General features: G+C 42.6%; 4 protein-coding genes, 1 long non-coding RNA gene and 2 pseudogenes across 8 annotated transcripts in view; 4 read left to right on the top strand and 3 right to left on the bottom strand.

Moving 5' to 3' along the window:
- LOC133403020 (poly(rC)-binding protein 3-like) overlaps window positions 1–672 on the bottom strand; it is a 14,560-nt gene extending 13,888 nt beyond the window's left edge. For 2 of the 3 annotated variants that reach the window (XM_061677472.1, XM_061677489.1), the window contains exon 1: window positions 410–668. The gene's annotated coding sequence lies outside the window, so the exon portion shown is untranslated. Of the gene's footprint in view, window positions 1–409 lie in introns of all 3 variants that reach the window. The other variant, XM_061677498.1, reaches the window with a different exon arrangement.
- Window positions 673–14,812: 14,140 nt separating this feature from the next.
- On the top strand, window positions 14,813–31,839 carry LOC133403976 (fibronectin type III domain-containing protein 4-like). Of its 2 annotated transcripts, none has more exons than XM_061679613.1 (7): window positions 14,813–15,105; window positions 21,605–21,720; window positions 24,427–24,528; window positions 27,422–27,524; window positions 28,109–28,198; window positions 28,325–28,465; window positions 29,773–31,839. In XM_061679613.1, the coding sequence occupies exons 1-6, from the start codon at window positions 14,997–14,999 to the stop codon at window positions 28,441–28,443; spliced, it is 639 nt and encodes a 212-aa protein (XP_061535597.1). In that variant the 5' UTR covers window positions 14,813–14,996; the 3' UTR covers window positions 28,444–28,465; window positions 29,773–31,839. The 2 variants fall into 2 exon arrangements, with proteins under 2 accessions (XP_061535597.1, XP_061535513.1); XM_061679529.1 differs by having other exon boundaries at window positions 28,299–28,465.
- On the bottom strand, window positions 25,308–28,210 carry LOC133403014 (uncharacterized). The gene is made up of 3 exons (XR_009768603.1): window positions 28,147–28,210; window positions 27,391–27,514; window positions 25,308–25,680 (listed from the first exon to the last, which is right to left on the bottom strand). It is a non-coding gene; the product is annotated as an uncharacterized LOC133403014 (long non-coding RNA).
- A 5,348-nt stretch (window positions 31,840–37,187) lies between the features above and the next one.
- gpd2 (glycerol-3-phosphate dehydrogenase 2 (mitochondrial)) lies at window positions 37,188–57,948 on the bottom strand. The gene is given in 18 exon segments (XM_061677450.1): window positions 37,188–38,819; window positions 40,991–41,089; window positions 41,173–41,251; window positions 41,345–41,457; window positions 41,677–41,835; window positions 41,924–42,055; window positions 46,861–47,036; window positions 47,110–47,244; window positions 47,318–47,511; window positions 49,119–49,186; window positions 49,188–49,264; window positions 49,345–49,509; window positions 50,691–50,854; window positions 51,559–51,656; window positions 51,741–51,865; window positions 51,937–52,105; window positions 56,714–56,820; window positions 57,859–57,948. Coding segments are annotated over 17 exon segments (2,181 nt in total). The 5' UTR covers window positions 56,816–56,820; window positions 57,859–57,948; the 3' UTR covers window positions 37,188–38,693.
- Window positions 42,639–43,230, top strand: LOC133403925 (guanine nucleotide-binding protein-like 3-like protein; annotated as a pseudogene).
- On the top strand, window positions 45,751–46,684 carry LOC133409996 (guanine nucleotide-binding protein-like 3-like protein; annotated as a pseudogene).
- A 4,879-nt stretch (window positions 57,949–62,827) lies between the features above and the next one.
- On the top strand, window positions 62,828–70,627 carry LOC133403864 (nuclear receptor subfamily 4 group A member 2-like). The gene is given in 8 exon segments (XM_061679264.1): window positions 62,828–62,871; window positions 63,122–63,813; window positions 63,815–63,946; window positions 68,203–68,332; window positions 68,421–68,578; window positions 68,655–68,854; window positions 69,555–69,733; window positions 70,368–70,627. Coding segments are annotated over 7 exon segments (1,746 nt in total). The 5' UTR covers window positions 62,828–62,871; window positions 63,122–63,126.
- Window positions 70,628–71,810: the final 1,183 nt, after the last annotated feature.

Raw genomic sequence — 71,810 nt, 5'->3', positions numbered from 1 at the left:
AAGATGCGCTCAATCAACTGACCATTCAATGAAATTGTCTTGTGAAAATCAAAATATTTCTAGTTTGCATGGGACATTGTTGGAACTGAGGATAAGGTAAGGAAACCTTAACGAGATCTTTTCCGGATGACAAAATAAGATCATGAGTCATAACGGCGGCAGCGCATTGAAAAGGTCATAGTTACGCTACTAAATTAATAAATTAAATTATAAAGTACTGATGGCGTGAGACAATACAACTGCACTTCACCAGTTTCATACATCTGAAATCCAGCAACCATCGCTTTCTTGGATATATATATAAAGTAAAATATTTTCAGGGGGCAAATTAATTAATTCAATAAAAAACAACTAGCATCAGATGTTGGCCTTCTATTGGCAAATAAATAGTCACGAAAAGCAGTTTTACCTTTCTGTAGGGAAGGATGATGTCAACGACCACCGATGGTGTAGCAAGATTAAAAATCGCAAAAAGGAAAAAGATCTCCACCCTCTTCCTTTTGATCTCGCCAGGACGAAGCGCCACCCGATTGGTCCGTGCCTAGGGGGTCACGTGAGTGACCGGAGGAACACGTGACCAGTCTCGAAATTCTCTGATTTTCGTGAACGTCGGCGAGCAAGTTTAGTTGCTCTGGTGCGATTTGTTTGCCGTAATGTTTGGTGTCAAGTGTAAATAGGCTGTATGATGAAGTGTAATCTGGGCGAGCATCGCCCACCACCCTATGAAGACCCTCCGACCCCCCTTCCTGTTTTTTCTGCAACAAAAGGAGGGCATGCATGCCCACTGAGGCACAAGGACATCGTGGGGACATATCTAGGGTTGAGGTGCTCTTAATCAGAACTGTGGCCTCAGGGAACTTTCATGTGCCCATGGGAGGGTCAAGAAGCCCAAAATCCACTGAGTCTTTATCACTAAAATGAACAGGTTTATTTCAAATTTGCCTTTCGGGATAGTTTAGTAACTTTTGGTTCTAAACAGCCAAACGCCCTAAAAGGTCGAGTCAACACCCGCTCAACTGCCATGACATGCAGATCATCTGCAGCCCCTCTGCTTTTTAATCTGGCTGGCTGTATGTGTGTGTGTGGGTGGGTGTGTGTAGAATTATAGGGCTTGGGAGACAGCCCATCCAGATTTTCCAATCCAGCACAAATCCAGCCCTCATGTCAGATGGACAGTTGTGCAGAGCTTAAGCTGACATTATTAGGCTTCGACGGGGATGCTAGGAGAAAGCAAATGTTTTTGGATTAGGGGCAATGCAGACAATGAAGAACATGTTTTTACCTCATTGTCAATATTTTCCCCATGTCTCCTAACAAAACAGTGCTTATATATACATAGTGGGTTCTTGGTTTCATACCTACGTCACACAAATTGGGCTCACCAACCCAACTATAAAATGGCCCAGGGGACAAATTACATACAAATAGAGCATTAAATTAGCTCTATATTGAATAATAAGAGGTGTGGGGATGTATAATGTGTTGGTCCAACTTCACTACTACAACTCAGTGAGAGATGCTTAACCGAAGCAAATCAAGCCTTTCAGTAAAATAGTAAAGAAGCTTCTTATAGGTCCGTCCTGGGATTTTTAGCACCACAATGATTAAGGGCACACTAGAGTGAAGAGAGCCCGAAAAACCTGATTGATCCCATCCAGCACACCCTGCCTGCCAGTCGCCTCCAGCAAGGTGATGGGCAGCCCCATTACCATCCCACCCCTACCAGAACTTGTCCTCACAGCCAGCCACATTTCCTATCACGATGTCTGTGGCCTAATGGAGGCAGAAGGGTGTGAAGGACAGGGTGAGGGAGATGGCAGTAATATTCAATCCCACCGATTGCTGTCCATGCACGAGAGAGGTGACACAAACTTTGGGCTGAGATGACCTTACTGGGTTTGCAGGCAATGAATTTCAATCACTATTTTGAAAAGTTGTGGGAAAGTGATAGACTGGTGTGTATTACGGTTTGAGGCAGGAGATGAAACTTGAGAGTCATATTTAGGGAGGAAATTGTTTCGGGTTTACCAATAAACCGGGATGAAATTGATTTCAAACGCGAACCCTAGAACAAAAGAAGAAGAGCGAAGACGTCAGATGTTCAGATGATGTTGTGGTGTTATGATATGTTAGGGTACTACCAAGACTGCAGTGATTAAATTAAGTCAACTATCATGTAGGCAAAGAAAACAGAAAAGACTCTGAGTCATTTTAGTCTTTAAGTAAATTTTCTAGAGTCTTGCATGCATGAAAATTATATCTGTGATCATTTTGGTCTCTAAAATCGTGATCTGAAAATGTAATAACTTTTCATCTTTAGTCATATAGACTATAAACTGTGTCTGACATGCTTTTCACTGCAATATTGATTTCCTGCAACTAGCACAACCACGTAACTCTAATTGACGTTGGAGACATGGACTGAATCCAGCCAATGGGCAACAAATACACAATATCACTGGTAAAATTTAAATAAAAAATTAAATTAAATTAAATTAAACTGCGATTGGCTGGCAACCAGTTTAGGGTGTACCCCGCCTCCTGCCCGAAGATAGCTGGGATAGGCTCCAGCACGCCCATGACCCTAGTGAGGAGAACCGGCTCAGAAAATGGATGGATGGATGGATGAAAAATTAAATTAAAAATTAAATTAAAATTAAATTAAAATTAAATTAAAAATTAAATTAAAAATTAAATTAAAAATTAAATTAAAAATTAAATTAAAATCATCACCAAATAAAAGTAATATCCATCCATCCATTTTTTGAGCCGCTTATCCTCACAAGGGTCGCGGGAGTGCTAGAGCCTATCCCAGCTATCTTCGGGCAGGAGGCAGGGTACATGCTGAACTGGTTCCTAGCCAATCGCAGGGCACATACAAACAAATAACCATCCACACTCACATTCACAACTCCGGGCAATTTAGAGTCTTCAATTAACCTACCATGCATGTTTTTGGGATGTGGGAGGAAACCGGAGTGGCTGGAGAAAACCCACACAGGGAGAACATGCAAACTCCACACAGGCGGGGCTGGGGATTGAACCCGGGTCCTCTGAACTGGGAGGCAGATGCTCTAAGCAGTCGGCCACCGTGCCGCCTAAAAGTAATATAACCATTAAATTTCTACAGACTAGCATTTGCAATTCAGTGTTGCAGTGGCAAGGCTCTGTTTAAAATTCCAAGGTTGCGCGTCATTGAAGTTAACTTATAAAGGTTATAAAAACCTGAGATGTTCACATATGGAATTACACAATAAAGGCAGAATTACAATGAAGTACAATGAAGTGGCTACTGGTATACCAGAAGAAATAAGAAAAAATGAAAGAGTTGGGGCGGCACGGTGGACGACTGGTTAGAGCGTCAGCCTCACAGTTCTGAGGACCGGGTTTCAATTCCCGGCCCCGCCTATGTGGAGTTTGCATGTTCTCCCCGTGCCTGCGTGGGGTTTCTCCGGACACTCCGGTTTCCTCCCACATCGCAAAAACATGCCTGAATTGGAGACTCTAAATTGCCCGTAGGTGTGAATATGAGTGGTTGTTTGTTTGTATGTGCCCTGCGATTGGCTGGCAACCAGTTCAGGATGTACCCCGCCTCCTGCCCGATCATAGCTGGGATAGGCTCCGGCACACCCGCGACCCTAATGAGGAAAAGCGGCTAAGAAAATGGATGGATGGATGGATGGATGAAAGAGTTGGATTCATGTTTTAATAAATGTAATCTGGCATCCTCTTTTGTGTAGAGTTTATTCCCGTTGGCCACGATCAGAGCACTCCAGTGCACAATGAAGGCGTCCTCTAAAAGCATCCCCTATACCTCTGATGCAACCCAACACAAACCCAAGCTTCCTAATGGAAAATAGTGCCTGACCCTGTTTGCTCCGGCACGTAATGGGTCCACTTTGCCTGCTGGCAAAAACCAATGATCTATTCAAACATCTCTCCATTTGATTGTGTCTGTTTTTTTTTCTTGGTTCAAACTCTGTGTTCAAACTTTGTTAGAGTACAGAAACATGAAACACCAGCATGCAAGAGATCAAAGCATTTTAGTTGTACAACCCCAATTCCAATGAAGTTGGGACGTTGTTTTAAACATAAATAAAAACAGAATACAATGATTTGGAAATCATGTTCGACCTATAGTTAATTGAATACACAACAAAGACAATATATTTAATGTTCAAACTGATCAACTTTATTGTTTTTATAGAATAGAATCACCTTTTATTGTCATGAGCATGCATGCATGCACACGAAATTTGTTCTCTGCTTTTAACCCATCACAGTGAACACATACACAAGTTAGTGGAACACACTGGAGCAGGGGGTAGCTGAAGCGCCCGGGGAGCATTTCGGGGCATCAGTGTCTGGCTCAAGGACACCACAGCCGTGAGTCCGGGAGATGTTGGCGGATGGTCCAGTCGGGGTCTTGAACCTAGGTCCCCCACAATGGCAGGCAATGATCTTAACCATTGGGTCACGGCTGAAAACAATGAGTAATTCTGATTTAGAATTTTATGGCTGCAACACGTTCCAAAAAAGCTGGGACAGGGTCATGTTGTTTACAACTATGTTACATCACCTTTTCTTTTAACAACATTCAATAAACGGTTGGGAACTGAGGACACTAATTGTTGAAGCTTTGTAGGTGGAATTCTTTCCCATTATTGCTTGATGTACAGCTTCAGCTGTTCAACAGTCCCGGGTCTCCGTTCTCGTATTTTACGTTTCATAATGCGCCACACATTTTCAATGGGAGACAGGTCTGGACTGCAGGCAGGCCAGTCGAATACCCACACTCTTTTACTATGAAGCCACGCTGTTGTTAACACGTGCAGAATGTGGTTTGGCATTGGCTTGCTGAAATAAGCAGGGAGTGTCCGTGAAAAAGACATTACTTGGATGGCAGTGTATGTTTCTCCAAAACCTGTATGTACCTTTCAGCATTAATGGTGCCTTCACAGATGTATAAGTTACCCATGCCATTGGCCCAAACACAGCCCCATACCATCACAGATACTGGCTTTTGAACTTTGCGTCCATAACAGTCCGGATATTTTTTTCCTCTTTGGCCCAGAGGACGCGACGTCCACAATTTCCAAAAACAATTTGAAATGTGGACTCGTCGGACCACAGAACACATTTCCACTTTGCATCACTCCATCTTAGATGAGCTCGGGTCCAGAGAAGCCGGCGGCGTTTCTGGGTGTTGTTCATAAATGGCTTTTGCTTTGCATAGTCGAGTTTCAAGTTGCACTTACGGATGTAGCACTGAATTGTATTTACTGACATTGGTTTTCTGAAGTGTCAATGTCAGTTAATACAGTTCAATGTCAATGTCAGTAAATACTGTTCAGTGCTACATCCGTGTGTGTCCCAATGATCCTAGGAGCTAAGTTGTTTGGGGCTTCGCGCCGACGTGTCATCGGACTTGCAGCCGCATGTTTTGTACACTCGGGTGAAGAGAGGGGCGGAGCTGTCAACTGATCACCACCTGATGGTGAGTTGGCGTCGATGGGGGGGAAGATGCCGGTCCGACGTGGCAGTCCCAAACGTATTGTGAGGGTCTGCTGGGAACGTCTGGCAGAATCCTCTGTCAGAAGGAGTTTCAACTCCCACCTCCGACAGAACTTTTCTCATGTTCCGGGGGAGCCGGGAGACATCGAGTCCGAGTGGGTCATGTTCCGCGCCTTCATTGCTGAGGCGGCCGACCGGAGCTGTGGCCGTAAGGTGGTCGGTGCCTGTCGTGGCGGCAATCTGTTGGTGGACACCAACGGTGAGGGATGCCGTCAAGCTGAAGAAGGAGTCCTATCGGGCCTTTTTGGCCTGTGGGACTTCTGAGGCAGCTGATAGGTACTAGCTGGCCAAGCGGAATGCAGCTTTGGTGGTCGCTGAAAACTCGTGTATGGGAGGAATTCCGTGAGGCCATGGAGAAAGACTTTCGGACGGCTCCGAGGAAATTCTGGTCCTCCATCCGTCGTCTCAGGAGGGGGAAGCAGTGCACCATCAACACTGTGTATAATGGGGATGGGGCGCTGCTGACCTCGACTCGGGACGTTGTGAGCCGGTGGGGAGAATACTTTGAAGACCTCCTCAATTCCACCGACTCGTCTTCCCATGAGGAAGCAGAGTCTGGGTTCTCTGAGGTTCTCTGAGGCGGGTTCTCCTATCTCTGGGATTGAGGTGGTTAAAAAGCTCCTCTGTGGCAAGGCCCCGGGGGTGGATGAGATTCGTCCAGAGTTCCTAAAGGCTCTGGATGTTGTGGGGCTGTCCTGGTTGACACGGAGGGTGTGTTCCAACTACAGGGGGATCACACTCCTCAGCCTCCCTGACAAGGTCTATTCAGGGGTGCTGGAGAGGAGGGTCCGTCGGGAAGTCGAATCTCAGATTCAGGAGGAGCAGTGTGGTTTACGTCCTGGCCATGGAACAGTGGACCAGCTCTACACCCTCAGTAGGGTCCTCGATTGTGCATGGGAATTCGCTCAACGAGTCTACATGTGTTTTGTGGACTTGAAGAAGGCGTTCAACCGTGTCCCTCGGGGGGTCCTGTGGGGGGTGCTTCGGGAGTATGAGGTACCGAACCCCATAATATGGGCTGTTCGGTCCCTGTACGACCGGAGTCACAGTTTGTTCCGCATATCCGGCAGTAAGTCAGACTCTTTTCCGGTGAGGGTTGGACTCCGCCAAGGCTGCCCTTTGTCACCGATTCTGTTCATAACTTTTATGGACAGAATTTCAAGGCGCAGCCGAGGCGTAGAGGGGGTCCGGTTTGGTGGCCTCAGTATTGCATTTCTGCTTTTTGCAGATGATGTGGTTATGTTGGCTTCATCAAGCCGTGATCTCCAACTCTCAGTTCGCAGCCGAGTGTGAAGCGGCTGGGATGAGAATCAGCACCTCAAAATCTGAGACCATGGTCCTCAGTCAGAAAAGGGTGGCGTGCCCTCTCCAGGTCGGGGATGAGATCCTGCCCCAAGTGGAGGAGTTCAAGTTTCTTGGGGTCTTGTTCACGAGTGAGGGAAGAATGGAAAGGGAGATCCACAGGCGGATTGGTGCAGCGTCTGCAGTGATACGGACATTATATAGATCCGTTGTGGTAAAGAAGGAGCTAAACCGAAAGGCGAAGCTCTCGATTTACCGGTCGATCTAAGTTCCTACCCTCACCTATGGTCACAAGCTGTTGGTCGTGACTGAAAGAACAAGATCCCGGATACAAGCAGCCGAAATGAGTTTCCTTCGCAGGGTGTTCGGGCTCTTCCTTAGAGATAGGGTGAGAAGCTCGGTCATCCGGGAGGAGCTCAGAGAGAGGAGCCAGATGAGGTGGCTGGGGCATCTGATTCGGATGCCTCCCGGACGCCTCCCTGGTGAGGTGTTCCAGGCACGTCCCACTGGGAGGAGGACGACCCAGGACACGCTGGAGAGACTACGTCCTTCAGCTGGTCTGGGAACGCCTCGGGATACCCCCAGAAGAGATGGATGAAGTGGCTGGGGAGGGGGAAGTCTGGGCATTCCTGCTAAAGCTACTGCCCCCGCAACCCGACCTCGGATAAGCGGTAGAAAAGGGATGGATGGATGGATGGATGGATGGTGTTCCTGAGCCCATGTGGTGATATCCTTTACACATTGATGTCAGTTTTTGATGAAGTGCCGCCTGAGGGATCGAAGGTCAAGAGCATTCAATGTTGGTTTTCAGCCTTGCTGCTTACATGCAGTGGTTTCTCCAGATTTCGTAGATGATGAAATCCCTAAATTCCTTACAATTTTACATTGAGGAAAACTGTTAACTTAAACTGTTCAACTATTTTTTCACGCACTTGTTCACAAAGCGGTGAATCTCGCCCCATCTTTGCTTGTGAATGACTGAGCAATTCAGGAAAGCTCCTTTTATACCCAATCATGGCACCCACCTGTTCCCAATTAGCTTGTTCACCTGTGGGATGTTCCAAACAGGTGTTTGATGAGCATTCCTCAACTTTCTCAGTCTTTTTTTCCACCTGTCCCAACTTTTTTGGAACGTGTTGCAGCCATAAAATTCTAAGTTAATGATTATTTGCTAAAAACAATAAAGTTTGTCAGTTTGAACATTAAATATATTGTCTTTGTAGTGTATTCAATTAAATATAGGTTGAACATGATTTGTAAATCAATGTTTTCTGTTTTTATTTATGTTTAACACATCATCCCAACTTCATTGGAATTGGGGTTGTATTTATAGTCATCACGTTAACATCTTACTGATCATCACACGTCATTGGACAACTTCAATAAATAAAGAAAGCATTGTCAGTTAACACAGTTCGTCGCTACATCGACAAAAGTCTACCATGCAAAGGTAAAGCCATATTTCAACATCACCCAGAAACGGCGCCGGCTTCTCATCTTCGATGGACTGACGCAAAGTGGAAAAGTGTGACGTGGTCTGACAAGTCCACTTTTCAAACAGTGTTTGGAAATCATGGACGCCGTGTCCTCCGGGCCAAAGAGGATAAGGAGTATTATCAGCACAAAGTTCAAAAGCCAGCATCTTTGATAGTATGGGGGTGTATTAGTCCTTATGGCATGGGTAACTTGCACATCTGTGAAGGTGCCATTAATAATAAAAGGTCATACAGGTTTTGGAACATATGCTGCCATCCAAGCAATGTCTTTTTCAGGGATGTCCCTGCTTATTTCAGAAAGACAATCCCAAGCTACATTCTGTACGTGTTACAACAGTGTGGCTTCGTAGTGAAAGAGTGTGAGTACTAGGCTGGTCTGCCAGCAGTCCAGACCTGTTTCCTATTCAAAATGTGTGGCGCATTATGAAGTGCAAAATAAGAGAATGGAGATGCCAGACATTTGAGCAACTGAAGTTGTAAATCAAGCAAGAATGGGAAAGAATTACATTTCCAAACCTTCAACAATGAGTGTCCTCGGTTCCCAAACGTTGTTAAAAGGAAAGGTGATGTAACACAGTGGTAAACAAGACCCTGTCCCAGCTTTTTTGGAATCTGTTGGAGGCATCAAAATCAAAATGAGTGAAAATATGCAAAAAAATAAAAAAACAACGTTTATCTGTTTGAACATTATATATCTTGGCTTTTTAGTGTATTCAGTTGAATATAAGTGGAAAAGGATTTCCAAATTATTGTATTCTGTTTTTATTTACGTTTTACACTAGGTCCCAACTTCATTGGAATTGGGGTTTGAATATGTGACTTGCGATTGGCTGGTGACCTGTCCAGGATGTACCTCACTTCTTGCCCAGTCAGCTTTGGCTCAATCTCGCCCACCATTTTAATGAAGTTAAGGAATATAGACAATGGATGGATGGATGGATGCTCTGTTGCAGTGGAACAACCTGCACCGAAAAATTTACCTGTAAGCTTTTCTTTTGTCACTTTGTCTTTTGTTCAGCACTTTGATCAGTGGTTTTAAAAGGTTGGAGGTTTAAATAAAGGAGGCTTGGCAAGTAATCTCTTGTATCACACATATCAACCTGTGTGAATGTGAGGACACAAACAAACAAACAAATGCCAAGCAAATATACTTGAGTGAGAAAGACGATACATGTTGGCTCCACGGCATGATTACCTTTTTTGTACTAGAGGACATAACTCTGCTGTTGAGTCATAATAAATATGGCATGAGCAAAATCTATTTTAATCAACACAGCACATTGACACGTGGGCTCTCCTGGAACAATCCCAATAGGATTTAGTCTCCCGGCCATGGGATGTGATGTCACACAGTGCGCATACAGCTGGGAAATCAGATGAAGATGATGATAAGCAGGGCACCTATATGATAACTATAGCCATATGAGCCAGGTGATTACGGGTATGACCACTGCAGGGTTGGAAATATAGGAATACGTTCAGTATTAATACGTTGTAGATGGAGGTAAAATTGGGTAGACAAACAGACGACTGGTGCATTGCAGTGGTGGAGCAAACCATTTCTTTAGCTCATCCAACGAGTGCAGTGATAGAAATTGGACCTGACCATGCCAGAGGCTGGAGATGAGACACTCTGGTACACACACACACACACTCAGAGGAACATCATAAACCTCAGAAGGACAGCCTTTGACGTTAGCAAACTTAGAGGGCCTGCAGTGCAGAAAGCCAAGAGACAACCTCGGGCGCTTTGAGTGACTGCAGAGTTGGCAGAACGAGCTTGAGGACCAGCACATGACGGCATGTTCACAAAGTAAATAATTTTATGAGCTGAAACACAAGGAAATATGGTGCATAAATGAAGAAATGCTTGGATGCATTTAAAGAATTATTATGGGTGATTAATACATTGAAAGAAACGAGGTAAATCTCTTGGCACCTAATTGTATGACGGGATTATTTTATGATTTTTTTTCTCATTTTAATACATTGATTTGTGGGATTTAACGGCCTCCAGTGGTGAAAATTCAAAGTGCAAGCCAAGAAAGTTCTCGGTGGTGTGGCCATGCAGCTGAAACCAGGCTGCAATGACAAACTATTGCTACGATTACAAGCCCCTCCTGGTGGGCATGACGGTTCATTTACATTTACAAAAGTGACCTTTTTTTCACACACCAGAATTCTTAGAATATGCGTGAAATGATAGACAGATGTGCTGCACGGTACCTAGCATGAGCCTAGCATGGCTGACCAGCCTGCAAGATAATCATTCAGATCACATCCGCTGCAGCTGTGAGACCAGCCCACCCCGTCTTCCCTCTGCCTTCGAGCTGAAGCTGCCATTGTGGCACAACCAGTTGCTTTGACAAAGGACACAAGTTCCCCTGGGTGTCAGAATGGCTAAAGCCTTGATGCTTTCAATTGACTGAAAGCGTGCATGTGTGTGTGTGTGAGAGAGAGAGAGAGAGAGAGAGAGAGAGAGAGAAATGGGGGGGGGGGGGGTGTTCTATGCATGCATTATTTGGTGGTTATATTCATGTGACAAAGTTATTTTATATTGCTTCTGGCTATATACTATATTCTTAATTGATCCGCATGCGCTATGTAGAAGCCAGTTTGCTGTACTGAACTCATGGAAGTAGCAGGATGAGTTATTGTTTTCACCTGTCACACTGACTTTTGCATTGTATGTATGCGAATGGACAGGGTTGTTTGTACTACAGCAGATTTGCAGGTCCAAAGGTATACACCACCTAAAGAACATGGCTGAGCTGGAGGAAAGGTACCATAGTTTGTAGACGTGAGGCTCTTTCAGATGCAATTATAATTGCATCCTGCTATTGGTGGGGGATAGGGACTGAGCCTGACCACAAACAGCAAATGTCTGTGAACTGACACTCAAAATTGCCTATATGAATAGTTTAAAACATCAACGTACCACAAACTATGATTCCAAAACACTTTAATATCATTTCAAATGCTTACAAGCATCTATACACATTGCTGTACCCTTCAAAATACAGTTCAGTAAACAGATTACAGCGAAGCAGAAAGATACACAATGTACAGTACCTGTACATACATGTCAACAATTCTGATGATGATGATGATGATAAAGAATTGCTAGCTGTCTGCACAGCAAACTGCAGAAGTTACATCGGTGGTAATGTCTGTGATGGCGGCCTGTGCTGGCGGGAACGTCCAGCTTAGTCATTCACTGGGCCGACGTAGCAGCTAGCGCTTCAGCGATTACGAAGCTAAAACTGTTGGATCCACGCAGTGACAACACAAACTGGCAGTCGACTTGTAGATAGGTTTAGCAATGTTCCGCTCAGCTGTTGTTATGGATTCTATTTGTTTTTATGCTGTGTTTAGTTCTAGTAAGGTGTAACCATCATGATCCGTGTCAATCCCAGATCTAACACAGTTGCTGTTAAATTTGTTATTGGATGAGTGAGACACGCCTATGGCCTTCCACAGTGGAAGTTGGGCTAGAAAGTTTGGTTGAGCAGACAACTAGTTAGTTAACCATTGATTGTCACAATTAGAGAGACTCTACAAAACAACATGTAGTATTTTGCAGTTTCAGACTTTTTTTTTTTTTTTTTGCCACAATCGTGAATCGTGAATTAGCAAGTTTTTGGGAAAATAATGAAGGATAGTATCTCCGAAAAATCCACAAATAGGCGAATTCACGATCACAGAACCACAAATATGTGGGAGGCCAGTGTAAACGCTGATAAAATGCCGCACCCCTCAGACAAATTGCATTGCACATTTTCACACTATGCAGTTTGGTCCATAACTATCGGAATCAAAATAGGCATCAGAAAAAAAAAACATATAATGTCGCAGCTGCCTAGAAAAAAAGCTCATCACTTTTAGGATGTTATAACAGCATACATTTCAGATTAGTCATCCTGTTGGATGTGGGTGGGCTCACATTGGATAGCCGCTGACTAAAAGTGACTTTCCTCACGGCCACAGCACACGGCACCACAGCACCATATGTGGAGCTGCTCACTTAGTCTATGCATGGCTGCCTCCCCTAATTACCAGAATAAAACAAACCAAATTAGACCTTGTATTTTCAAGCTCCCTCTCTCCCCCCTTGAGGATTTTTTTTTGCATGTGGGTAAACTCTGATCAGGCTTAAAGTGTGAAATATAAGAACATCTTAACATGCAATTTAAGATGCATGCAGACAAAAAGGAGATGCCCAATGTAGATGTCATGTGAGGCTATTTTTGCTCGGAATATTCGACAATGTTTCGATCCGCATGCGTTCCAGGTTATAAGACACCATGAACCCCTCAGCTGTGAAATATTAAAACAAACCCTGCAGTCCAGCACCTACATTTTTTTTATTTCATTTTTTTTTCAGGAATATATTTGTTTTTCATGAGCTTGTCTCTTAAAATTCAGTGGTTTAATATTCCAGGAGTGACTATTAGACTCATGTGGACAGGAAGCTTCCTAAAGTACCTTTATATACAGTCAATGTTGGATGAGGGAAAAGATACAATATACAGTATGTATACGTGAAAACATGTTGCCATTTTGAGTTAAGTCTCTGGATGCCTTTATTTTTGCATTCAACAAAATTTCCATCCATCCATCTATCCTCATATATACACCTTCACCTTTATGGCAAATTTAGAGTGTTCACTGAAGCTAATATGTAGGTTTTTGAAATGTTGGATTCAAACCCCCAACCTCAGGACCTCAGGTAGTAGTAAAGTCATAATTACATTAAATATTTGTAAGAAAAAAAAACTGCTCTGCCATAAATATGAAACAAATATGAAACAATAAAATGAAAGTCAGCAAGTGCAGCTGCAAGTGTTCCTTCATCTCTTGCATCTTGACTGTGGACCCCCTGTAGTCCTTTTTGTATTGTCTGATGCTCATCGTTTTTGTCATAAAGGCTATAAATACATATCAAACCTGAATATGAATGTAAAAAAAAAAAATGTCACAACCTGAATTAAGTAGTTTCTCTTCACTGGGCCAGCAGTGCATGCGTGTGTTATACTGTAACTGGAGGAAGACACGTTGTGAAGTTGCTTGACTCACACAGAAGCCTTTGCATCGCCAAAGGTCAGATGGTCTTCTGCAGGCTATCAGCGCCCCCTGCTGGGAAATATTGGTCAACAGCAATCCCACTCACCTGCTGACCAGGCATCATGTTAACTATTCAGGAAGTCCGAGGCAAAACCATTTCCTACTGATCTCAACACCATATTGCTAATTGGACAATCAAATGATGCTTTGCTATTGCTTTTATTCAAGACAAACCTATGGATTTGAGTCAAATCTATAGTATATTTAAAAAAAAAAAAAATCAAGCATTTTTGTTGTTGTAGCGTGACTCCTTTATTCCTCACCAGGATTTTAGGGCTGTTTTCCCTTTGTGTGTCATTGTAAAAAAAAAAAATGCTCATTAGCATATTGGAGCAAACAAGGCTGTAAGACTTGCCAACATGTTCTCCAGGGAGTGCGGAAAGTCAAATACCAACTAGAACCATATACCTTTGAATGATTTTTATCCAATCGAGACCCACGTATACCCATGCTGTCTCTGCTTGCATGGGAACGGAAAATCAATCCGGAAGATATTCTGCAACAGAACTGCAGGCGTTGACAACAAGAGTGGAGTGAAGACGCCTCCAGCAGGGGGAACACGACGGTGCAAACACCTGCAGTCATTTTGCGGCGTTGACATGGGTGGGAGGCACACCGTGTCATGATCAATTATTCACATCCTAGATTTTTATCATCCCGTAGTGTGAAGAACACATCTCACAATTTACAGTAATAAATTTTAAAAAATATATATGTACATGATGAGAAGACCACAAGCCTTCAACTCTTTTTGGTTGATGAAATAATTCAAATCATCAGTGCCTTTTGCTCCTTACCACTAAAACCGTGACACGCTCAACAAAACGATCAATTTGCGTTTTGTTTCTGACATACAGTAAGAGTGCAACAAATACATAAGCCTGCAAGAGCACGGCGGTGTGCGTCTCGATGGAGAGGATGCTGTGAACACAATGATCTCCGATGGCTTCTTATTGCAGTTGAGTGCCCACGCACACGCGCACATGCACGCCCTCCCTTCCATTCATTCAGCGTGCACCCCCCATTCCCTGCACTCATTTCCCATAACTGTTCGATGCAGAGCAGCGATGGACTGGATGCAGCTCCAGCTTGCCCCTAAACCAAATCGGATGCTTGTCTTGCTCTTTTTGGACCAATCCACAATCGGCTTTTTCTCGCGAACAAGCAACACTGCTCGCGTTTGCGGCGCCGTCTTTTGGCGCAAGGCTCTTCCGGCTTGACGCACGCGAAAAGCTCCAAACTACCTGTTAGCGTTTCGCGCAGAAAAAAAAGGGGGGGGGGGGGAATAATAATCTGGGACTTGTGGGCAAGAAAACACCACCAGGAGAAAGACGTGGTGTATCTTAGTTTTGTTTTGTTTTGTTTGTTTTGTTTCCCCCCATTTCGACAATCTCTATCTTTCTAAGAGGATGCCGAGTGGCCTGTGGCGACCTTGAAGAGATAGACCCCGTCAATGTTGGTCAAAGGTGGCGGTGAAAGGCGCGCGTCGAGGGTCTGAACATGTGTGCGCGCTCACAGGAGGTTATGAGCGCGTTTCCTCACTTGGACACCAGACTGCCGCTGTCGCAGATGATGATAATGATGATGGGATGCTTGATGGTCGGCGGAAGTAAGTGTCTAATTGTCTCAGTTGTCTGTCTGTAGTGGGTCCGTAGCGGGAGGTACTTAAATAAATAAAATCATCGAAGCCATTGAGTACCATGCCGCTGGTGCGCCTCAAGATATTCTGTGGGAAATTATCCAATTCTGCTGAACCCAGAAAGCAAATATCTGTAATCCGTTTTGAGGCCCATAGTGTGGATGTATTTGCTATCTCATCAGTTTGGTACAGAGGATGTTGCAAAGGAATGATGTCATGATTTTTATCATAACTGAATGAATGCAATGCAAACTTTTTCACAAGTTCTTAAAGAGTTAATTGGTATGATTTATTTACAAATACAAATGTATATTTGTTCGTCTATCTATGCCAGCAATTTATAGTGACAGGCACAACAAGTAAATATTTTTCCATTAGATGTCAGAGGGTACATAATCGACCTGTCCATCCACTTTTTTGACATTTTTGTTTGGTAGTGTACTATGAGAATTTTCTTAATGTAAAATGTTGCTGTATCTCCAAAACCATCACTTTTGAGGAAGAAAAAAAACATATTTTTGTTTGGTGGTGTGCCGTGAGATTCATCTAAAGTAAAATGGGTGCCTCGGCTCAATAAACGTTAAGAAACACTGAATTAGACCACCTGTCATGGAAAAGAACAGCATGAAGTCAAGTCAATTTTATTTGTATAGCCCTTGATTAAGGGCAAAAGAGTCTCAAAAGTCTCAGTTAGCAATGATTGACTAAGTGCTCTTATGCCTCACAGGTCTGAGGACCCGAGTTCAATCCCCGGCCCCGCCTGCCTGGAGTTTGCATGTTCTCCCCGTGTCTGCGTGGGTTTTCTCCGGGCACTCCGGTTTCCTCTCACATCACAAAAACATGCATTCATTGGAGACTCTAAATTGCCCGTAGGTGTGCATGTGAGTGCGAATGGTTGTTTGTTTGTATGTGCCCTGCGATTGGCTGCAACCAGTTCAGGGTGTACCCGCCTCTTGCCCGATGATAGTTGGGATAGACTCGAGCACGCCCGCGACCCTAGTGAGGAGAAGCGGCTCAGAAAATGGATGGATGGATGGATAATACAATATCATATATCATACCTATAGGCGCCAGCACACCCGTGACCCTTGTCAGGATAAGCAGTTCGGAAAATGGATGGATGGATATCATATCATATCATATCATACTATATCTAAAAAGTTAGCATTTGAGGCAGTGGGGATCAATCCAAAGCCAAAACATACAGTGCATATAAAAATTCTACACACATCTGTTCCAACGCCAGGGTTTTGTATGTAAAAAAAAAAATGAGACTAAGGTCAGTCATTTAAAAACGTTTTTGTCCCACCATTACCATGGCGTATAACCTATACAGGGTGGCATTGGGTCCCTGCGGCCCCCACTGGATGGCCGGTTGCCTGGGTCCCTCGGTGTGGGACGTGTCCCGTCCACCGGGCTGCTCTCGGGTGGACCTGATCCCACCCCTCGATTGATTGGGTGGGTTCCTCAGCCACCGCAGTGCGGCCACAGCAATTACAGGACACTTCTCTCAGTCTTTGTGCATGTAAAACGGTATCAATTCACTTGCATGTATCCGCAGGCACACACCCCAAGGACTCTTTCACTGGGTGTGGGGTCACGCACTTACTGCGACAAATAACTCATGAATATGCAAATTGATGTGTATCCCCTCACTTATACTCTCGTCCTGTAGACTTTTATAATTCACATAATTAATGCCACCAAAGCACCACACAGTTGTACAGCCGGGTTCACGACCCTTTGTCCTGCATGCTTCTTCTCCTGTCCTTGTCCTGTTCTATCTTGTCCTGTCCTTTCTTCACAGGGTGTAGCACTATAGCCCCATGCAACACTCATATTTAATGTTTCATTGTTGTATATAATGTAATGATTTACTTCTCTCATCCTGTTTACAATTAGTGCTCTGTCTTTTTTCTTTGTTTCGCTCTCCCTTCAAGAAACTTTGTTCTGTTCGACTGATCAAGTCTGATTCTCAATAAACCTCAATTATAATACCACAGCGGAAGCTTAAAAACTCTACTGTGACACAATAAAACTGGTCCGCCATAAAAGGGATACAGATTTTCCATTCTGCTTGACCTAAAAGCCGAACAGGACAAAAAAAACAAAAAAAAAAAAAAAACAAATGAGCAGGAACATTTGGGGAGAAAGCTCATCCAAAACAGTGGCCCCGAAAGAGAAAAGTTCGGAACAAGTAAAATGTAGAAAATCTAAATATAAAATATAATGTCACAATACTTTTGACTCAATAGCGTAAGAGGGGACTCTGGAAATGGGCAACTCGTTCACCTGGCAGTTTCAAGTCTAGCAGCAGCACCCACTTGTTTTGGGGCAAGTGGGTGGTTTATGCTTTCGTATTTCAATTAGAAAAACAGCTGTTGTAAAACTGTCAAAACCATAATTGATTGTCCACTAAGGCGATTCCAAAGCAATATCTCTTGCTGACTGGATCGCTGGCCTTTTTAATTAGCTGCTGTGCAAATCTACAGGTGTTTAATTCATCCAGTCAGCCTTCCGCTACCTTGACGCTAGTTTGACCAAAGCATCCGTAGCAGATGAGTCCATAAATGAAGAACAGGAGGAGGCTAATCTTTGTTTACCACCCTCAACATTGATTGAGAAAGTGCTTTCAAGGTTTTCTTTAACATAAACAAGCTGTGGTATCTTCCTCTCAGCAGCATCGACACCCCTGGAGAAAACATTTGGTACACCGGCAGAAGATATTTATCCATCTATATATTTTTTAAGCCGCTTATTTTGTTGAGGGTTGCGGGGAGCTGGAACCTATCCCAGCTGGCTGTGGGTGAAAGACGGAACTCGGAACGACAGCCTGGACTGCTCACCGGTCGATCACAGGGCACATAGCACAGAGACAGACCATTTACACACATTCAGACCGTCACTGGAAACTGAGCCCATGCTGCCGGCACAAAGCCAAGTCAGGCAAATGAAACAATAGTTCAAAAGTGACTACAAGATATTTAATTCTGCTGTCTGAAGTTCTTCCTTCACAACAGGGGTGTCCAAACTTTTTCCTCTGAGGGCCGCATACAGGAAATTTAAATGAAGCAAGGGCTATTTCTTCAACTTAAACTTTTTGCTCAAATAAATCTATCCAGCAATTGCATATTAGTTTTGTGATGTATGAAGGCGATGAGGCAAATACAGGTTAGGAGTTTTAAGGATTTTAGGGTAGCTCGCTTCCCTGTATCCCACTAGAAGAGATCCAGCACAGCACTGAGCAGCAGCTGACTTACATCTCCGCATTCAGAACCCTAACAAGGACAATCTATAGAAAGCTGACAATCTTTAAAGCAGTGTTTACTTGGGGATCATTAATGTGATATTTTTACATTTTGGACCTTGACATAAAAGTGTAGTAAACAACTATTGCTTCTTAAACTCAATTATCTTTTGTCACCTACATGAAGGGAAATGATGTTAATATTTTAATTGTAAAGAGTTTCATTGCATCTCTGCATATCTAGAAAGCTCTATATAAAATCAGTTTAGTATTATTATTATTAGCTGCGATTGGCTGGCAACCAGTTCAGGGTATACCCCGCCTCCTGCCCGATGATAGCTGGGATAGGCTCCAGCACTCCCATGACCCTTGTGAGGATAAGCGGCTCAGAGAATGGATGGATGGATTATTATTATGAGTAGGAGTTGTTAGATATTTTGTTCCCATGGGAGAAGTTGGCATTGCAACCCGCCTAATTCTTCGGCATCTACACTCCCTTGCCTTTTTTTTCCTTTTTTTTTTTTTTTTTTTTTTTAATAAAGTTGCTCGTCATGTCAAATATTCGTCAGAGGACACCTCTGCTTTACGTGGCTAATATTCCTCAGTTTCACTGACTGAGCGTCAGATTGGTACCATGAACAACAGGTTTATGATTGTGGTCGTAGTTTGCAGTGGTGAAGAACTTCACTGCATCATACTGAAAGCTGTTTGGGATTGTGATTTGTAGCACAGGTTTAACAAATGGAGTGGTCGGTAAATGTAACCTGTCACCTCAGCAGTTGCAGTGATGCAGGAAAACATTCAAAATGACCACCAACTTTCTGTCAGCTATCAGGAGGTTCATAAAAATCCAATCTAATCTCTTGATATACACTACCTACATCAGCATACGCAGCTTTCATTGTCTTTACAGCAAGCAGCACACACACATTCATCCTTCACAGAGCCATTAGCCAGATGAGGCTGTCCCAGTCGATCAGCAAACTGTTTGTTCCCTGTGATTTAGTGTCTGGCCTTGGACGGACCACACAAAAAACTCCAACAAGTAAACAAATGTCATAAGGCTCATATTTATTTTTTAGCATCAGGAGAAAAAAAGGCTTAAAGGAGGCAAAAACTGCTGCCACTGCATTTTAGTGCCGCTTCATGTTTCTCGTTTCAGGAGTTCTCTAAATACGTCAGTACTAACAAGTTATCACCTTTTAGACAAGCAAATGAATGAATCGACTGAAACTGAATGGGGTTTTCCTCTTTAAGAAGAGCTGAAATTGGGTTACATTTGTCGTAGATAAAAATAAAAATAAGCATAAATCTAAAATTTGCAGGCAGCACGGTGGGCGACTGGTTAGCACATCTGCTTCACCGTTCTGAGGAACGGGGTTCAATTCCCAACCCCGCCTGTGTGGCATTTGCATGTTCTCCCCGTAACTGCGCGGGTTTTCTCTGGGCACTCTGGAGAAAACTCTGTACCTGTGAGGATTAGCGGTACAGAAAATGGATGGATATAATTTGCACACAGTGGCCTTCAAGATGAAGAATGGAGAAGGGCGATTTTTGTGCTTATGTCCTCCTCTAATGCTGTTTTTCATCGATACATCAAATCAATATGTGTGGTTTTCCTTCCACAAGCTTTCCATATATTGCTTTTCATGACTCTCTCCATCATTGATCTCATCTCTCTCCAATGTCATCCATCATTGATCTCTTCTCTCCCCAAGGTCATCCATCTCGCTTTGCTTCACACTTCTCTATTTACAAACCAAAACTTAAAAATTCTCCTACCATTTTTCCATGCTCTGACTCATTTGTCCCTGTCATGTTACTACCAGTGTTCATCCTCCTTATCTTTCTGTCTCACTCCATCCCATAATGCCCCGACTGGAGTCCTTCCCGTTAGTTTGTTTGATGTAAATGCAGAAGTTGATTAGCCATGTGTGTACTCCAGCTTCAGCACAGGAGAGTGGCAGAACGTCTCAATCATGATGTGACGGAAGTTCGAAGAATGCTTTGCAAGCCTAAAATTGCCTTGAGATAAGTTTGTCCTCTATTGCCTCACCATTACAATGCCTCGATGCAAAGCCAATTTTGCATACCCACCATGTCAGTAAATAGACCAGAATGCTCTGCAGCCATAAAACAAGTTTAGTAAGCAGTGCAAATAGGAAAAAAAAATCCCATTCTGTTGTTGTTTTTAATTCACTGCACCCGCACATATCTGGTTCATAATCCTTCAATAGAAGTGCATTACTCACTGTGTTCCTTGTGACAACAGTACCTGCTAATTTTAGGTCTTTTTGAAGCTCTCCACAGGTGGTCCTTAGCTCCTGGACAACTCTTCTGATTATCCTTTGCACTCCTCTGTCAGAAATCTTTCGAGGACCACCTGATCAAGGCAAATTTATGGTGGTATGATTGGCTTTCCACTTACTTATTATGGCCCCAACTCTGCTCACTAGAACATTGAGAAGCTTAGATATGCGCCTGTAACCAATGTCATCGTTATGTTTTGCAACAATTAGTCTGCGATGGTCTTGAGACAGCTCTTTGTGTCTTGATGTGTCTTGATTCACACTTTGGCAATGAGATCTTTTTGTAGGCCATCAATTAGGACTGAACCAGCTGATATTCATTTGCACTGACAAGGGGATGGATTGCTGTTTAATTATTGATAGATTGTAGGTGTTGTCTTGGCTTTCCACGCCTTTTTGCACCTCCCTTTCTTCATGTGTTCAATACTTTGTCCCTGTGTCATTTCACATTTTTACACACAACTTCATTCCTGAGCCTAGTTTTTCTACTTTCTTTCTATGTATGAATTACTTGGGTTGTTCCCAACCTCTGTTGAACGTTTCAGGTCAGTAGCACCTTTTGGAAGTATATTTAGTGAGAAAAATGGTGATGTGTTAAATACTTACTTCAGCTACTGTATGTGCCCCAAAGCATCTTGCCTCTGCATCTAGTGGCTGATCCAACTTCTGCGCAAAGTTAAAAGCATGTCCTGCAATAATTCTCTACCATTGTATTTCAGTGAATAAGAGTTGCAAATTTGCTTTGGCTACAAACCTGAACGCCTGGCATCATTTTTGTAGAAATAATGTTGGATACATTTGTCTTTGTTGTAATAACATTTGTATAATTCTGAAAATATTTACAATTTCATAAAAATTGGTGTGTGTGTGTGTGTGTGTGCGCGCACATGTGTGTGTGTAACCACGGCAACAGCTGTGCCAGCTGCACCAGTGAACGTGTCGGTGACCCAGCTGAGAGCCCATTCAGCCATGGTGACTTGGAACGTCCCTCTAGGAGACACTGTGATTGGATACGCCATCTCGCAGCAGGTGTGTGTTGTTTTGCATTGAGTCTGTATATTTTACTTTCCACGTGCTTTCATGAGCATATATATGGCTGTGCTGTGAACCTTTTTTTATTTTTTATTTTGAATTGATGTCCTGCAATTGCTTGGCCACCAGTGGAGGATGTACTCTGCTGCTTACAAGTTAAAAAAGAACAGAGATCATTATTGTTGCATGCCTCATTAATCTCAAACTGTCCCTAATTAAAGTCACCTTTGTCTAGTCTCATTCCTGTTCCGTTGAAGGGCAGTTAGTCTTTTTTGTTTACAAACTGAATATTTTAGTTGTGGAAATTAGGAAAAACATATTTTGGGAGATGAGCACTACATTAGGTACACTTTTATTACCTGATGAGATCTGATACAGGATCTACTAAAACATGGTATGTCAAAACTGCAGCCTGCCATTCATTTTTTGCAGCCTGTGGCATTTACAAAAAATAACATAGTCCGCAACAAAATATTTTTTAATGACAATATTGTTCTTCGCCGGCACGGTGGACGACTGGTTAGCACATCTGCCTCACAGTTCTGGTTACCGGGGTTCAAATACCGGTCCCGCCTGCGTGGAGTTTGCATGTTCTCCCTGTGCCTGCGTGTTTTTTCTCCGGGCGCTCCGGTTTCCTCCCACATCCCAAAAACATGCGTGGTAGGTTGATTGAAGACTCTAAATTGTCCGTAGGAGTGAATGTGAGTGCGAATGGTTGTTTGTTTTTATGTGCCCTGCGATTGGCTGGCGACCTGTTCAGGGTGTACACTGCCTCCCGCCCGAAGATAGCTGGGATAGGCTCTGGCAGCCCGCGACCCTGGTGATGGTAATCGGTAAAGAAAATGGATGGATGGATGGATGGATGGGTTTTTTTGTGTTGCACTAAACCATTTTTCATCTGTAGTTTTAGCCGGGATTTCTTTTACCAGAGAAATCCTGCGGTTTTTGTTGTTCTGTGTGCATGTCAATCAGCAGCCTGTTAACTTTGTCGTTTAGTTTTATTTTACGCCCTTTATTCTTTTTGTGTGGCACTAAACAGTTTGCACTATTACAGTACTTTAGCCGTGATATATTTTTTTAGCAGATAATATCGTTTGACTATGATGCTGCAAATGTGAGGAGCTTTGCCCCAACATGCAACCAGCCGGCATCCACTTGACAAGGAAGTGGAGATTAGGAAAAGGATCAAGTAAATTGAAATTCAGTGACACAGGAGATTTGAACCATCCCTTCTGTATGTTTGTTACTCGCCAATGCACGAACTAACAGCTGCTAGAAAACTGGAGTTGTTTACATGCAAACTTCAGCTTGTAGCAAACGTGAGTGATATCATGCATGTTGTGATCGCGAGAGTAAAATTTCAGCATCCCGGCGCTCTCATACTGGACAGTGGAGACTACAATCATGTTCTCATCGATGGACAACTTCTCAACATGTAGAATGTGCAACAAGAGAGAATACAACTTTGCACCTCCTGTATGCAAAATCCCAATGTGAAGGGAGCTCCCGTATGTTTTAATTAGAACATAATATTGATTTATTGATTTTTGGAATTATTGTATTTTACTGTATGTCCAGCACTTTGTTACAGCTGTGGTTGTTGTTAATGTGTTCTAGAAATTAAGTTGATTTGAGTTGAGCTTTTGCTAAAGTCAAAGTCAAAGAATGTTAAAGTGGCCCTTGCATCCATCGATTTTTCCTTATGCAGTCCTCGGCGGAAAAAGGTTGGACAGCCCTGGACTAAGCTGACCTTTGAGTGCAGTTTATGTCATCATCACTCTAACATTTCACATTTTGTCCAGCACACTATAGTCAAGCTTTCAGGCACTCGCAGTTTGGCAGCAGATGTCAGCCGCACTCTGAGTGAGAGTTGCCGCCAACAGTGGAAAGGGTTTTCCCTGCCTCCTATCTCACAGGGCGGTAGCTGGTTTGTTTTTTGTTTTTTAAGTGGCCTCAAGTCAATTTTGTAGGTAGTTCATGTTTGTGCACTGTGGGAAATGCAACTGCCGTCAACTCAGAAAGTTGAAAATTGTGAGGTTTTAATTGGCACATCTTGGTCATCTGGAGTTGCTTTGGATTAACCTAAAACGACTCTTTGTTGTTCTTTTCCAAGAGTGGAGTCGGGATTTTCAAACAGCTATAAATCTATTTTATGCTTTCACACACTGCAACGTGCTGAGGGAGAAGGAGAAGCAGGACAAGGAAATCTGCAGACAAAGACTTGTGCATTCATTTCAAATCCCACAGCTCCGGCTCTTATGCAACACTCTCTCTTTTTGACACACACAGAAAAAAAATCGATATTAGAGATGCGAACCTTTCTGTAAATTTCTGCATGTTTCTTCATAGATCCCACTATTTATGTATTCATGAGCTAAAGGTCAAGTCATTGAAGTCTTTGTGTGTCTGCTGAATTTTACCAGGCAAACTGCTTTGAGTACATGAGAGCCTGCTACCTCTGCTGAGTAGTTGACATTGATGAACATACTATATCAATGCTTATTTATTGTTGCAGGAGAGTAAATCTAAGGTGGTGGGTTGCAGTGGATTTGAAGGTCAAGTCTGGATGTTCTGAATTGCTTTTTGCTGCTTCGAAGCAATTATTGTGACGCTCGCTAGCCTACAGATAAAACTTCTTTTCCCATTTACTTTCCACTAAGGTCATTTTGTGCTGGATTTAATAAATATGTGTTTCATGCGCAGAGGCAAGATGGCCTGATGCAACGCTCCATTCGCGAGGTGAACACGTCAAGTCGCTGGTGTGTGCTGTGGGACCTGGATGAGGACACACACTACAGTGTGCAGGTGGCACACACTCATCCACACTTTGTTGGCATGACGTCAACATTTTCTTTATTTTTCCTCATCATTGCAGTTGCATCCATGTGACTCCGCTGTTGTGACTTTATAAAACTTTTTGTGACCTACTTGAACATGGGTGTCTAAACTACGGCCCAGGGGCTATTTGCCGCCTGGCGTCTGTTTTTTTTAGCAGCTAAGAATAGCATTTGACACAGTCCATGATGTTATTTAAAAAAAATAATAATAATCAAATGGGTCGGGGTCAGTATGAAAAGTGTGGGTGTCCCACACCCACGTCCTCGATGGGTGCGACACCAATGACCATGACCACTACTACTACAAATAATAATAATAATAATAATAATAATAATAATAATACATAGGTTTTCTGTAAGGTGGCACGGTGGGCGACTGGTTAGAGCGTCTTCCTCACAGTTCTGTACCGGGTACTCCGGTTTCCTCCCACATCCCAAAAACATGCATGGTAGGTTAATTGACAACTCTAAATTGCCCGTAGGTGTGAATGTGAGTGCGAGTGAATGTGCCCTGCGATTGGCTGGGAACCATGGTGATAGCTGGGATAGGCTCCAGCACGCCCGGGACCCTAGTGAGGAGAAGCGGCTCAGAAAATGGATGGATGGATGGTTTTCTGTAGAGCTTTTATAAATTTGCAAAGATGCAAACAAGCAATTTACAGCAAAAATATCAAATGAAATCAACTTTATTTATCCAGTATATCACTTTTCATACATAAAAATGCAACACAAAGTGCTTTACCGAGATAAAAGCTGACGATTAAAATACCCACAAATATATAAGAACTCACCCCTTCCATCCCTGCATGTAAATGCAAAACACACCCAGACGAACACACCTGCAAAAAAGATACTAGCACACACACAACATATATTGTTTAATAATATAGAGACATGGAATGGCATTGAGGAACCAGTTGAGGAAAGCTATCCACACCGAAAGGTGCCACAGCCCGCAACCACAGACGATGCAGCCGTAGAGACCATCATGACACGGCTAGACCGGAATGGACTCTCCACATTGTGCAGAGCCCCCCTGTCCTGCAGAAGTCCAAGATGACATCCCCGCAGGCAAACCGAACACACCTCCCAGCGAGGAGGCACCCATGCTGCAGTTAAACTGAAAAAGTTAAAAAGACCAAAAGACAATAGGACAGGATAAAAAAAAACTGATGGACAATAAAAAAATACAATTAAATAGGATAAGAATAATGAAAAAAAATTAGCAAAACATAAATGTCTAATTATTTACATTTTTGTAGCAACAGTCAGTTTCGGTAGGAAACCTTTTATGTCCACATGTGATCGATTTCATATTGTTTTAAATCGATACTGTTTGTCAATCCCCACATGGTTCTGCTCTTTTTACAAATGATTGACAAATATTCAGTGCTGAAAATATTGCTCACTCTCTTTAACAATGCAATGTTAATGGCTCAATAAAGATGCCATTTTGGGGGGTTTGCCTGAAAAGTGATGGTTTTGGACATGCAAGGTTTCCGTCCAACGCCAGCAATATATAAAAACAATGTACATGTAGAATTGCTGAGCATACTGTATGTTTCCCTACACTGATTGATTGGTTTTAACCTGTTTAACACATTGAAAGTGAAAAATGTCAAAGTAGCCCTTGAAACCTCTTTTTTTTCTGTATACAACAGAGAGAAAAGTTTGTGCACCCCTGAACTAGATCTTCATTGGCTGACATTGTATTTTCTGGCCTCTCTAGTAGTCATCAGCAAGCATGTGTCCTTCAGATTAGAAGCGTCATTCAAAGCTCACCATCCCCAGGCGGCATGATCTTTGACCACATTGGAGGATAAAACGCAATCACCCTACGGGAATCACTGAAAAGGATTACTGTACTCTATTATTATTATCAAGGACGAGTTGACAGATAAGCACAGGACAGGAGAACACAGGCCTTTGCATTTTTATGTGAAGCCGTCACAGCAATCCTGTTTTAACAGTGTAGTCAAAAAGAAGATTATTATTATAATGTTTTGTATTTTTCAGATTGTGGTGATACAGTCTGCTTGCATTGGGGCCAAATGGGTTAGTGATCATGGAGATCTAGGAGATCCAGCACTTACGAGAAAATCTTGCTGTTTCTGGCATTTGGCACTATGTGATAATACACCACCACCCACAAAACAGAGTCAGAAAAACCTGGTCTTTTAGGATTCTTCAATAAACATGTCACAATTGGTCACCAGGACATCAGGCTTGTCTTTAGGCTTCTGATGTGCTAAAATGGATTTATGGTGAGTGGTTATTGTGCGGCGGCACGGTAGCCGACTGGTTAGAGCGTCTGCCTCGCAGTTCTGAGGACCGGGATTCAATCCCTGGCCCCGCCTGTGTGGAGTTTGCATGTTCTCCCCGTCCCTGCGTGGGTTTTCTCCGGGCACTCCGGTTTCCTCCCACATCCCAAAAACATGCATGAATTGCATAGTCTAAATTGCCCGTAGGTGTGAATGTGAGTACGAATGGTTGTTTGTTTGTATGTGCCCTGCAATTGGCTGGCAACTAGTTCAGGTTGTACCCCGCCTCCTGCCCGATGATAGCTGGGATAGGCTCTAGCATGCCCGCGACCCGAGTGAGGAGAAGCGGCTCAGAAAATGGATGGATGGATGGGTTATTGTGCCACCTGTTTGGCATCCGCTTGACAGCCTGGGAATATGGTTTCAAGTGACAGGGATTTCCTGAAAACACTGCTGGTTGGATTTATTTTTTTCTTACGTGAAATTAATATTGAAAATGCCTGTCTAAGGAAGCCGTGAACACAACAGTTTGTGTGCAGCTGTGAAGACATGAAAACAACAACTCCCACCTTCCTTCAGTCTTATCTGTGTTGGGTTCAGGTGCAGTCTGTTGGACTCCAGGGCGACAGTCAACCCAGCCGGGCCATCCACTTCAGGACGCTGGAAAGGAGCGACCATTATCCGGCTGGAGTGCTGGACCACCGTAAATGAGCTTGATGTTACACGATGCACAGACCAACAACATGCTTTATAACAATAGTTCTCAAACTTGTTACACCAAGTACCATCTCAAAAAATGCTTAGCTCTCAAAGTACCACCATAATGACCAACATTAACATACAGTAGAGTAGTAGGCCCAATACTGTTTATCAAAAATGAAGCAGAGGTTTTATTCCTAAAAGGTATATGTATTATTATTTTAAGCCACCGTAACATGATGCACAGTTTGAACATTAAAACCACGCTTAAATATATGAATATAAAACTGTACTTCAATTAAAATTGATTGTACATAAAGTTAAATAAAAATGTTACCTAAATAAATATTTGAACAAAAAAGATTAAATGCAAACGTACTTAAGTTAATACAAGTGAACTCTGCTTAACAAATGTACTGCATTAAAAAAAAAAAAAGAGTTTAAGCCACTGTAACATTATGCATATTTTAGCATTTAATGAAGTAATTCTTTTGCATAGCACTAGAGGGAGCCCGCATACCACTAGTTGAGAATTACTGCTCTACAGCAACAATAACAATTCTGTGGCATCTGTGTGTCCGGGCTCAGATGAACCGGCTATGGAAGGTTTGGGAATGTCGCCTCACCTGCAGACTGGAGAGCTGCTCATCATCACCACGGTTCTGCTGCTGTGGGCAGGTCCGCTTCTCTGTGCTTCTCTTTGATTTTCTATGCTCGTGCGTCTCCTACATCAACCTCAACGTGTCATGTGCTCACACGTCACCATCTTTTTTCATAGCTGTTATCGCCCTGTTCTGCCGGCAGTACGACATCATCAAGGACAGCGACTCGAATGGTACCCGAGAAAAGGCCAAGAGGCCGCTGGTTCCAGTTGCTTCCTCCTACTACAACGCCTCGCCCACCAGCTCTCCCATCTACCATAATGGTGCCATCCACAGTGGCAGGGTGATTCCTTTACTATTGTTGGCTCTTCTTTTCCCTCATAGCTTTCTTTTTTTGCAGAACCTCCACAATGCATTATTGGGAGGTGATAATATTCCAACTCAGAACAGCCTCTGTTGGTGCTTAACTGATCTCTTAGCAACAAGGCCTTCTGTCATCAGGGCTAAATATAAAACATGTAGGCAGGAGACCCAGTTCAATTCAGTCTAAATGCAAGTTGGTGAAGAGAGAGGATTTTCATTGGCATTTTATGTATAAAACTGGTGGTGCGCCAACAACTACATTCCATACACTTTGGTACCCCACTATGACCAACTAGTGACCAGATCTGTTCCTTGCAACAATTGTGTCTCTTAGCAACAATATGGCTTGGTCAGCTGTAATACAGACAAGTCCTTTCGAGTGAATTTTAGGCAGACTCTCATTAAGTGCATCTATTTTCTATACTGCTTGTTCTTGGGGGCGCGAGTGAAGTAATTTTTTTTGTAGCCGTCATTTATGCTTCAAAGTCCATTAAAAAAAAGAACATATTATTATTGGCATACACTTTTCATGCACACTGTTGTTTCTTTGATCCAGCTGTAACACAGCGCAAAAAGGACAGGGAGACATGTCAGGAACACAGCCACAACAAATCAGCACAATAAATAAAGATAACAGACAATGAGATGTTATTTTTTTCTACTGTGCTGCAAACTATCCTACACTATACTACCCTCTTTTGGATGAGGGTAGTCAATGCCTCATTTCTTCCTTGTTCATCATTTATGGAAAAATACTCATCTGCATGAAACTTTCACTGCTTAGACTTTTATTCATGTGCCACTCACCACTCCTACAACTATTCCCGGCCTCATATTTCTGCATTTCAGCAAGAAAGATTAAGGGAATCTTTGAGAGTGTAAATTCACATTGTGGTGCAATGTTTATTTGAGACCTTTATTGTTTTCTAAGGGGCTGACAGGGACATTATTTAATACTGAAACGCTCTCACACACTACGATTGTTTTTTTTGGGTTTTTTTTTTTTGTTTACACGCACACACACAGTGGTGTGTATGACGTTTTCTAGTCGTGTGTATGAGAATTTCAGTAGTGGGCCAGAGCATTTTAGCAGTGAATGTGAGCAAAAATATTTCAGTCATGAGTGAGAGCGTTTCAGTCGTGTATATGAGAGGACTTTTAATTTTTGTGAAATGTGTGTTTGAGCATTTCAGTTGCGTATGCGCGCGTTTCAGTAGTGTGAGCGTGTGAGAAATAATATTGAATTCTGCCCCTGACTGCCTCTCATCCTGTTTGTCCCCCTCCTAGCTTCACAGAGCCTCCTCCTCTATCAGCATCATTCGAGTCTGAGGTCCACAAAGGTACATTGTCAAGGAACTTGCCATGATTTGACGAACAAATGAATTAAACAGGCATGGCCGAGAGCCTATTTTAATGTATGACATGACATGGGAGAAGCAAGCAGCACTCCATGCAAATGAAAAACTCCTACTCAGAAGTGGTCACCCTGGAAGTGGTTTGCTTGGTGTGGTTAAAAAAAAAAAAAACTAAAAAAAAAAAAACTTGGCCCTTGTTGTGGAGGCTGCAGCGCTTTTGCATTCACGTCTGCCAAGAAGGGACTCATGGAGGAGAAGCTCACTTCCTGTTTCCGGTTTTGCTACTTCAAAGACTAAAGGGAATGCTCACCCGCATGACAGGCTCTGTGGTTTTGTTGTTGTTTTACACATGTATGTCTATTTATTACCAAGTGCTGGGCAGTTAGCTTTTCCACACCAATAACTTTGGCTAAGCAGATGCAGGTGTTTGATTGTTTTTCATCACATACTCAAGAATTACATGATTAGATTACTAACACCACAATAGTAATAATAATACTGCATTTTGTTTTGAGCGCCTTTCATCTCACTCAAGCCCACTTTACAGGATTAAAAGTGAAATGCAAAATGAGGACTAAAATACTGCAAAGTAGTCTAAAAATTACAACCAATATAATACAGTACAAGATCAAAATAGTTGTAACCAAATCTATTATAATGAATATGCCTGTTTAAAGAGGAGTGTTTTGAAACGTGATTTGAATGTCGTAAGAGTGCTAATTTTTAGCGTGTGATGTGAATGTTCCAAAGGTAGTGGCCACATGTTAGCTTTTATTATGGACTCCAACGTAGACCAGTATACAGGTGGTCCTTTTTTTTTTAAGACGGAGTTCTGAAACGTAAACCAATTTTTTTACGTTTTACGCTGTAGTTAATCACTTACCTATGCTAAAGCAGTAGTCAGTTCATAATTACAGCATATATTTATTTGTATGGAAAAAAAATTAACTTTTAGGCCATAAATATAAAACAATCAAATGAAAAAAGAATTAGGTACAGCAGTAACTGAGCGTGCCTTCGTGTTCCGTGTGGTAACATTCTTACACCGCCAAGCTCATTCATTGCATGCCGTTCGTATTCTCGAAATGTCATAATTACAGTACATGTTTATAGAAATAACAATTGTAGACCATAAATAGAAAAACGTCAGTAACTGATCGGTACAGGCCTCACACGCCCACCCAAACATCTAATCGAAAACGGAATAAAGTTTCCTCAATGCATTTAGAACAATTATTATTGTTTTACTCTTAATTCACCAGTGTAAAAAAAAATAACCATCAAAATGCTTAATCTATCTATAAGGTAGTTTCTCATGCAATGGACTATTCCATCTGACTGTGCATGTGCAGACTTGATTCAAGTTGAGGGTAGCAATAAGAAAAAGAAAAGGAAAAACAGCCTTGGTGCATTGTCAGGAAAATGAAACTGAGTTATCCCTGTGAAGCGGAAAGAGGGGAAGGCGGGAGGAAAACACGATTGCACGGAATGTGCATCACGGACAGCAGCACAAGCCACATGCTCTAGTAGCAGTAGCACTGCTGTCAGTGTCAGCCGAGGAGGATGCAGTAGAGATGAAGTAGAGTGACACGAGTGACACTTCATCACCAAGTGAGTACGAAATCGGTTGAAATGGTAAACCGTATTAAATGTTGATTAATGTTCTTAATTGCAGTAAAATGCGTTATTTCACTTGTTAGATAATAATCCTCAAGAAGGATTTTAAGGGCTTTATCTAGCACCTTAGGAACCAGCAGCATACTAGCAGGATACACCTTTTAGTTGCTGATAAATATGAATATTCAAACTCTTTGCAGATGTTGGGGGCCACATGACTGGGTTTGGCTTGGAACGTCAAACGACTGCTAATACGCCACCAACTGAGCATGACGTCATATTCTTACGTCGGGTGCCGTTTGTTTGTTTTTTTAACCTTGAAACGTCTGAAAACAGTGACCGCCCGTTTGGATGGATGCAGGTGATTTCCGGTGTGAGATGGAAACACAGATTATGCCTTGTAAAGTTCCTAATCTATTTAATTAAAAACTAATTCACGTTTCAACATGAAGTCGGTGGGTTTGGACTGTCTGTGCAATGGCGTCATACGAAGGGCAGACGTCGCTGGAGCTCTATTGTGACGCTTGCAAACGTCAGATCAAAGCTCATTTACTAAGTACAGGTTCATGAAAAGCCTGCATTTGATATCCTTGATATCCATGTACGTATGTATGATTTGGTCATAAGTGGCATCCACAGTACAAAAAAAAAAATCAATAAATAAAAATCTTATTAGTAAGACAGTCATTCTACTAGTGCGCCCAAGTTAGTCTTGTACCTGAATTGTCTTGCTAGTGAGGACAACGAACGTTCTAGTACATGTACCTTGAGCTGAATATCAAGGATATCGACTAAATGCTCAAATGGCTTTACATACGAGTAGATATTGTGTGTAAAAGACAGCTGTTAAATGATGCAAATTTATTCATGAATGGCTCCTAATTGGGACCTAATAAACGGATTTGAACATTGTAAGGGGTTGGGTTTAACCAGAATTAACCCCACATAAAAAAAATTATAAAAATACTTCTATAGTCCGTCACTAAGGCAGAGATGCATATGCTTCAAAAGAATTCCTATTTCTGCTTCAATTTGAATAAAGGCAAATGTCAGCACGAGGTCAGAGTTCAACGGAAGATCAGGGACCGCAGGCACTCCTTGACCTTCTTGTTAAACACAAAATATGTTCCTGCTCTATTTTGCATTTTGCCTCACCACTGCCTTCTGTCTTCACTCCCCACATAAGATGGAACACAAAGAACAGGAAAAGGGAGCTTGGGTGGGGGTGTTTGAAGGTAAGGGCAGTTCAAGCCTGGTCCACACACCAAAATACCACCGCCTGCCCGGGGCCTGTCATCTTCAATGATGTTGAGAGGGAATTTGTCAGGGAGAATATAGAGGGAGAGACAAAAGATCGATCAAGTGACTGAATCATATCTCAGCAGCTCATTAATGAAAATTGAATAGTGACATACAATATATTCCAACATCCTCTGCTGTGACATTCAGAGGAGTCATTAAGTGGTGCTGGTTGAAATACTGACAAAAGAGGGAGTGGTTTTGAAACAGGAGACCAGTGAGTCAAAGGCAGGTTTAGCTGTATGGCAAGTATGAGTACAAAGTTCGATTAAAGACTATAGGACTGCATGTGGGAAAATGAAGCATAAAGCAGTTTTGCTTTGTGTTGACAGTACAATTACAGAAAGAGAAAGAAGGAAAAGTGACCCAAAACTTAAAACAACAACACCAACACAGTACTATGTAAAGGGGGAAACATTAGTTTTTTTGGCTAGTTTTAGCAATTTAAAGTATGAACATAATTATAGAATATTATAGAATAAAGTTTTTATGTTTAGGAAATCTTGATTTTAAAAAAAACCATGCAAGCCATGATAGAAAATGCAAACTTCACACAGGGTGGCCAGAGCCCGGATTCAAACCCCCAACCTCAGAACTGTGAGGTGGATGTGCTGACCACTCGGTCACCGTGCCGCCGACCAGTAAATATTTAGTAAATATATACAGTAATAATAATTTGTTATAATTTTAGTGCAATATCTTTTTAAAAATAATTTTTCATCAATATCAGTCTGCCTTGGCGGCACGTTAGCCCGACTGGTTAGAGCGTCTGCCTCACAGTTCTGAGGACCGGGGTTCAATTCCTGGACCCGTCTGTGTGGAGTTTGCATGTTCTTCCCCGTGCCGACATGGGTTTTCTCCGGGCACTCCGGTTTCCTCCCACATCCCAAAAACATGCATGGTAGGTTGATTGACAACTCTAAATTGCCCGTAGGTGTGAATGTGAGTGCGAATGGTTGTTTGTTTATGTGTGCCCTGCGATTGGCTGGCAACCAGTTCAGGGTGTACCCCGCCTCCTGCCCGATGATAGCTGGGAAAGGCTCCAGCACGCCCGCGATCCTTGTGAGGATAAGCAGCTTGGGAAATGGATGGATGGATAAATCTGCTTCACAGTCAAGAGATTCTTGATTTAAATCTCAGTTTAGGCATTCCTGTGCGGAATATGCATCTTGTCCCTGTGCTTGCATGTGTTTTCTCCTGTAACTCAGTCTTCCTCCCACATTCCAAAAACACACATGTAGGTTGATTAAAGACTCAGATGAGAGGTGTTAAACTGAAGGGCGGGGCCAGAGTCGGGAAACCACATCATTGTGGCTGATAAAAGCAAATAAAGTGTCTACTTCATGTTTCTTGCTAAAATGATTTTTTCCCTTTTATTTTTGACAGAAAGTATGTCTGTTTCCTCACTTTTTGCAAGCATTTTTAATGCATCTAAGAGAAATGTCCACATTCCTATTCTGCAGTTTTGGTGTCCATTTAACCCAAAAAGGCCCTGTTTTAGCCGGGATGAAAAGACGCCAATTAATGTTCTGGTCTTTGTCTTCAGTTAGCTGTTTTGATGATTGGTCTAGTTGTGAAAGCGCGTGTCCGCCAGGCAACAAGACATAGAGCCTGTGTGTGACGCAGGTAAATGTCAGGACACCTTACAAAATGCCGCTTTGTTCCCCGGAGGAGGTTCATGAGTTTTCTGGAAAGGTTCAAACCATAAATCTAAAACTGTTACAGTTCACTGGGTGTTTTTTAATCTTCTCCCTCCAGTTGTGGGCATTTCCACCCTGACTCATTCTGTTAAAAAGGTCTGAGCTGCTGATAACATTTTAGGTTAAAGGTTGCAGGACTAGGCTACACCTAGAGTAATTGAAAATGGTGCAAAAATATACAGTTGGGTCCCTATGTGCAGCTATAAAAGCTACAAATGTTCTTAGACAGTGATTCTCAAAGTGTGATATATGAAAGAATCACTGAGTATGTACATTTCAGTTGTATTCAACTTTTCAGTCCAATATATTTGCAGATGATATTTAAGAACTATTTGTTTTAACATTTCTATTTGGGTACAATTTTTACTTACTGTGGTAGGTGGTAACTGGTGTTAATTTTTTTTTTTTACAAAAAATAAATAAAAGAAAAAAGAAAAAATCAGAACAACTATTCTCATAAGACTTGCTTTGTGTAGTGGGACAGAAAGAGGCCTCCCGCAAACCTCTTTTTTGATCAGCTGGTTAGCATGTACATCCATTGTGTTTCAATACTTTTGTCTATACAGTATAGTGTATCTTTAGCTATGGGTTGCTCAGCATATTACTTGGTATACTCCTAAATTGATGAATAGTGAGGTTTAGTCATACTGCTGTGGAGCAATCTTTTCAATTAGTGTGCTCCTCATGCTCATCCTCAAGAGTGAAAAGAAGCTGCATTAGAGACCATTTGACAAGCACATTTGTCCCATGATTCATTTCAATTAATCATTTCCACATGCTTCCGGCCTTTCCCAGGGAGAGCGCGCAAACCACATCCAATAGGAGGATTTAAAGCGGTCACTCAAATCTCACAGTGACCTTTCACAAGAAAAGGCCTGGAGTTTTGTGTGTATGTTCCTGTGCTTATATCCTTGACAGAACTAATGACAATGAGAACATTTTATTCAGCTGGAACTTGATTGGGTATCTCCCAATGCCTTGTGACACCCCATAAGAAACCAAATCCCTCTGTATTATTTCCATTATCATCACATTAACCATATATTTATTTAAAGCGCCTGTATATATGTATATATATATATATTATCACAGCTCAGGAAGGTTTAGTTTAATTTACTTATCAGAACTCCACATGTGTGCATGGAAGCTACCTATAAATAAACTACTCTATCTAACTACTCTCCTATAAATACTCTATTTTTTCTAAAATAGAAGTTAAAATAGAAGTCACACTGAAGTTAAACAAGTTACTTAAATCCATCCATCCATTTTCTGTACCGCTTATCCTCACTAGGCTCGCGGGCGTGCTGGCACATATCCCAGCTATCTTCGGGCGAGAGGCGGGGTACACCCTCAACTGGTCGCCAGCCAATCGCAGGGCTACTAAGAAACACAACCATTCACACTCGCATTCACGCCTGCAGGTCATTTCGAGTCTTCAGTCAACCTACCACGTATGTTTTTGGGATGTGGGAGGAAACCCGGAGAAAACCCATGCAGGCACGGGGAGAACACGCAAACGGCACACAGGCGAGACTGGGAGTTGAACCCCAGTCCTCAGAACTGTGAGGAAGATGTGCTAACCAGTTGCCCACCGTGCCGCCTACTTGAATCCAATTTATTTGAACACTGCTTATTCAAGATAAAAAGTTTATTTAAAGTAACTGTAAAGTGAAAACAAATTTGTCTTGTATAACTGACACACTGAAGAGTGTTCAAAGTTGAATGATTTAAAAATTCCACAAGTATATAAAATGAGGCTTCAAAATCATGAAAAATCAAGCCATTGTCTCTGCTCTCAAATGCTGTGAATCTGTCCCCACTGAAAAATGGATGCTACTGTACTTCATCTAGCATCCACTGGCTGGAATATATCCCACTAGGGCCTAACAGTGCTTTCCACACCAGGACGAGGTGCTAGCCACCTGCTAGCTCATGTGCTAACAAGTTTCTCTTGGTTGATGGATAAGAATTTAAATAACGACACCGAGCTGTTCTGTTATTGTGCCAAGATGCATTTTTTGGGGGTATAGAAATACCTAGCTAACTGTACACTGTAGTGATGGAAATGGGATGAGTACTGCCGAATATCCAGCAATTATGCCAGATAACCACTGATGCAATTGAAGGCGCTCACGTTTTTTTGTTGTGGGGGAGGGCGACTCATGCCCGAGCCAAAGTGCGTCACTGGGTGCCATTTTAGTCACGCCCATAAAAGTCAGGAAAACTGAAATGGTGAAAAATACTTTAACGCTATAATCTCCACAATTGAGCAGAATTAGAAATAGAGCTTTATGTGTCTACGATATCATTTTACAGGGTCTTTAATTTGATTACTGCACTCTCAGACTAAATGAGTTAAATATAATTTACCTCAGTAGTAATTGACATTTTCTTTAAGGCAACAGGTTTTCTTATACAGTATATTTTTTAAAGTCAACATAGATTTTACAGTGTATAGAGGTGATCATAATTGTAAAAATATTTCTTATTACCATATTTTAGCACCTGCAGTGAAACAATACACTTTTTGACAAGGTATTCTCATAAAAAATTACAATAGATTTAAGTAACTGTTTCTTTTGTTAGCATTTTGCCTTCTAATAATGAAGTTACGCGCTGGCATGTTCTCATGACAGACGCCCTGTGTGCTGGTACCCAGTGGGAATGATGTCAGACAACGCATGACCAGAAAAAAATTAAAATTAAAAACAACAAAGCTTTTCGAGCAACAAGATACATTTAATTAGATAATTGCATTGTCTCTTCAGAACACTGGCTCAAAAGTATTCTTACAGTACAGGTGGGGGAAAAAAGAACGCGAAACATGATTCTCTTTGAGCCTAGATAAAGCTGTAATTTCATCCAAAAGGAGACAATTAAACATTGGGATGCACATTTAAGACGGGCTTGCAATGAGCTATTGTTGACAGGCAACATTGGCAGTTTGACAATCTTCACCGTGAAAATATGGACGACAAACCCAAAGTGACAACACACCCAAAACACACATCTGCTTGATGGGAGGGGTCAGAAAAACACGTGCTGACATGAGCTTCTGGAGGCCAGTTGGATGAATAATACATACCCATAAATATGTACTAAACCCAAGTGGGAGCGTCTGCAGTTGATTTCTCAAAACCTATCAACAACACCTTGAAGTTTAGTCTAGCCCTCGTAAAAGTAGTACAATGACATGGCAGTATCCATCAGTGCCTTTGTCACACATTCTTTCTTTACTAAATCTGATCATTGGGTGTGCTTGGACATGTTATAATTTAGCACCGCATGTATGGCGATAACGCAGCATTCCTCAAATCTCGTTTAACACAAATACAAACGCCACTTAAAAAAATGTTACAATACTTAGAAAATATGAGCATGCATTTCAGTAAACAATAAAAATATAGAATCCCTTTTCAACCTTATTTTATAATGAATGCAAATATGTTAATTGTCACTCAGTAAATGTCTCTATGAACTTAAAAGTCTGCAGTAAAAAAAAAAGCTATAAATAATTTCAAAGAGCAGAAATAGTACAGCTAAAGCTCAAACCCTGTAAACATCAGTGTCAGTAGCAGTTGGAAGTTGACCAAGTTGTACACCATCAGTTTCCTGGATGGACTTTAAGTCTCTCTTGCACAAAATTGGCTCTAATTAAGTTTTTAAGTGCTTGTACAAGTTAGTGCCTGGACAGTAAAGCAGAGTTCAGAAACAACTGGAAACTTATTACATTGCAGGTCTACAATGTCTTTTGTTTAGTTTGGCAGAACCTAAAACTATACTAATGATTTCTTATAATCAGCTTCTTTGCCTGTTTCTTTTGCACTTATCATCAAATCAAATGTTCTAGCCTCATAAAAAGAGATTGTTGACCTTTAATATAGAGCCCAAGATTACATTTAAATTAAATGAGCAGCATTTACACAACAATCAGTGTCAAGTTTAAAAAGTGTTAAAGCGCTATAAAGGTAGAAATATTTGATAAAAATATTCTATAAATAGACACATATGTGCACTGTGGAACATTGGAGGCACCTGATGTTGAGAACCAATCAACATGCAAACAGGCGGCTCAGGAAAACAAACCTCAATCATTGGATTCTATTTCACCCAAAACACACTCAGGAGCGACGCCGATTTGCTCTTGATTTGGGCAAATTCCCGCCGTCGCCTCCCTGATTGCATTGTCATTCAAATGAGGTTATTCACAGGAGACCTTCATGAAAGGCTGGGCTCAGACTCCGCCCCCGCTTCGGTCCACCGTCACAGGGCCCCTCTTATCCAGTGTTTCCTCGGCCGACTTCATCAAGATTGCTAGGCGACTGTCGGACACTTGGCCCTTCTTGACAGCGCTCATCAACTGAGTGACACATGACACATGGTGAAGAGAATGAGCGTACACAGGTGACAAGAGGAGAAGCTATTCGGTCGATGCACAGTGCATACGAGAGCGGTCCGACCACCTTCACATGCTTCACTGAACCCAACACCTGCTGACTTTGATGGTTTTCCTTATGTGTTAAAGCTGAACTGGGGTTTTCTCCCCATGACTTGGCAGTTTGGCAAGAGCATCCCAAAATCTTTGGAAGAACTATGTGCAATCAAAGGGTAAACAGAGCTGCTTTTACGTTTTTGGGGTTGAACAGATAATGTAAGTGCCACATACTGTACATGATTGCTCATGAAGTTGTCGACATGCTTTGAGATTGGACTGCTTTCTTACCTCAACCAAACCATGAGAGAACGGCTGCAAAGTCTTCTTGGTGGTCTCGGTTAAGTTGATTTGCATGTGCACCCAAGTTCAATAACTATTTTCACACACAATCACGTCAATCAAAAAGGACAAAAGGGTGACGTGTGAAAGTACCCACAGTTCTTAAGTTCAATTGTGACTGTTGCCTGTGCCTCTTTCGTCCAACAGTGTTTGTCGGTCCCTTTTCAGTTTTCTTAGCAGCTTTATTGTTGACGCCATGCCCAGTGCAGCTTTAAAACATCTTCGACACATTTCTAGTGAGTTCTTCCCCTCTAGCCATATTTAGACACCAGAGTTAAAAGTTAAATAAGGGTTGAATTTCAGAGTTATTTATTGTCCACCAGTAGTTTGCATACGCTACCTCTTTGTAGTCTCTAAATCAGCCATGAGCAGGTTGGACACATGAGCAAAAACAAACATTGACATTTAAGGACAAAAGTTAAACAAAATAGCTTTTTTCAAAAAGGGAAAACATTACTAAAAATGCCGCTGTCCCCTGGGACAGTCTGACCAGATATGTGCTCATGAGCGGCTCACACTAATGAACACAAAAGCCCCAACTGTCATCATGCTCCCTCGCAATGACGCTCTTTTCTCAACGCGCCGCCAAGTGAGAAAGTAATTTAGCTACAGACAGAGGCAGGAGCTCTGCCCTCATTATACCCCGTAGCACATTCTCGATCCTAATTAGCTTCATCTAGTTGAGGAAAGTTCACACCTGCTGTGTGCGGGTCTCAGGTGGACAACCACCTTTTCTGTCTTTTGTCTGCTCTTTGCTGCAAAGAGGAGCATGGCAGGTTCATCCAAGAATTTTCATAGAAAATGACAGATTGTAGCAGTTCATGCCTAGATCAGACTACAGGATTTTAGCCCCGATACTGGGCCGATCAGCTATCGCAGGCGATTTTCCAGATCGCGCCTGACATATTTTGTCGGGAATGACAAAATTTCTTGGAGTGTGACATAATCCACGCACAACGGTTTGGCCCTACGCTAGCCCTAAGATGTCAAAATTAAAAATCTAGTATGTTTGATTTTTTTGGATATCTTCCACGGAGTGTGACATAATAACAACAACTTTCTGACAGCGCACCTTGACGTTGACCAATAGGATTGCGTATTTTGACCAGTGCGTCGCCTCCCTTACTTGCTGTTGTCAACATTGTCGCCGTTGTCAACATTTATTCCTGTGCACAAACCAATGTTTACCAAAGCTTCAGAGCATGATTCAACAGAACGTCAGCATGTTTACATACAAACGTTAATGCTAGCACTAGCTTGGTAGATTACATATGTTTTGTTGCCTGCTTGCAAGCCGTATAATGTTAAAAGTACGTGACCATACCTCAAGCAGTTCTTGAATGCATAGCGCAAAACGTTATCTCCCGAGCACCCTATGACACCGCATGTTTTTTTCCTCTTTTTGTTCATTTTTCCCAACTTTGCCACAGCGATCCATTGTTTGACTACAACTTGTTGTTGCCATGGTAACAGATATATCCGGTTGGGGTGAAAGGTGACACGTTTTCTGGTCACGCCTCCGCTACAGTCTTTGATTTGACAAGACAAAGCCCAGTGATCGTAAAAGACGGGATACGGTGGTATCGGAATACATGTAGTGTCACCACTGTCTGACCCAGATACGGCAAGATTTGATGGCTGTAGACTGACATAGTGCAATTGTGAAAGGCCAAATTTGTGTTGTAGTCTGATCCAGACATAAGGGAAAATTAACATATTAATAACCCCTGCAAGTACAATCACCGACCATTACATACCTGTAGGAATTCATCTATTTCAATCTGTCCATTCTTGTTGACGTCAACCTCATTAAGAATTTCATGGAGGGCATTCTCATCAATGTGGACATTGATACTCTGTAGAGAGAAGAACTTTGGTTGGAATCTTGGCCCAGTAACAGTGAAGAAGAGCAATGACAATCAGGGAAATGGGAACTCACGTCCAGGACTTCTTGAACATCAACTGTGGTGATGAATCCTTTGCTCTCTTTGTCAAACATATGAAAGCGCTTCTTATACCTGCCAACCACATTAAAACTGACCGCATTACTTCTCTATGCCTAAATCAGAGTCACAGTTTATGAGAGAACTTTGGCCACTGAGTATTTCTACCTGGCTACTTCCTGGTTATCCAGGGTCATTTCAGATGTCTTGGTCAACTGCTCAGAGCGAGATCGGTAGCCCATCTCATGGTACAAGAATTTTTTAGCTGCTTCCAGCTCAGCCTAGATTAAAAAGAAGTGCTACATTAACACAACCACAGCTACTCTTGGATGATTTATTGTTTTTTCACTGCTCAATGACTTTCCTTCTTTGGTTGATAAAGGCTCAGTTTACACATGCATAGTAACAGCCTCGAAAGAGGATGATGGGCGTAGACTTCCCTATTGTGTTCTGATAGAACACTCCAATGGGGACTAAAATCTATTTCCTGATTTTTGTACCATCTTGCGCTCTTGGCTCCAGCCCAACTCCTTGGCCATAATCTGCACAATGCGTGGGAGGGCTTCGTCCGCCGCCTGCACGTTCAGGAAGCCCAGTCGCGTTCGCCGGGCAATGAGGTCAATGGCGGTGCATGCGTACTCCTTGATGGCGTACAGCACCTGCAAGAGACGACGTGCTCATTTCATTAGGATTTCTGGGGCCGAAGAGTGATCAAAATGTGAGCATTAGCATATCATCACACATCACCTCAGCCTCAATGTATGGAAACTCAGACACCAGCCTTTTCCCAACTATCGGCCATCTTTGCCCTGTGACCAGCGCCATCTTGGCCACATCATATGCCTTCCCTCCGTACGTAGAGGCCAGATGCTGCGCGACCTGAGAACACACAAAAGGTTCAGTTTGTTAATTTAATTTACCTTGTCTTGAAGTCTCACAGTTGCAGGCAAGAATGATGGATTTCTTTGGCACAATGTTGTTGAGGTGTCACGTTTACAGAATACACAAGAGCTTTTTGCTATTCAGATGGTTGGCTTGCCCATCATGCAAAAGGGCAAACACTGTCCAAATATCAGCAGTGACCTTTTAAAAATATTTGGCCCTGGCTGTGAGCTGCCTTTAATAAGGGGTAAGTGAACTGAAGGAGCACTTTTCCCGACTGAAACATTTGTCTATTGAATTTAATGGGAGGGTAGTGGCTAACTGTTGTATGCAACTGATGTGAATCATTGGATCCGGTGGACTTGACGCAAATGAACAGCTCAGCATACAGCCTCTTCATGTGTCAAGTCTTTTTGTAAAGCGGAAATGTCGACGTCATTAATGTCTACACCTCCACATCAGGTTGGATGCAGTCAATGTGTCTGCTTCTGTTTCTCACCGAAACAATGTGTCTAGTACTGTTGTGGGGAATAGTTGGGGTTCCCTGTTACTACTAAATGGAAGCGATTGAAACGGTCAGAAAATTGGGGCTGAAGCTATGTCTAAATTAAAACAAAAACGAGCAAAACTCCTTTGTTTTTGGTGGAAATATAAGAATAAAGATGGGGAAACTGCTGATGCTTCAGGGGGGAGGAGTTCTAAGTAGCAGTCATCTGTGCAACATGTCAATGACAAAAAACCAGAAGAAACCAGAAAGCAAAGGCTTCAAGAGCTCCAAGAAAAGCAGATCTCCAGAGAACAACAGCTGATGAAGAGGAGGAATGTGCCAAGCGTTCAAAATGACATCCTCCAGAGGCAGAGAGAGTTTGAGCAGAGGGAAACAGAGATGCAGAATTTAGAAAAGCATGTGCACTTTGAAAATGTGAAGCATATTATAAATAATTTAAAAAGGTAGTGGAGGCTACAGATGTGATCTTAGAAATTTTGGATACACATGACCCACTGGGGTGCAGATGCCCTCAGGTTGAGCAGGCAGTCATTCAAAGTGGAACAAACAAAAAGATTGTGTTGGTGTGAAATAAAATGTATTTGGTATCAAAGAAAATTGTGGAGAAGTAGATTAAATATCTTCCCATGGGCTCACCACCTGTGGGAGGGGCCATATGGGTTGGGTGCAGTGCGAGCTGGGCGGTGGCCGATGGCGGGGACCTTGGCAATCCGATCCTCGGCTACAGAAGCTGCCTCTAGGGACGTGGAATGTCACCTCTATGGCAGGGAAGGAGCCCGAGCTGGTGTGTGAGGTCGAGAAGTTCCGACTAGATATAGTGGGACTCGCCTCCACGCACAGCTTGGGCTCTAGTACCAGTCCTCTCGAGCGGGGTTGGACTCTCTTCCACTCTGGAGTTGCCCACGGTGAGAGGCGCTGAGCAGGTGTGGGTATACTTGTTGCTCCCCGGCTCGGCGCCTGTACGTTGGGATTCACCCCGGTGGACGAGAGGGTAGCCTCCTTCCGCCTTCGGGTGGGAGGACGGGTCCTGACTGTTGTTTGTGCCTATGCATCAAACAGCAGTTCAGAGTACCCACCCTTTTTGGAGTCCTTGGGGGGGTGCTGGAGAGTGCTCCCGCTGGGGACTCCATCGTTCTGCTGGGGGACTTCAATGCTCACGTGGGCAATGACAGTGAGACCTGGAAGGGCGTGATTGGGAGGAACGGCCCCCCGATCAGAACCAGAGCGGTGTTCTGTTATTGGACTTCTGTGCTCATCACGGATTGTCCATAACGAACACCATGTTCAAGCATAAGGGTGTCCACAGGTGCACTTGGCACCAGGACACCCTAGGTCGCAGTTCGATGATCGACTTTGTGGCCGTGTCATCGGACTTGCGGCCGCATGTCTTGGACACTCGGGTGAAGAGAGGGCCGGAGCTGTCAACCTAGTGGTGAGTTGGCTCCGATGGTGGGGGAAGATGCCGGTCCGACGTGGCAGGCCCAAACGTATTGTGAGCGTCTGGTGGGAATGTCTGGCGGAATCCCCTGTCAGTAGGAGTTTCAACTCCCACCTCCGACAGAACTTTGCTCATGTTCGGGGGAGGCGGCGGACATCGAGTCCGAGTGGACCATGTTCCGCGCCTCTATTGCTGAGGTGGCCGACCGGAGCTGTGGCCGTAAGGTGGTGGCAATCCCCGAACCCGTTGGTGGACACCAACAGTGAGGGATGCCGTCAAGCAGAAGAAGGAGTCCTATCAGGCTTTTTTGGGCCGCTGGGACTCCTGAGGTAGCTGATGGGTACCGGCTGGCCAAGCGGAATGCAGCTTTGGTGGTCGCTGAAGCAAAAACACGGGTATGGGAGGAGTTCGGCGAGGCCATGGAGAAAGACTTCCGGACGGCTTCGAGGAAATTCTGGTCCACCATCCGGCGTCTCAGGAGGGGGAAGCAGTGCACCATCAACACTGTGTATAGCGGGGATGGGGCGCGGCTGACCTCGACTCGGGACGTGGTGAGCCGGTGGGGAGAATACTTCGAAGACCTCCTCAATTCCACCGACATGCCTTCCCATGAGGGAGGAGAGTCTGTTCGCCCAACCAGTCTGCATGTGTTTGTGGACTTGGAGAAGGCGTTCAACTGTGTCCTGTGGTCCTGTGGGGGGTGCTTCGGGAGTATGGGGTACCGAACCCCCTGATACGGGCTGTTTGGTCCTTATATGACCGGAGTCAGAGTTTGGTCAGCATATCCGGCAGGAAGTCGGACTCGTTTCCAGTGAGGGTTGGACCCCGCCAAGGCTGCCCTTTGTCACTGATGCTGTTCATAACTTTTATGGACAAAATTTCTAGGCACAGCCGAGGTGTAGAGGTGGTCCGGTTTGGTGTCCTCAGTATTGCATCTCTGCTTTTTGCAGATGATGTGGTTCTGTTGGGTTCATCAAGCCGTGACCTCCAACTCACACTGGAGCAGTTCGCAGCTGAGTGTGAAGCGGCTGGGATGAGAATCAGCACCTCCAAATCTGAGACCATGGTCCTCAGTCGGAAAAGGGTGGCGTGCCCTCTCCAGGTCGGGGATGAGATCCTGCCCGTGGAGGAGGTCAAGTATCTTGGGGTCTTGTTCACGAGTGAGGGAAGAATGGAACAGGAGATCGACAGGCGGATCGGTGCAGCGTCTGCAGTGATGCGGACTTTGTATCGATCCGTTGTGGTAAAGAAGGAGCTAAGCTGAAAGGCGAAGCTCTCGATTTACCAGTCGATCTACGTACCTACCCTCACCTATGGGAACGAGCTGTGGGTCGTGACCGAAAGAACAAGATCCCGGATACAAGGGGCCGAAATGAGTTTCATCCGCAGGGTGTCCGGGCTCTCCCTTAGAGATAGGGTGAGAAGCTCGGTCATCCGGGAGGATCTCAGAGTAGAGCCGCTGCTCCTCCACATCGAGAGGAGCCAGATGAGGTGGCTAGGGCATCCGATTCGGATGCCTCCCGGACGCCTCCCTGGTGAGGTGTTCCGGGCATGTCCCACCTGGAGGAGACCCCGGGGACGACCCAGGACACGCTGGAGAGACTACATCCTTCGGCTGGCCTGGGAACGCCTCAGGATCCCCCCCGGTAGAACTGGATTAAGTGGCTGGGGAGAAGGAAGTCTGTGTGTCCCTGCTAAAGCTACTGCCCCCACGACCCGACCTCGGATAAGCGGTAGAAAATGGATGGATGGATGGATGGATGGATGGATGGTATCCGCGGAATGGGTTTCCCATAGTGGCTTTCCAGTCATCTACACAACAGCAATCCAAAAACTTGAAACGCATTTATGTGTCAGTGACTCAAGTCACCACAGAGCTCTTTGGCACCAGTGCTTGTATTGGTGCAGATTGCTTGATGAAGCTACTCTGTATCTACTGCCGCAACCTTGACGTAAAGAGGGTTTTCCTAATGTTGGAAAGAGAAGTTTGATGAACAGTTTAAAACGTGCAAGAACGTGTAATGTTGGAGCCACTCCTGGTGTCACCAAGTGCCTTCAAGAAGTGCACTTGGACAAACATATTAAGGTTCTTGATTGTCCTGGGATCGTCATGGAAACATCAACAACTGATGCTGCAATGATTCTCCGTAATTGTGTGAAAATTTAACAGCTGGTTGATCCACTTTCACCCGTTGAAGCCATCCTCCAATGTTGCAACAAGGCACAAACCCTCCAGCACTACGGAGTACCCGACTTTCACACAGCTCTGGAGTTCTTGGCGTTGCTTGCGCAGTGTTAGGGCAAACTAAGAAAAGACGGGCTGCCTGACACCGACAAAGGAGCAAAAAGCATAATAATGGACTGGACAGGAGGACGGATCAGCTATTTCACTCACACCCCTGAGACACACACACTTCCTATGCACATCAGCGCTGAGATTGTAACAGAGCTGTGTAAAGCTTTTGACTGGGATGAACTTGAAAAAGGAAATCAGGAAGTTCTCGTAGATTCATCTTGTTCTGATATTCAAATGGGATTCTACATCGAAAACATGGGAATGACAAATGGCAAACAGGCTCAAGTGCCCTTTCACCAATAAATTGAAGGCGAGTCAGTGCAGGAGCCAAAATTAAAAGATGAAGATGAGTCTATGGAGGATGATCAGGATGCAGAGGTGTGAAGAAGTGTGATTCGTTCTAATGGCAGAAGTAAAATACTCAAATTTTGAAAAAAAAAAAAGCTATAAAAAAAAAAAAAAAAAAAAGAAAAAGAAACGGTCAGAAAATTTTATAGCGGAACACCGGCAACACACTTAAGCATCTGTAATCAACTTCAGGACAAATAAATGTGTCCTACTTCCTGCTCCAAGCCATAGTCTTGCACCAGACGGATGTAAAACGTCGGCGTCCAGCCCTTGGAACCCTCCAGCATCAGGCCCACAGTCTTGCATTTCTCAGCTGGGAGGGCATGTGTTTTAATGGCAGCATCCAGAGTTTCTTCAGCCATGGATCTATAGGTCGTCCACTTGCCACCTGTGCACGCAGTTGATGCTGTAATAAAATAGGCCAAATGAACTGCTCAACATCGTCACAAAGACAAGCTGACCTGCAATGGTGACCAATCCACTGTCACTGATGCTGACAATGTGGTTACGGCAGATGGACTGAGTGTCTTTGGAGTTGGGATCCGTCACCAGCGGACGGATTCCACTCCATGCTGCCAACACGTCACCTCGTCTCACTGCAGGATGCAAAGTCTACAGTATAAAATCTATTTGATACTATCTCGCCAGTGACCATGCCGTCACTTCTACCTTCGACGTCGGGGCTGAGATAGTTGCGGACCTCGCTCAGGATGAAGTTGATGTCGTTCTCCCCAGGGATGGGGTGGGCTGTCACATTGGTGGGGGTGTCTGTGGTTCCAGCAATGGTCATCTTCTCCCAAGGCAAGAAGAAGATGACTCGGCCATCACTGGTGGCGGGATCTAGCAGGCCCATGTTGTCAGGGCTGTGTTCCAAAAAAACAGGAATATGATAAAATATCCCTATTTTCTCGTGATTCAGATAAAGGGAATCAAGATGTTTGGCCTTTCTGGCACAGCTCAAAGGGCTCACGCTCTCTCACATTTCGCTCAACAAGTTTTGCTGAACTTTGAACATCCTAACTGCTGCTTGCTGTCTTATTCAGCTTCACTGTCTGAAACAATGGTTATCATTTTTATACCATTCAGTATTTCTATAACAACTCCCCTGTGTGTGCGAGAAAAAATACTTCTGGACACTGTGTAATAATGTTAAAGGTATTACATACTGTATGTACAATCAATATTATGCATATTGGCATACACTTTTTATACTAATATGAATATGTATGCCTCTCAATTTGTAGTCATGTTTCAAATATGACTTTCAATGTGCAATATTATGCATACATATTATTCATAAACAGTTTCATACACTTTACGTATGTGGTGTTACTGTATATTCATTGTACCAATAGTACGGTAGCGTAATTAAGTCTCTTATGCCATATCAACATGCAACATCTTAATCTTCTGTTTGTTTTTACTCTTGCTTGGATTACATCTAAATTTCTTTTAATTACTCAAAATTTCTGATCTTGTATTTGTTTTTGACTTTGAGCTATCTACTGGGCGATTCAATAATATCCGTAAAACTAAAACCAGCAGACATTCCAACAGCTTCTTCCCTCTTGCCATTAAATTGCAAGAGGCTAAGTGACTCTCCGTAGTGTGTTTTTATGTTTTAAAGTATTTACTGTCAAAATGGCTGTCAACTGTCATATTAGAGCGGCTCCAATGACCGGAGACAAATTCCTTGTGTCTTTTTGACATACAGTACTTGGCAATAAAGAGGATTCTGATTCTGATAATAGATTGTGTGAGTTGTGTGACTTGAATGAGATGGAAATGAATCTTATATCCTCCAGCATTGTACACTATACGATGACTTAAGAGCGTGTCTGTTTAATTATACTACACAACGTAAATTGGATATGCTCTATTGGTCAGATGAGGAAAAGATCAAATGGCTAATTGATTTTGTTGTTTTTGGAATTGCAGATTTTATTTCTAAAGCTTTGAAAAGAAGAAAAGATGTACTGTTTCAGACATGAGTTTTTTGTTTTACTTTGGTCCTGGTGCTAGATCACTTGATTATTTAGTGTCTTATAAGCCCATGCGAGCTGTGCATACAATTGTATACTTGACACAATAATAAAATTAATTTGTTCATATTTCATTCATTATCTATCGATCTATCTATACATTGTCTTGCACTTATGGAAATCATTTTGATCAAATCAATCTAACTTAGACATGAAGATGAAAGTGCATGGAACTTGAATTTCCTGGTACTTTCTCAGTCCCATGCACATTTTAGGCTGATGATGGAGAAACAAGCAACAGTCCCTGAAAACCCCAAACTTGTGGCTGGACCTTTTTTTTTTTTTTTTTTTTTTTACATTTACCTGGGAACGCAATTTTGACCCTACTACCTGCTAACACACAGCACTGTGCTGAAGTGCAAAAATAACAGCGAGATGAGTTGTAAAACTGTTATATGTATTACACTGTGCATATCTTTGTAATACACCTGTAGTAGCCAGGGATGACGATGTGCACGCCGGCACTGGGCTGGCAAATGTTTTTGGTTTCCTGGCCTATCCATCTTCCTGATTGAGTCTGTGAAGGGCCCCGTGGCGTTGATCACACATTTGGCTTTGACATCGAATTCCTCTCCTATAACAGGTAATCGGTGATTTGTTGTCATGTGATCAAAGGAAGAAAAGGTTTCCTCACATGTAGCCATCTTCTCGCACCTGTGAGCACATCCCGGCAGCGGGCCCCGCACACCTTGTCACTGCTGGTCTGCGGGTCCTTTTTCTTGAGCAGGTGAACCACCTCAGTGTAGTTGGCCATGGCAGCGCCATAGCGGGCAGCGGTAAGGCCGATGGCCAAGTTCATACGGGCATCATTGTGCTGCCCTGTAGGGTGACAGGGGAAGGTTGGAAGAGAGTGTTGGCTTTTCACCCTAAACAAGCATAAATATAATATTGAATGGAGACAAAAGGTAGAGTCTAAATATATCACTAAGCTAAATAAATTGAATAGACAAAGGCACATCGGTTGTCTAAAAAGAATAAGACAGCCAAGAGGCATTTGTTGCTTCAACAGTCTGACCAATTGCAGTGCTCCTCTGCAGCTCCACACCACCGGAGAGAAGGTCAGACTTGGAAATGTCACACGCGTGATTGTACCAGATGGCATAAATTGAGAAAAAAAAGATGCACCTCTTGCAAAACATCCCCCACTCCTGCTGCCTTGCAGCAGACGGTGCGGGCGGAATGTAGAACACAAATGTATGCACAATGCTTTGCAGGATTTCTCAGCCTGCAGCAAACAAGCACACACTACAATTTGAGGTTGTTTTCATTCTTTGACAAGCAAGAGGCCACAAATTCCAGCAGTTTGTGTCATTTTCATAGGTAAGGGAGGGACGATTGCCAAGATTCTCACACGCAGCTGGACCGTCACCATAAAAACCCAATCAGGAAACAAACAACCTTTATCATTATAGGGGTGATGGCATCCTTGCTCCTTGTCAACAGTACGATGTGACAGCTTTAGGAAACTCCAGGGCTTTTCTATGTTTTCATTTTAACAATAAATTTCCTTGAAATGTTGGTCATTGCGGCACGGTGTGCGACTGGTTATGCACATCTGCCTCACAGTTCTGAGGACCGGGATTCAAATCCCGGCCCCGCCTGTGTGGAGTTTGCATGTTCTCCCTGTGCCTGCATGTTTTTTTTCCGGGTACTCCGGTTTCCTCCCAGATTCCAAAAACATGTGTGGTAGGTTGCTTGAAGACTCTAAATTGCCCGTAGATGTGAATGTGAGTGTGAATGGTTGTTTGTTTATAAGTGCCCTGTGATTGGCTGGCAACCAGTTCAGGGTGTGTCCCGCCTCCTGCCCAATGATAGCTGGGATAGGTTGCAGCACGCCCGCGACCCATGTCGGGATAAGCGGAACGGAAGATGGATGGATGGATGGATGTTGGTCATTGCATTTGTCACTGTACAGTATTTCTCTGAATACATCTTAGTGAAAGAGACAAAGGTCAGGAGACTCAGCTGCTATGCAAGTGTTTACAGAAAATACTACTGACCATCATAATAGACGATGGCTCCCACCAGCTTGTCTTTCTTCAGCATGGGAAAGAGCTCCAGGGCTTTGGTCTTACTGAGGACGTAACTGCTCTTTAAACACTGTATTCCAGCCACCACGTCATACATCTTGATGCCCGCCCAATAATATGGAAGCTGCCACCATCTTGGAAACAGATAAAAACAGTGGCGAGATGACATGAACACTATCTTTATACAAAAATGACCTAGAAATGGTTGGTGGAAGCACTATCAAAGCAACGTTTCTATGAATGTTTTTAAAATCAGATTTAAAAACTATTCTTCTCGTCTTCCCATGCTTGTGATTGTGCTATTTTAAAGCACTTTAAAATATTTGTTATAATCTTTTACCTGCACTGTATGTTTTTTTATTAGTTTTATTAAGCTGCCTTTTATTTATGTACTTTGTTTTTAAATGTGTTTTACTTTTGCTTTTTAACTGATTTTAAATGTATGTTTAATTATGTAACGCACATTGAGTTAACTTTGTGTATGCGTTATTTACTGTAAATAAAGCTGCCTTGCCTTGCCTTGCCATAGCTTTGCTAATGTTGTGATCCCTAACCCAAATGACAAAAACCGAAAACATACACCTTCACTGTCAGGTTTTTAGGCTAGCATAAGACTCAACACCTTCTCCATGAATCATTCATATATACAACAACATGAAATAATTTTCTGAAATAAGGCCATGGATGGAGAATATATTGTAGTACATCACTTTCAAAACCTTTCACTTTTGAGACCTGTTTTTAATTGTTTTTTCAGGTTCCAAAATTGGCATTGTCAAAAAAATGCCCAAAATGACATTTGACATTTTTCTATAATGACCCCTGGGTTACGACGTACTTGTAAACAGGAAGCATGATGGGAAGTGGCGCTGACAGGTGAGGCGCAACCTCAAGGAGGTTGGCTCGCTCGTGGAGGGCCTCTTTCACCATCATGTACTGTTGCAGGAGGAAAAAAAAGAATCAAGAAAGGCATGCACAACTAAACAAGGAGGGAGAAAAGTGACAAGGTGAATTTGAAACCTGCTCATAGTCCAGTTTCATGATGGCCTTCTGGAGGTAGCGTACTCCACCATGGATGAGCTTGGTGCTCCGACTGCTTGTCCCAGAAGAGAAGTCATTCCTCTCAACAAGAGCAGTGTTAAGGTCTAAAAAGGACAAAGAAGAATACTCAATATAAACACTTAAACATAGTGCTAGATGAGCTGAGGGGCCTTACTGCGTGTGACAGCATCTAAGGCACATCCTACACCCGTGGCTCCGCCTCCAATTACCAGGACATCAAACTCTTTGTTTTTCAGCGTGGTAAGCTGGGCCTGCCTCGAGGGAAGCTCATCTGCAAAGGGAGCTCTCAGCTCTGCTTCCGCCGCCACGTGAGCTAGCCGAGCCTGGATGTGATGCGGACACACACACAATTATCCCACAGTCTATTGTTTTCAGGTCTAAGTGGCTGTTTATTTGTAATTATGTTTGAAAATGTCCATAATTACAGCAACAATTTGCTTGATGTTAATGAAACATTACAAAGACACTACAAACACCTAAGTTAGAAGTTAATTTTTCTGTTTTCCAGTGACTTGATCTCGATGCGTATTATGTGGGGAAATGACAGGGAGGCATGTGGTCCAACGTATAAGTTTTTTTAGATTTGAGCTGTCGCTTGGTCCATTTTTTGCTTTGTGTTGCGAGACAACATTTGATTATGAACGAGCTTCCAATATGCCGATGCTCTTCAATGGGGAAAGAAAAAAAAGTAAAGCGATTAGGCACTTCCAGCCATTTAATGAATGGTACAAAGAGTCAGAAACGCAACTACAAAATCAAGGTATAACTGTATTTCGTATTCCTGCATTTTATTAAGGCATTATCTTATTAAAGGATTATCTCATTTAGTAACCGCGTACGTAAGACCGCTAATGTGGTTAACGGCTTGGGCATGCCATTTAATTTTGTAATTACAGATGTGCTTCCAAATATATGTGTAAAAGAAACAATCAAACTTCTCTTTTTTTTTGTCTTTTCTCATTCATTTTTCCTCATGGAATTATGTTTGCACTATGTGAAAATAAATAAATGGCTGCACAAACATTTTTTAAACTTTTCTTCATTAGAAAATAAAATGGGCAGTTTAGTAACACATACAGTGTCTAAATTAAATTCATTTATTAAATCATATAGGCAGCACGGTGATGACTGGTTGAAATGTTTTCTTATTCCGAGTGGGGGAATGTCAGAAAACTTTTGAGAACGACTGTGAAGGATTAGATTGTGTGCTAGGGATTTCTCATGGTTTGTAAATTAAGTGCTTCTAAAAATCCACACTTTATTCTTGATGTCATTAGTTACAAAGTGAGACCATGCACTGAGAGGTTGGGGAATGTCGGGTGGTACAACCTGCTGCAACATGCTACTTATCTTTGCAAAACACAAATCATGGCAGTCATTCTTGTCCTGCATTTCATTATCAAAATATTTTAAGTCATAATCACAACGACAATCCCCCTCTGACACCAGGACGTGCCATTTCACCTCTAATGAAATATTTATTCTTTTTTTTTTCTCTCCAGCTTAATGATTGCATCAAGGTGCTTGAGAGCACATGCAGAATTTGACTTGCAAATGCAAGCAGGCTTTTGCAATTTGCTTCTGAAATCATTGTCTCTCTGTTATGATGTAGACGGCCAAATACCGCCACAGAGTTAAATGCTGAGGATTAGAATTACTGGGATTAGAGGCATGCATGATTACAAACTATTGGGGAAATGATTATATTTCATCAACATCAGTTTCTTGCTTACCAATCCATTCTTGGTTGGGTGGGCAGCAAAAGGCAAGAGAAAACATTATTGCAACAAGACACAAACAAAGTTCATATTAGCACGCACAGTTAAATAAAGGCTTGTATGTAGCTTTGTGGGCAGTTCAAATATAGGTCTATGTCAGGTTAAAGGTCAGAGGAAACACAGCTGCTTGTCCCTCTCAATGAAGTGTCAAGGCTGGATACTTAAGCAGCAAGCGTTGTCTATTCACAATGAACCAAAAGATGCCCCCATGACTCCTCAGTCCTGCTTCATGGAAGGGAGAGCATGTTTATTTATACAACACGAGGCTGATTTCACAGCATCTTAGAAATACATACACAAGATGACCTCATGAAGTAGAAATTTATTTAACGGACGAAGGTGAAAATGACAAATAATTGTATGTACAGTGGAACCTTGGGGTACAAAGGTAATGTTTCCCATTGAAATGAATGGAAATGTAATTAATCCGTTCCAGCCCCAAAACCAAGTTATATTTTTATCCATGTGTGGTTAAAATAAATACTGTAGATAATAGAAATGATTGTAAACCCACTAAGAGGGTGTGTCTGCTTGTAAATCACCTATGTCTTTTACTTTTTGTATTGTTTATGTTCTGACCCAAAATGGCCGACACAATGTGGCCTAGCATTATCTATGGTGAATGTAAACAATGCTATTTGGTCCAGCAGCGAAAGGGGAGAGAGGCTGGCATAGTCATTTCTGAGTGGTATTTTGTCTGAGTTGTAAAAGGATGACGCGCTGTGGCGACCCCTAACGGGACAAGCCGAAAGGAAAAGCAGATTTTGTCTGAGTTGTATTGTAAACAGCGAGGGGGAAATGGAGGAAAGGATAATAATTGCATTCTCCCACTATCTCAAACTTTGGGCCAATCGAAAAATTATACACCAAGACATCTCTGCAGGAGGCTTTCAAACTCACTTTTTAAAGCTCCCTACTTAGCCTGAAATACACTTCGAAGCGCTCTTCCGGGAACTCGAAAGCTCACAAACGCGTTTAAACTTCGAGTTGCAATGAAATTATTAGTATGGGATATTCATTCCCATTCCCTGTTTTTCGCTGCTGCGTCACCTCATCCTTCTTAAAATAAGCAAAGTTAGGGCTTTCTTTTCCAACAATGACAAATACATATTGCCGAATTGCAGTTCATTCAGTGGGGAAAGCCGATTGTCACCATTTTTAAATATGGTATGGCCGCATCCCCGTTGCAGTCGTCGTTGGGTTTTGACACCGTGGCCTTTCGCACTGAGCAAGTACAGTGTGAAAAGGCCTTAACACTAGTTGGCTGGGACCAGCGCTTCAAGAATACAGATAGTAGATTTCCCCAAACTGCGAAAGAACACCATCCTCGGGTTAAGCGATGACTACATTCTTTTTTTAGCTTCCTAATTACACTATCATTAGCATTTTTACTTTTCTAATTAATTAAGACCAAAGAACAAATATGCAGTCCTATACTTGCAACACACAAAGCCAATGATGGTTACAAAGAGTGAGAAGAAGCACAACAGGTCCTTCCGCTCATCTATGCCAAGGGCTTCCTAACACTATCGCTAGAAGTTTTCCGTTTCTTAGCAGTCATTCTAAAGGGCTCATTAAGAGAGAAAAAAATATATATATATACCGTCCCTTTCTTGCAATAGGTAATGTATAGAGCCAATTATGGTTAGGCAGCGTGAGAAAAAACACAACCTATCCTTCTGCATGTCCATGCCAGTTGGCAAAATTTGTGCGTAAATCGAGGTAGTTTTTCTTCTCTGCGTCACCCAATTTGTTCATAAACCGAGTCATTCCTAACCCGAGGTTCCACTGTATTGAATTGATCAAAACCAGTAGAAGAACACAAGGTTCTTCACAACATGTACAGTTGAAACCAGAAGTTTACAAACTCTATATGAAAAGACACACTTTTTTTTCCCCTCACTGTCTGACATGAACTCAGACTAAACTTTTCCTGTTTTAGGTCACTTAGGATTACCCAAATTATTTATTTTTGCTAAGTATCAAAATAATGACAGACGGATTTTTCTACATAATTTTTCATTACTTATTCAAAGTCAGATATTTACATACAGTAAGATTAGAACACCATCCCAACTGTGAAATACGGGGGTGCCAGCCCTATGTTGTGGGGTTGTTTTGTTGCTGGAGGGACTGGTGTACTTCACAAAAAAGGATAGCATAATGATGAAAGAACATGTGGAAATACTGAAGCAACATCTCAAGAAATCAGCCAGGACGTGAAAGTTTGGCCGCAAAAGGGTCTTCCAAACGGACAATGACCCAAAGCATACTGCCAAACTGGTTACGAAGTGGCTGAAGGATAACAAAGTCAATATTTTGAAGTCCCCATCCCAAAGCCCTGAGCTCAATCCTATTGAAAATGTGTGGGCAGACTTGAAGAGCCATGTGCCTACAAACTTGATTCAGTTACACCAGTTCTGTCAGGAGGAATGATCCAAAATTACCTGCCAACTATTGTGAGAAGCTTGTGAAAGGATATCCAAAACGTTTCACCCAGTTTAAAGGCAATGGTACCAAATACTAATGAAATGTATGTAAACTTCTGACTTTGAAGAAAGTAATGAAAAATTGTGTTCAAAAAATAAAGAAATACTTTTCTCGTTCTCTGGTATTTAGCAATTAGAAATAAATTTGGTCATAATAATTGAACTTAAACAGGAAACTTTTATTCTGATTTAATGTCAGACAGTAAGACAAAACAACTATGTGTTGTTATATAGTGTAAGTAAACTTCTGGTTTCAAATTTGAGTAAATACTATGTTTTTACTGTGTTTCACAGGAAGGTAAGAAAAGACCTGCAAGGTGATTTATTGGTGAGTTGGTGACATTAGCCAACATGATGAACATGGCCTGCATGAAATGAGCCGCCCTTCTTTAGCCACACTTCAAATGACTCAACGAACAAGTTAGACGGTTACATTTTATTTCAGTAAGTAAATATTGAGTAAACACACTGCAGAAACAGGAAGTGATGAAGTTCTATAAAAGTGAAAATCCACATTTTAACCGAAAGCTGCTTCCCGTGCAGCAGCTGGCAATCACGGGAAATACTGTATATCCTAAAGGCATCAAATACATTCCAAAATCCTGATAGGACATGCTCTGGAAGACTGTTCTCTGCCCAAACTTAACATTTGTTTGCAACTCACCTGCTTCTTCTTATACTCTATGAGCTGTGACAGACCGAAAAAGGTGGCGACGGCCCCGCCGCCGATAAAAGCTGTCCGTTTGAGGGCCTTCCTGAACGCCATATTAACTGTAGAGAGAACATCATGAATGAGGCTTCAACGGTATAAAGGAGCACATGGAGGAGGCGTGGCAACGTCACATGGAATAAGGAGGGTTCAAGAAAGTGGCGAGGATTAAAAAATGGCAGTGTTTTATGTTTGAACATTGCATTTTCCCATTGAATGTATGTTTTAATTTGTTAAACATAGACATCAACAATGAAAACGCAGATTTGATACTTTGTGTATGCGTTGATCTGCTCTGCTCATGTCAACAGACTTAACACTATATTGGATTTTAAGTTAATAATAATAACCATATTTATTTTTTTAAGAATTTCTATAAAGTTTCATGAGCCTATTCAGAGTAGTGTCGTACATTTCTTAAAATCGTCCGCAGTCAGTTTTTCCTCTGCCACCTTATCAAACCCTTGTAGCACATATCCACGTTCACACATTCAATATAGGCAGCTCATTAGAGAGGGCTAAAGGCAAAAATTGACAATAATGAGAACAGAGGCACTGACAGGATCATCCACACTTCTCAGACACTAAAGTGGAAGTGAGAAGAACTTATGGATGGCACCGGTGATTGGACAGCCCCCCTCCTCTTACATCAGCTAACACAATCATAATGAGTCAGCATCGGAGGGGCCCTCCTGGCACTAATGAAAATGTTTTTTTATTTTCCATTTGGTTGCCGATAGCTTTCTTACACGTGAGCTGACATCTTGCTGTAAAACGCCCACCAGTTTGGTCTTTGGGGGAGATCAACAGTGACGAACATGTCAAAACGTAAAAAAAAAAAAAAAGAATAATAACAATAATTTTAAAAAACGCGTCATACATATTGACAAAAGCAGAAACGTTATTGGAACATTTTCTGTTTATTCTGTTTGTTTAAATGATGATTGTTCTCACATAATTAACACACGGAAGGTATTATACAGTATCGGGTGTTACGAGCAGCAAACTATCCGATTTTTACTTATGGACAGTAAAAAGGTTGAAAATTAAGTGATATTATAAAGGACAATAGGGTGAGAAAAGCGGCGATTTCCACTTACAGGATGTCTTGGTTTGTGGTTGATAGAAAGTCGCTCAGGGCGATGCAGGGCGGCGACCGGGGCATCGGTTGTTGTCCTAGCCTGCTTGAGTTTGACAGCCACAACCAGGAAGTATAGCACATTCGAGTGACGTGCGACAACGCCAATCAGAGTACGCGCCTACGATGTTCTCGACCAATCATATTTAAAGACGGATTACGCTTCCTTTGCGTGACGTAATTGGAGAGCTGGCTTGCACAAGTCGCTTGAAGCGTCCTTCTTCAGCGTAATAATAGAGAGAAGTGCCACCAGCTGTCGTCTTTCGGCGCATGACCCTTGCACAGAAAACATAAACTACAGTACGATGCTATACTATTTGAACATTACAATTTTAGCTTCAAAGCAATGGTTCTCAAACTTTTGACACCAAGTAAAACCTAAAAGAAAAAAATACTGAAGTACCTCCATCATAATGACCGACATTAAAAATGAAGTATCGTAAAAAAAATAAAACATTAAAACAATTTTTTTTGTTAAATTAAATTTTATTCCTAAAGAGAATTTAATATCATTGTCACACACTGGCGGCACGGTGGACGACTGGTTAGAGCGTCAGCCTCACGGTTCTGAGGACCCGGGGTTCAATCCCCGGCCCCGCCTGTGTGGAGTTTGCATGTTCTCCCCGTGCCTGCGTGGGTTTTCTCCGGGCACTCCGGTTTCCTCCCACATCCCAAAAACATGCATTAATTGGTGACTCTAAATTGCCCGTAGGCGTGACTGTGAGTGCGAATGATTGTTTGTTTCTATGTGCCCTGCGATTGGCTGGCAACCAATTCAGGGTGTACCCCGCCTCCTGCCCGATGGCAGCTGGGATAGGCTCCAGCACGCCCCCGACCCTTGTGAGGAGAAGCGGCTCAGAAAATGGATGGATGGATGGATGGATGTCACACACTGTAATATTAGGTACAGTTTGAATTTTACCACGTTTAAATATAGGAAAATGAAAATGAAACTGCCAATATAATTATTCAATTAAAATGTATTGTGCATAAAAGTTACACAACAGTTTTAACTCAATAATAATAATAACGATAATAATTCATTTTATTTATATGCACCTTTCAAGCAACTCAAGGTCACCCTACAAACATAGTTAAAATACGGGAAATGTTAAAGTGAATAAGCAAATAAATTTTTGAAAACATCCATCCATCCATCCATTTTCTGAGCCGCTTCTCCTCACTCGGGTCGCGGGCGTGCTGGAGCCTATCCCAGCTGTCATCGGGCAGGAGGCGGGGTACACCCTAAACTGGTTGCCAGCCAATCGCAGGGCACATACAAACAAACAACGATTTGCACTCACATTCACACCTATGGGCAATTTAGAGTCTCCAATTCATGCATGTTTTGGGGATGTGGGAGAAAACCAGAGTGCCCGGAGAAAACCCACGCAGGCACGGGGAGAACATGGAAACTCCACACAGGCGGGGCCGGGGATTGAACCCAGGTCCTCAGAACTGTGAGGCTGACACTCTAACCAGTCGTCCACCGTGCCGCCATTTTTGAAAACAGTGCAATGCAAATATGTTGTACCTAAAAGTAAGATCAATCTGAACTGTACTTAAAAAATGTGCTGTTCTATATTATAAAATATGTTTAAACCACTGCAACATGCAGTTTGAACATTTAATTCAGTGATTATTTCGTGTACAACACATTAAGAATCACTGCTTTAAAAGATACATATGCCTTTTTCCACAATTTAAAACAGTTACAGGTGTCTTAATAACATGTCTGTTTTTCCAAGTACCCAAAGAAACAAGAAATACAGTACAATTTATACCCTCTTTTTTTCACCTCGCTGAACTCAGCCTGTTTTTAGGGGGTGTTTTTGTCTCATGCAAATGAGCTACGGCTTACTTTGCTGTGGGGTCGAGAAGGCATACCATGTATGTTTTTGTGTGTGTGTATGATTTTTTTTCCCATAATGGAAGATAAACGAGGGGGTTGCAACGAGACAAGTGGTTACACTAACTAAATAATAACTTGTGTGATTATTTGTATTTTAACTCGTGTATTCAGCACCAAGACACCGAATTATCCGTCCCTCTTCTATAGCACCTCATTGGGGTCGTGGGTGTGCTGAAGCCTACCCCAGCTGACTTTGTGCAAGAAGCAGGATGCACCCTGGACCTGGAATGGTCGCCATCAATGGCAAGGCCACTAAATTACACTTGACAATTACTCTAGCAAATCCGAGCGTGCTGCGCATGCAGTGGCCACATTGTCAAACACAAATACCCTACCCACGCCCACAGTAGACAAATTGCTGAACATTTGCGTATGTGCTGTTTTACAGAAGCTAACTGTGGTAATGCTAATGTTATATTTGACTTTTGGCTTTGATATGATATTGTTTCCATGCACAAACGCAAAGAAGTGACGGCGAGCATGAATGTGAGACTGAATGGTTGTCTGTCTCGATATGTGCCCTGTGACTGACTGGTGTTCAGTCCAGGGTGTAGGGGATAGGCTTCTGCCTAGCCATGACCCTAAACAGAGTAAGCGGTATAGAAAATAGATGGATTGTAACGGCCCATGCTCCTATAAAACAGTATTTTCACTTTGCACCATTGAATTGTGGGGCCCAAAATCACTGGTGTGGCTTCTGCTTCTGTGTAGTCCGACCATTGCTTGGAGATGGCAAATCTTTGCCCAGCCTTGCTGCCAAGACATGGGCAGAAATTCAGTGTGGGGCCGGTATTATGTAATTTTGTCACTTTACTATCCTGTAAAATTCAGAACGACTTGTCTACAGGTATCATTTTCTTAATTTCGGTTGTGTGGGCAGGCGCTCCGGAGCCCTAATTTTTTTGCATACAAACATTCATCCCTGCCTTTTCAATACTACTTATTCTTATTAAGGTCATTGGTGAACTGGAGCTTGAATTGATTGGCAGCAATTGTGGAGCACATGTAGCCAAACAGGCGGCACAATGGTATGATAGTCTGTAGAAATTTAATGCGTATATTACTTTTAGGCGGCACGGTGGGCGACTGGTTAGCACATCTGCCTCACAGTTCAAATCTGCCTGTGTGGAGTTTGCATGCTCTCCCCGTGCCTGCGTGGGTTTTCCCCGGGCACTCCGGCTTCCTCCCACATCCCAAAAACATGCATGGTAGGTTGACTGAAGATTCTAAATTGCCCATAGGTGCGAATGGTTGTTTGTTTATATGTGTCCTGCGATTGGCTGGCGACCAGTTCGGTGTTTACACCGCCTCTTGCCCGAAGTTATCTGGGATAGGCTACAGCATGCCCGCGACCCTAGTGAGGATAAGCAGTACAGACAATGGATGGATGTAAACACAAAATCATTGACACCCCATCCATCCATTGTCTGTACCGCTTATCCTCACGAGGGTCACGGGTGTGCTGGAGCCCATCCCAGTTATCTTCGGGCGAGAGGCGGTGTACACCCCGAACTGGTCGCCAGCCAATCATAGGGCACATATAAACAAACAATCATTCGTGCACACATTCACACTTATGGGCAATTTAGAGTCTTCAATCAACCTACCACGCATTTTTGTTTTTTTGGGGGTCGGGGGGGGGGGGGGGGGGGGGGGATGTGGGAGGAAACCGGAGTACCCGGAGAAAATTAATGCAGGCACGGGGAGAACATGCAAACTCCACACAGGTGAGGCCGGATTTGAACCCGGGTCCTCAGAACTGTGAGGCAGATGTGCTAACCAGTTTGCCCACCGTGCTCCCTCATTGACACTCACATTCACAATTTACTGGTTCTCAAACTTTTCACACAAAGTACCAACTAGAAAGATACTTAGCTCTTCAACTGCCACCATCATGACCATAATTTTAATAATTAGTAGAGAAGGCAAAAAAGTATTATTTTCCTAAAAAGTATATTTAATGTGGCGTCCAGCAGCTTCTCTAACCGCTGGCAACGGGCGGATCTCGTCTGTTTCAGCCGCTGCCTCTCAACACAACCGCCATGGGTGCCAGACAGCAAAACATGTTGCCCAAATAACACAAAACACATTACACTTCAGTGAATATGTATTTTTTCCGAGTTGTGGACATAGTTTTATGGCCAATTGCACGCTATACTGGTGGAACTGGGTGAAGTTATTTATGAAAAAGGAAGTGCAATTCAAACAAATGGCCACTGCATGCAATAAGGGTACTTGGTGTTGATAGTTTATGAAGTGGGGTTTTCGCCCCAGTACAGTGACGTCACGAGGGTCATTCTAGCCCCAGGGTTAGGAACGAAAATCAGGAACATTTTGGAGGTGAAAAAGTTTTTTCAGTCTTTGCACGTTTTTCAGCACATGAAAATGAGTTTGGTTGTACTTTAAATACAACTGAACTGTTCCAAGACTGCGATTCGTCGAATAATCTCTGATTTTGACTCTTCAATGAACCTACCGTGCATGTTTTGGGAATATGCGGGGAAGCCGGACTATTCGCACAAGCGTCGGGACAACATGCAATCGCCACACAGGAAGGCCAGCGCACTGATATGAATCCTGACCTCAGAACTGTGAGCCGGATGTGCTAACAACCACTTGGTAAGTGGTTAAAAATAAATGCAACTGCAAAATAACCATAATTAAAAAAAAATTGAAAATATAGAAAAATATATGATATGAAACAATGTAGAATTTGATATATCCTATGAAATTGATGAAATAGGTTTTCGTCAAGATGCAACATGGATCTCAAGTGGGCCTCTAGTTCAATAACTGGCTACATCAGGAGCTAAATGCAGTGCACGTACAGATAGGAAGGGGGGGGGGGGGGGGGATCGAGGGGCAAGAGAGAGAGAGGGGGAGAGACCGCCTCTGTGCGTAATGGTTTTGGCACAACAAAAGCACATTGTCGGTGTCCATCGGAATCAAGCCTTGAAGCAGGCTTGGGAGACGTGCTGCAGCCATCGGATCACCTTTGCTTTGCAACCAGCAATTGACTTCATGATCGCCACACATCTTCAACTTCCTGGATTCATGTTTGAGGTACATATGATAGCCACGAGAATCACAAATCTACAAATTCGTGTCTGATACATTGCATATCACTATAATGGAGCGCTTCGAACTTGCACCCCTTTTGTTTCCGTGATTCTACTGCTCTAAGTTATTTTAGTAGAGATATAATTCTTATTTCTAATTTATTACAGCATCCGTCCCAATATAGGAAACACGGCCTCCGGAACCATATGGATGCATTGAATCAACTCTGCCGCACTTTCTTGTCTGATTGCAGTGACCATGCCATGCGTGCAGACCCAGTGCAGCTCCTCTCCTCAAGGAGCCAGCCCGGCGTGTCAGAGCGCGGCCGGAGAGCGCAGCTGTGACTTCCTCACCCCTGAGTTTGTTAAGTTCAGCATGGACCTTGCTAACAGTGAAATATCAGCTCCGTCGTCGGGCGCGGAAGCCTACAGCTGTGGCTACGATGTGAAGCCCCAGTGTCTCTTCCAAATGCCGCCTCACGGTGAGCTGTCACGCGTCAAGACGGAGGATGCGCGTAGATGCCCTGTACGCTTTCAGCACCATCAACACCCGCAGGCAGCTGATCTACTGCCCTCCACGAGTTCAGTTTACTATTACCAGTCTCCATCCTCGGGCGCACACATCGTGCCCGACTTTCAAACTCCGCCAGGACCTGCTATGTGGGAGAACTCTGGTTCTCTGTTCCGTCAAGACTATTTGGTGGCGGCGCAGAGGGCAAACGCCTTATCCAGATTTTCACTGTTTTCCATGAAACATACACACGAAGGCAATCGAAACTTTCCTAACTGCAGTCCGATGAAATTTGACCGACCTTTCCACGTGTCTACCAACGTGGACCAATCATTGGACTCTCGCGGTCTCCTTTGCTGCAATGGACTTGGAAAGCAGTCGTGTGCAGGATTTCACCCTCTCCAGCTCGCCCACAGTCAGCGCTTAATAAACAACTTCAGGCATCCCCGTGTCCACCCCCAGCCGAGGACGTCCGAGCGCGGAGGGACTGTGCGCGGTCTGCGGGGACAACGCAGCCTGCCAGCACTACGGAGTGCGAACCTGCGAGGGCTGCAAAGGATTCTTCAAGGTGGGTTCTGTGAACATTTCCCTCTAAACATATAAAGATGCTTTCAGAGGTTATATATCGCAAACCCGATTCTCTGTTTTCATATGGCACCATTGGGGGGGTGAGGTGGTCGGGGTGGGTCATTTCTTTAGCTAGTTGCACTGTTAAAAAATAAATAAATAAATAAAATACAAATAAAAAAATCCGGGGGAAAAAAATCAGCAAATTTTCCCATAAAATAACAGGGAAAAAGTCTGCCGGCTGGGTTGCCAGAATTCTCTCAGTAAAGAATATGTTAAAAATTTAAGCATCCCTCCAGAATACACTGTACATTTTACTGTATGAAAACGTTAAAAGTTTACAAAAGCTAACTGTTTTAAGTGGTTAATTAAACAGACCTTTTCTGCTGAATTAACATGAACGTGCTGCTAATTAAACTAATTATTTCCAACTGGCAATAATCAAGCACAGTTTTTTTTTAAATTTATTATTATGACACTAAACCATTATACAAAGTGCTATATAACTATAGCTGGGATAGGCTCCAGAAGCCCGCAACCCCAGTGAGGATAACCGATAAATAAAATGGATGGAATTGTATTATAACTAACTACAATACAGGAAATTATAATTAAAACAATAATAGCATCGACGTTACTAATGAGTATAGCTAATTTAAAATTGTGCAAAGATATTATTACTCATGAATTCTTGAGTATTAATTTTACAAGTCAACGTCCTGTTGTGCTTTACAAATTCCATTCATCCATCCACTTTCTCTGAGCCACTTATGCTCACTACAGTGACGGTGTGCTGGTCCCCATTCCAGTTGACTTTGGGCGAGAAGCGGGTTACACCCATAATTGGCCGCCAGCCAATCACATGGCACATATAAACAAGCAACCAATCACACTTACAGTCCACATACAATTTAGAGTTTTCAAACAACCTACGGCGGCACAGTGGACGACTGGTTAGAGCGTCAGCCTCACAGTTCTGAGGAGCGGGGTTCAATGCCCGGCCTTGTGGAGTTTGCATGTTCTCCCCATGCCTGCGTGGGTTTTCTCCGGGCACTCCGGTTTCCTCCCACATCCCAAAAACATGCACGTTAATTGAAAACTCTAAATTGCCCGTAGGTGTGAATGTGAGTGTGAATGGTTGTTTGTTTGTATGTGCCCTGCGATTGGCTGGCAACCAGTTCAGGGTGTAGCCCGCCTCCTGCCCGATGATAGCTGGGATAGGCTCCAGCACACCCGCAACCCTAGTGAGGAGAAGCGGCTCAGAAAATGGATGGATGGATCAAACAACCTGCCATGCATGTTATGAGAATGTGGGAGGAAAACAGAGTACCTGGAGAGAACCCACACAGGCATGGGGAGAACATGCAGAGTCCATACAGGAAGGTTGGATTTGAAACCAACACCATAGAAATGAGAGGCTGAGGTGCTGACCACTCACCCACTGTTCCACCATCTTTCAAATTGTACAGCTGAATTGACTAGGATGTCACTACATAACACAGAACGTAAAGTCACGGTTTCATTAAAAAAAAAAAAAAAAAAAAAACCTGTAACATAAATAATCCATAAATGTGACAGTTAAATAAGGCAGACATTGCAGACACTGCAATAATTGAACATTGCATGGCGCAATGCATTCTGGGAACCAGATGGCTTCACATTATTTTTCATACGGCTGCTGGATATTTGTGTTTTAGTTTATGTTCTATTTTTTATTCATTTTTTTGTTTGGTCACTACAAAATGTGTATTTTATGAACAAATGGAAAAATATAATGGAATATTGCTATTACTTTCACGTAATTTTAGAGAAAATTTGATATATACAGTAGGGGAGCAACAAAGAAGTTTATACGACAGTTATCTTTAAATTCTACAGAGAAATATGATTCTTTCAATTTTAAAATTAGCATTTGTGAATGGTTAATATTGAACCCTGTTTCAGTGGTGGTGGCGGTACGGTGGACGACTGGTTAGAGCGTCTGCCTGTGTGGAGTTTGCATGTTCTCCCCATGCCTGCGTGGGTTTTCTCCGGGCACTCCGGTTTCCTCCCACATCCCAAAAACATGCACGGTAGGTTAATTGACATCTCTAAATTGCCCGTAGGTGTGAACGTGAGTGCGAATGGTTGTTTGTTTGTATGTGCCCTGCGATTGGCTAGCAACCAGTTCAGGGTGTACCCCGCCTCCTGCCCGATGATAGCTGGGATAGGCTCCAGCAGGTGACCCTAGTGAGAAGCGGCTCAGAAAATGGATGGATGGATGTTTCAGTGGTTTTCTATTAACAGTTTTTTTCTTTCATGATTTTACACCAGTTTGTTGTTCATTTTTTCTTTCATGATTTTACACCAGTTCGTTGTAAATTTTACCATCATTTTTACAGTATGCAGTCTAAAAAAAAAAGTTCTACATATAGTACCCAAATGTGGTTCTTTGGCTTTTGGGTCCAAGCACCCATGGTTCTCCATAGAAACAACCATTATCCAGCGGTTATAGCACCTAATACGAACCAAATTGCGCTTGAATATTAATCCTAATTCATTATTTTAAAGAATGCTGTGGTGAAGAATCATAGGTGCTATAATGCTAATTTAAAATATTAAATATGTGTAGTCATCATATTGAATGAACAGTTATCTACAACTGAGGTGTTCAAACTCCAGCCCGAAGGCCCATTTGCAGCCACTATCCATTTTTTTTATCGCTCCCTCCCCTACTTTTATAATAAAAACTAAACATGGGCCACAATAGAAGGATATAAAATAGTTAAAATGTTGAAAGATAGCATATTTAGTTTTAACATTTAAAGTAAAGGAATGTGGGGAAAAAACATTGTATGTTACAATATGTTACACTTTTAATTTAGGAAAATATTTTAAAATGTAGCCCGCGACCCTCGTGACGAGAAGCGGTAAAGAAAATGGATGGATGGTTGGATTTTAAAATGTACAAAAAAATAGGTTTATTGAAATGTTATCAAACTTTTAATCTAAGATTGTAAAAAAGTGTAATGTTAAAAGATTTTACAAGGTTTTTTTTTAATCCAAGAAACAGGAAAAAAACAGGTTTTTATTTAACAAATAAAGAACAGTAAATCTGGAAGTTACAAGATATCATGCATTTTTAAACTAAAAAATAAAAATATGGCACACTAAAACTAATAACTTCTTGTTTTGACATTGACTACAGCAGGCTGAGATATAGACTTCTTTTTTACCTTTCAATGCATTTAACTGATTAGCATATGTCAACATAAAGTGAGGTGGATTTGAGGTGAACAAATATATTATATAATACTAAGACACCACTAAATGTACACAATTCACACAACACAATGATTTCAGAACTTTGTGATTACATTGTGTTGATCTGTTGTCCATGATGTTTTATCATATTGATTCTGCCAGCAGTATGTTGGACGTGGAGAGCAGATACGTATATACCTCACAGGCCAAGGTTTACATTTTTCCCATGACAAAATATGAGCTCTGGCCTTTTCATGTTCAGTTTGCACGTTTCTGGGTTATTTCCGGGCAATCCATCTATTCTTCCCACTTTTATATATATATATATATATATGTGTGTGTGTGTGTGTGTGTGTGTGTGTGTGTCCTGTGAGTGACTGTCACTGTCTAGGGTGTACCTCACCTGCAGTAAAAGTCAGCTGGCATATTGCTCTATCTCACCTGATTAAAGAATAAGAATAATCAGAATAAGCAGTAGAAAATGCAAAGATGGATTTTGCCTCACATGCCTGCTTTTGACCTCTTGCCCGGAACGATTATGGGGCCAAATGTCCTGTTTGAAAATGGCCATTGACGTGCCGTGAATAAGAAACCTTCCTTTTCCCCCTTTGATAAAGATTCCCAGGACAATTGCCTCAATTATGAATGCCCATGACCCTGTATTTACCCAGACTGGCAGGTCCACACACCGAATACCTTCCAGCACGTCTCAGAGCCCACAGGACCAAGAAGGCTGCTGATGATTTTCAAAGAGGCTTTTAGCTTACCTTTTTATTTAGAATATATTCCATATGAACAAGTGTCTTAGCATTACAAACCGAGCTGGCCATTGATGCTTATAATTAGTTTTTGAGTGTTGGCCTTCTCATCAAACTGCAGGACAACAATAACCACAATGCACTGGACTGTATCTGTGATGTTTCATTGTCACCCAAACATCGTTCAGTCGTTCCACATCATGTCTTTGACAATCAACCTTTTGTCCAGTGACAAACTATTGTAATCTTCCTCCAGCGCACAGTGCAGAAAAATGCCAAGTATGTGTGTTTGGCAGCCAAGGGTTGCCCCGTGGACAAACGCCGAAGGAACCGGTGCCAATACTGTCGATTCCAGAAATGCCTTGCAGTCGGAATGGTCAAAGAAGGTAACATTTGAATGTTGCCTTCAAGCTTCTTCTAACATGACATATGTTTTTACAGAATCTGTTTGATGTTTTTCCTCGTGCAATACAGTGGTGCGGACAGACAGTCTCAAAGGTCGCAGGGGTCGCCTTCCCTCCAAACTTAAAGCTCTTCCTGATTCGTCCTCATTGGTCAGCACGCTACTGAGCTCCCTTGTCAGAGCCCATGTGGAGTCTAACCCTTCACCCTCACGGCTTGATTACTCCAAAGTAAGAAACGGTATTAATGTCAGAAGGAGCTTGCATTCCAAACACTTATTTCTTCATTTGTTGTGGCCTTGTGGAGTTCAAAGAAGGTCCAGAAAGCCCTCCCGGAGATGACGCTCAGCACGTGCATCAGTTTTACGACCTTCTGACCAGATCAATGGAGGTGATTGGGACATGGGCACTGAAGATACCGGGATTTGTCTCTCTGTCCAAACATGACCAAGACCTCCTCTTCTACTCAGCGTTCTTGGAGCTCTTTGTGTTACGTCTGTCGTACAGGTAAACAGAGCAGAGGTGTCAAGTGAGTGTGATTATCAGGGGCTCAGAACAAGGTTCTGTAACATTTCTAACAACACACCTGTTTGAATTATCCATCCATCCATCCATCAATTTTCTGAGCCGTTTCTCCTCACTGAGGTCGTGGGCGTGCTGGAGCCTATCCCAGCTATCATCGGGCAGGAGTACACCCTGAACTGGTTGCCAGCCAATCGCAGGGCACATACAAACAAACAACCATTCACACTCACATTCATACCTACGGACAATTTAGAGTTGTCAATTAACAATACGATGCATGTTTTTGGGATGTGGGAGGAAACCGGAGTGCCCGGAGAAAACCCACGCAAGGACAGGGGAGAACATGCAAACTCCACACAGGCGGGGCCGGGATTTGAACCCCAGTCCTCAGAACTATGAGGCAGACGCTCTAACCAGTCGTCCACCGTGCCGCCCTGTTTGAATTATCAGACAGAAATATGCACCTAGTAATGTTGTGGTTCACAAGCTATTGTTCATACCAGATTGATGCATTCAAGATTAACCACCCACTCATTGATTGTCATCAGTCCAGAGTGTACGCCACCTTAAAGTTGGGATAGGTTTCAATTTGCCAATGTGACCCTGAACATGCTAAATCTAGGTGGTCATGAAAAGGTATATATGTATGGATGGGTAGATTATGTGCACCTTTTTGTCTCAGATCTAACCCAGATGAAGGCAAGATGATATTCTGCGATGGCTCTGTGTGGCACCGCCTTCAATGTCTGCGGGGCTTTGGCGAGTGGATTGACAGCATTGTTGAGTTCTCCACCAATCTACATAGGATGAATCTGGACATCTCCACCTTCTCCTGCATATGTGCCCTCACCCTGGTCACTGGTGAGACCTCCAAAAGATAACTTATTTAGTGCATTTTTGCCTTTGACATGAATAGAGTGAACTCCCGCCTGTTCCCGATTTGCTATTCACAAATTCACTTATTCTTTCTGTAATGCCCGAAGATGCCACAAAATGCCGACAAACTCCTGGATAACAGACCTTTCTATATTGAGGAGGAGCTAAGTTTAGCCTAGTTTGTTAGGGGAAGTTACAGAGAGTCTTACACTGGTGTATGCTTTTGCTCTGCTGAGTGGCTTTTTTGTAGTAAAAAGATATTTGGGGATGTACCCTACCTATCACTCCAAGTCAGCTTGGATAGCCTTCATATCTATACTGGTTACTCTTAATAGGCTAAGCAAGATAGAACTGCATAAGCAGTATAGAGATAGTTAGATATGCATATGTTCCTACCGTGAACTTCTTGTAGCCGTATGCCAAAATGGTGTATGTATCTTTGTACTGTATATATTTAAATGCAAGCTATGTTGGTCTTTCTCTCTCTCTCTCTCTGTATATACTGTATGTATATATGTATATATATATATATATATATATATATATATATATATATATATATCGTATAATAAAACACTGATCAAATTTAACGTCCAATATAATGCGTGTTTTTGGACAGAGCGACACGGACTGAAGGAACCGAGTAAGGTGGAGGAGCTGCAGAACAGCATTGTGAAATGTTTAAAGGATGGCAGCATATACTCAGACAGAGACTCAAACACGTGGTCGAACCATTTGTTCAGACTGGTGGAAAAGCTTCCTGAAATTCGCACTCTGTGCGTTCAAGGCCTGCAGAGGATTTTTTATTTAAAGCTAGAGGATCTGGTGGCACCACCTGCTATAATAGACAAGTTATTCCTCGACACGTTGCCCTTTTGAAGACACCAGGGGATATGTTCAAGGACAGTTGATCATTTATACACTGATCATTTTGGGGGGAAATTTGAGCACAGAAATGTTAATTTTTAATATTTATCTTATTTATCTCTAAGTGTTAAATGTGAATTTTGATTTGATTGTGATTTTTATGCAACCTCCTCCTTTATTTTAATAGGTAGATTACATTTGCAAATTCACCATTGACTGGTAAAAATACATGTGGACATCTGTTAAGTGTCCTTATGAGGATATGTTTATATTTTTAATTGTCTCGTCATGTTATATTGAATAAATTACCTTGGAGAGTTGTTGTATGAATTTATTGAGGCTTGTATCAGAAGCTCTGAAATAAGGTGAACTCCATATGCAAGGAGTCATTTGTCCAGTGGTGTAACCAGACATGCTGGACTCCTCTCAGTATGAACCCATGAATTTAATGGATCGCTCAAATCTAACACTATCTAAATCAAATCTAAAAAATATATACTGCTGACAACAAGTCACTTACGATGAAGTGGTTCAATCGCCTGACTTCTGTGTAGGCAGTTTGGGTTCTGTCCCCACCTTAGTGGAAGTGCAAATGTGAGTATAAATGGCTGGCGACCAGTCTAGGGTAAAGTCTTCCTTTTGGCCGATGTCAGCTTGGATAGGCTACAGCTCCCTGCAACCCTCGGCAGGATATTGTAAGTGAGAATGGATGGATGGACACTGCTGACAACATTCTACTGATTTAAATATAAAGTATTCTATCAGCAGATGCAACTTCTGATTTGTACTAACCTCTACTGTATTTAAAACAATATGATATTTTTTTGTGGGGGAAAAAAAAAGGATAATGATCCTGAGATTTTACAGTAATTGGGCCACACATTGATAATAGCTGTTTAAAATGACACCACGGCTGGAAGAGCGCAATAAATCAATGTAGGGTTATGGGCAACAACTTTATTCTGATTATTAATGAATGAAATGAGTCGTTCTTTTATCTTGGCCGCCACCCACCGCCAGGCAAGCGAGTCGGCTGCGAGCGGAAACGGAACTGCTGAAGCGTTCTGTCACTCACTTCTGAATCTTCGGCGAATGACCAATGAGCAGCCAGCGTGCAGGCGGGGGCTGGACTTCATTAAACGTACTGCCATGTGATTTGCGATTCGCACAGCGTTGTCACGCACTTCGGCGAATG

This window comes from Phycodurus eques, chromosome 1 (genome assembly GCF_024500275.1).
Source record: "Phycodurus eques isolate BA_2022a chromosome 1, UOR_Pequ_1.1, whole genome shotgun sequence".
Lineage (NCBI taxonomy): Eukaryota > Metazoa > Chordata > Actinopteri > Syngnathiformes > Syngnathidae > Phycodurus > Phycodurus eques.
This window is presented reverse-complemented; position numbering and strand designations above follow the sequence as displayed.

What these genes read in the sequence shown, in the direction of transcription:
- LOC133403976 (XM_061679529.1), top strand. Translation starts at nt 14,997, where the DNA reads ATGTGTGCGCGCTCACAGGAGGTTATGAGCGCGTTTCCTCACTTGGAC. An exon ending in GATACGCCATCTCGCAGCAG is followed by an intron (nt 21,721 to 24,426) that starts GTGTGTGTTGTT and finishes TTTCATGCGCAG; the next exon opens with AGGCAAGATGGCCTGATGCA. An exon ending in GTGCCATCCACAGTGGCAGG is followed by an intron (nt 28,466 to 29,772) that starts GTGATTCCTTTA and finishes TCCCCCTCCTAG; the next exon opens with CTTCACAGAGCCTCCTCCTC.